Source organism: Suncus etruscus, chromosome 1, assembly GCF_024139225.1.
Source record: "Suncus etruscus isolate mSunEtr1 chromosome 1, mSunEtr1.pri.cur, whole genome shotgun sequence".
Classification (NCBI taxonomy): Eukaryota; Metazoa; Chordata; class Mammalia; order Eulipotyphla; family Soricidae; genus Suncus; species Suncus etruscus.
The window spans coordinates 90,729,585-90,801,673 of record NC_064848.1 but is presented as its reverse complement, the minus strand read 5'-3'; the positions used below and the strand labels follow the sequence as shown (position 1 = coordinate 90,801,673).

General features: G+C 35.7%; 1 pseudogene; it reads right to left on the bottom strand.

The window, feature by feature from the left end:
* Positions 1 to 37,890: 37,890 nt before the first annotated feature.
* LOC126011880 (60S acidic ribosomal protein P0-like) lies at positions 37,891 to 54,655 on the bottom strand (annotated as a pseudogene).
* Between the last annotated feature and the right edge of the window lie 17,434 nt (positions 54,656 to 72,089).

Sequence of the window (72,089 nt, the reverse complement as noted above, 5' to 3'; positions counted from 1 at the left end):
AGGCCCTCCCTTTGGAGCCGGGAGAGAAATGGGGAAAGCCTAAGGAAACCAAAAAGCTCTTTCAAGGGACCCACCTCGCTGGCTTGCCCACCCATGTGCCCAGGAGAAACCCTGGAGTTCCCGAGGAAGGAGGTAGAGGGGTGCTGAGGTGACCCATGTCCCGCACCCCTTCCTAGGCCTGGTTAAAGAGGCCTTTGGCATGGCGGAGGGCTGCCAAAACCCATGCTGGCAGAAACTACGGGCTCCCCGGAAGCTCTTTAAAAAATATTTTGCAGTTTTTAGAAGATTTGTCTTTCACCTTCTTTGTTGTTTTGATATTATTAAGTTTTTTATTATCTTAATTTTATCCTCTGGCAGTTTGCAATTAGGGTATAAAAACATAGCTGATTTAAATATTTTATCTTATATCATGAAACTTTACTGAATTTATTTTATCAACAAATTTTTAACTCTTTAGCATTTTTGCAGTTATTATATTATCTATAAATTGAAACAAATTTCCATATTTATTTCCATCTTGGGCATTTTGTGTGCCTCTTTCTATCCTCTAGTACCTTCTATTCTGCAATCTTGTTTATATCATATATCCTATATATTATCTATATAGATAGATATTTACATATATTCTACATGCTATTCAAACATTATGCAATATTTTATGAGACTAACGGAATGACTCTAAAAGTGATGGCCTTATTTGTGACAATAGGGAGATACATGAAATAAGCTACAACTCTCAGGCCATAATGCACAGGGTATATCTTATACTAGCTTGACTCCATGCTTGTAACTCATGAGAACAATCTGTTGAACAGATTGACAGGTTTCAAGGTTGACAGATTGACTGATTTCAAGATATTATAGGAAGAATGACAAATCATATATGTGTATCTAAAAATTAAATTTAATATTTGAGAGTTGTAAAGTATGTACTCAGAATCAGTTTTAGTAAAACCAATAATATATTGCTTTATTCCAGTTGTCCAGTTGTATGTTGGGCTATCATAAGTGCTACATTTTTGTCTCACACTTAGTCTTTATGCTTTAGGCACATGCAACTGTCAGAAAAATATTCTGGGCTATTTTCAGTAGTGTTTTATTTCAACTTAAGGATGTTACAAATAGAGGCTCCTTCTTTCTGTCCCTGTGGATGGTAGATATTTTCTCCCCTGAAGCTACAAATCCTGTCTCACTGATTATTGATTACCTTCTCTTTTGTTTAAGGGCTCTGCTAACTTCTATTTTTATTCAAATTCAAAGTTTCTAATTTTTCTGTGAATATAAAATTAATTAAATGTGAATTAATTTATTGGAACTGATTTCCCTGTCTATATTTTTTCTATTTTATTTAATATTTTCTTAACTCATGGCCATCTTTTCTAAGATAGTAACACATCTATAAAGCCTCTTAGCAACCAACACAATACTGTGCAGTGAGTAGGAGTTCTATAAATGACTATAAAATAAAATTGTTCTATTACAAGCACAGTTATGCTTTTATTTTTTTGTCCTTGGTGAGAGACATGCAGAATTCATGAACTCAATTCTGTTTTTGAAAAGATCAGGAATAGTCTACAAAGTGAGAAATATGGACTCCTAATCTTCAGCAACATAATATGTGGCAATATCAACAATATAGTCCTAGAAAATAAAATAAAGGGACCGGAAACATAGTACTGGATGATGTTCTTGCCTTGTCTATGGCCAACTCTATGCACCACATATCATCACTTGAATTTATCCAAGGGTGATCTTGAACCCACATCCACAGTGAGCCCTGAACACTTCTGGGTATGATCCCAAATAAGATGCAAATAGAATAAAACCTATGGTTCTAGAAATTTACTGCTGGAACCAATGATACTATTAACTGATTGAGATCAGTAGACAAAAGATCCAGTGAACATGGACGGGGTGATTTTTAACAATGAGAACTGTCCAAAAATGCCCAGACTTCTTCAGTTACCCAACAATCAATAAGGATAGACTTTATTATAGGTTACAAGAATAAAATAAATTCTTTTGGTTTGTTTGTTTCTGAAAATTTTTAGGCCACACCCAAAGGTGCTCTGGGATTGTACTGGCTCTGAGTTCAGAAATCACTCCTGGTGAGCTCAGGGGGCCATCTAGGATGTCAAAGATCGAACCTGGTTTGGTGATATGCAAAGGCAAATGGCCTACCCACTATGCTAATGTCCTGGTGCCTGAAATCATTCTTACAATACCAGTTTCTGGGTTGTTGTTTATTTTTTTCAGCATTTCTAAATCTCAAACACCTATTTACTTTATAGCCTTCTAAAAATCTCTTTAATTCTTTTCCCTTTTTTATGCCCACAGCTCTTGATGCAGGAGAATATTATAGTAATCAATCAATATCTAATTAAAAGTATGATGCTCTTTCATTATCTCTAGTAGGTTGAATTCTTTCTGCCTGAATATCATGATTCTTTTTTCAATTGCTGCAGCAGAAACTGACAGTATAGAGTGGATTCCAGGTTGCAATTTTTTATTTTGAGTGAACAAGTTCTCTGATTTTTCTTTAATAGAATGAGGGAAATAGGCCACAGTGCTCATTAAGATGTCTACATAGAATCACTTCATCTCTAGGTTGAATATCTTCTGCTACCCCAACCTAAGCACTTATCCATAACCTATTTTTTAGTTTATTTCTTAAAATAGACTCACCAATCATTTCATTTACTGTTTTATATTTTCTAGACTGTTTTATAAATTGTTCAATAAATTGTTGAATAGGATAATAAAAATGTCTTATAATTCCTGTCCATATTATACACATAAGTATTGCTAGAAGTATAACAAACTGAAATTAAATGTATTTGTTAATAAAACAAAGAATTTGAGTAGGTGAAAATGTATGAGTAAATGATAAATTAGTTATAACTGAAATGATCAATAACACATAAAGAAATAATGAAGTTAATATAATAATAATCAAAAATATATGTTTGTTTTATTCTCTTCCCTCAGTTTTTCTTAAAATATATGATATTATATAAATTAAAAATAGGTAAAAGACAACTGGATAGACATATCCTTAAAAAAGAAATATAGATAACAAATAAACACAAAAGTGTTCAATCTGTTAGAATCATTAGGAACATACAAATGATACCCCCAAGAAAATAAATTTTCTATTCATGTGACAGAAAAGTAAATATTGATTATATAAAGTTTGAAAAGAATAAAGTGTTAGGCCTCACATATTGCTGGTGAAAAAGTAAAATGATAAGTCAATACAATTTAGCAGTTTCTTAAAATAGATAAATAAGTTTCTGTCATAAGATGCAATTATTCTAGGGGCCTGAGTGGTAGCATAGCCATAGGGCAGTTTGCCTTGCACGTGGCTGACCTAGGACAGACCGTGATTTGATCCCCCGGCATGCCATATGGTCCTCCAAGCCAGGAGCAATTAATGAGTGCACAGCCAGGAGTAACCCCTAGAGCATCACCAGGTGTGGCCCAAAAAATAAACAAACAAAATACAATTATTCTAATGACCAGGAATTTACTCAAATGAAACATGTTTCATATATTCAATTAAATTCCTATTACGAAAAGACAAGCAGTATTTTTGTAATAGCAAAACATATTCTAATGTTCAGGACAAGTGAAAGGATGAACAAAATGTAGCATGTGTATGTAATAAAGTACATGTCTATAATAAAGTCAAATAAACTATTGACACCACCATATGGGCAAATTTCCAAAAGATTATGTGGTTTCCCCAAGCACAAACTTTCTGAGAGAGACAAGAGCCCTTGAACACCAAAGGTTGTGATCCTATACCTCCCATTTGTCTATACCTCCCATTTTTAAATTTAAAACAATTATGTTAAATGAAAGACTTCAGATAGAAAAGAACACATGCTATATTACATTTCTAAAATTCATTAAAGCATTAGTTCATCTATAATATTAGGAACCATATTAAATATTGTCTTTTATTTCAAAGGTGAAAGGAATCAGAAGGATCATAATCAATTGTTACTAACTGGTTGGAGAAATCTTCTGGAGGTAATGGAATTTACATGATCTTGATTGTAGTTTGATTCCCAGATACATAAGTGTCAGTGTAGTACTTTAGTTAGGTGCATCCTATTGCAAATAAATTATACTTTGTAAAAGATCATGAAAATCTTGTAAACAAAAGAAAATATATCTTTAGGAAGATAGACTTTTATTGATCAGGAGATGTGATGAATAACAATAGAATGGTTTCACACTGAAAATCAATATGTTACATTAATACTTCAGCTTTTTAGTAGAATTAATGAGTAATAAATTCACCTCCTTGTTCTTTTGTATACTCTCTGGTAAACAAAATTATAATCAATCAGTGGAAATAGTCAGAAATGTAATAGCAGAGAGAACTGACAAAGGACATAAATATTTTGCCTTTGAATGATCATCACTTAGTTATAAATCAAAGCTTAAATTTTGGATATTTTTCACAATGGAGGAAAAACAATAGAAATCAAGACAAGATGTTTGCTATTCCTTTTCTGAAACTTTATGAATATTTTTACTTTGGAGTTGGGAATAGTATAAGAAGTTATATAGGACTATTAAACCTCTTCCCAGAAAAATGCACTAAGGGTTATGATATAAATAATAGTATGTGTTTCTGTATTCTTTTTTTTTTACTTGATTGATTGATTGATTAGTTTTGGGGCCACACCCAGTGGCACTCAGGAGTTACCCCTGGCTCTGCACTCAGAAATCGCCCCTGGCAGACTGAGGGACCATATTGGATGCCAGGAATTCAACTGGATCCCTCCCAAGTCAGCCACATGAAAGGCAAATGCCCTACTGCTGTGCTATCTCTCTGGTCCCTGTTTTTTTTATTCGTGATGTATCCTGGAAGTGTACAATGATCATACTCATAAGATATTTTTCGTACTAAGCATTGCATATTAAAAAAAACCTAACATGGTTACTTTCTACTGTAATCTTTGGCCAAACTGAATTGGAAACCAAATAAATAAGAATCTCTACTTTGTGCTTGTATATTAACTATTTAAAAAAGAAAACTAAATTTAGTAGAGTGACAGAATTCTTGGGTGTCAAAGGTCCTAGTAAAAATTCAGTGGCTTCTCTGATTTTATTATTTAGAGAAGAGGAAATGAGACCCCTAAGTAAATATGTTGCCATGCATGGCTATTTAAAGAAAAATGTGCTTTGATATGACTTTATTCTGAACTTTAGTTTTCTACAGCTATTTTTATTAAAGCCTAATTTTTTTCCTGCACATGAAATCTTTTGTAATTTAATTTTTTTTATTTGTTTGTTTTGGTCTTGGTGACACCTAACAGTGTGCAGCGGCTACTTCTGACTCTGAATTCCAAAATTGCTCCTGGCAGGCTCAGGCAGCATATATGATGCTAGGGATAGATGGCGGGTGGTGGTGGTGGTGGTGAGGTGAGGAATCGATGCCAGGGATCAATCCCAGGTCATCTGTATGCAAGGCAAATGCCCTACCGCTAAACTATCACTTCGGCCCCTGTAACTCAATTCTTAATAGTATAGAAATGAAAAAAAGTCAAGAAAATAGCTTTTCATTGAGTTACTTTCTTGATTTTCATGTGTTTTCTGCTTTATTTTTGGTTGGATGAGCAGCTGTTGAGCAGCAAGTCCGCCAAAATATTAATTTAGCCAAGTCCAAGAAAACAACTAAAACTTAATCCAAGCAGGGCTTTCAAAGTATTTGAGGCAGTATCTGAGCCAAGCACATCCTGGAGGTAACCTTGTCTCTGAAAAATTTCTTTTTCCCTGTTTCTTCCAAGTTAACACCATTTGCTCACATTTTTTCATATATTTGAAAGTATTGCTTTTATGCATTAAAAAATAAAATGCAAATGGTATAGTGTTAGTCCTAGTAGTAGTTTTAAAGGGAATGATTTTTTTTAAGGTTTTTGATATGAAGAAGGAAAAACATTTAAACAGTCAAATATGTAACTTTTTAAATTTAAAATACAGCTTTCCCCACATTCATTCTAATGCCACAAGGTTGATCTGAGCACTTCTGGAAGTAATCATCAGCATTACTGAGTATAACCCAACCCTCTTCCCCATTGTATCTTTTGAAAACCTACCATCGTCAAGGTAAAGCACTTTATATCTATATTTGAGTCTCAGTTCTCAGTTTTATGATTTCTTTGTAACAGTGAGATTTTGGATAAGGCATTTAATATTCAAGAGCAAAGCAAAAAAGGTTTTCCACACCAATTTCATGATACTAGAATATTTCTATTGTAGTTAATTGACATGGAGTTTTCTTAATAGACTCTAATATCTATATAAAGAAATAAATAATCATGCTTGTGATGTTTTGAAAGGATAATGCTATTCCTAAACATGTGAAGCTGGACTTTCAAATATAATTTATCCAGTGCAGTAAATAATATAGAGATAATGCATTTTTAACAGAATCCCTAATTTTCAAATTTGGATGTTCATAATAAACCCAGTTTCTGACTTCTGATTTTTTATGGAATCAATTAATCTTCTACAAGATTATGAGGAAAATATTAAAACTATGCTGAGAATGTCCATGATTTCAAATATCCCTACTATAAGGAGTGTCAAGTTCCATCATCTCTGTGCCCTGTTTTTGACCTGAGTTTTTATCCCAGGCAAGACATTTTCTTGTAGGTTTTTGTACCAAGCAGAGCCAAAACAATATATATGTATATATATACATATGTATATATAAAGAAAAAATAAATAAAAATGAGTTTATAAAAAAGTAATTAAGGGAACAAAGTGATGTAGGAGACCACCTTACATTTGGGGATAAACAGGTTAAGAGGTAGTATTATAGAGGTCTTAAACTTATAAAGGAAATATAAGATTTCCCATTGTCTTTTGAGATATTCTTGTTGGGGGTGGAATCCAGGGCAAAATTACATTATATACCCTGGTCTTGTTGAGTTTGAGAAGTGATTTGAGGAGAAAGAGCTTGGGTAGAGTCCTTGAACTGGGGGTTCTTCTGGACCTGAATCTGGTATCAAGCAACAGTCCACATTTAGGGGGGGGTGAGAATGAGGGCCACAGAAGGAGTACAACACAGGAGTGTTGGTTGTAGTTTCTTGCTGGGGGATGAGACGTGGGGCTGAGTGGGTATCCTTTTGTTTGGAAGCTGGGTTCTAAAGTTCTTGCCATTGGCATTCTGAGAAGAATTATTACTACTGATACACAGGTTCTACCAAAACATTGAAAAGACAGGAATCCTTCCTAATTTTTTTATGAGACTAATATCACACTCATTCCCAAAGATGGCAAAGTCACCACTAAGAAAACTACAGACCAATCTCACTAATGAACATAGATGCAAAAATCCTCAAAAAAAACTTAGCAAACCGAATCCATTTTTATCTCAAAAAGATTATGCATCATAACCAAGTGGGTTTTATCCCAGGGATGCAAGGATGGTTCAACACATACAAATCAATCAACATTATATACCACATCAACAACAACAAAAAAACAAAAACCACATGATTATATCGATCGATGCAGAGAAGGCATTTGACAAAATCAAACACCCATTCATGATGAAAACTAAGCAAAATAGTACTGGAGCGAATCTTCCTCAAGATAGTTACAGCTGTCTATAAAAAGCCCACAGCCAACATTATACTTAATGGTAAAAAACTAAAAGCATTTTCACTAAGGTCAGGAATTAGGCAAGGCTGTCCACTCTCTCCACTTTTATTCAATATAGTTTTAGAAATCCTAGCAATAGCAATCAGACAAAAGAAAGGAATTAAAGAAATCCATATAGGGAAAGAGGAACTCAAAAGTATCTTTTTGTAGATGATATGATGATATACATTGAAAACCCTAAAGTATCCATAGTAAAACTCCTAGAAATAATTAACCAATACAGCAAAGTGACCAGCTACAAAGTCAAAACACAAAAGACAGTAGTGTTCCTCTATACAAATAATTAAGTTGAGGAGAAAGAGATTAAGGAGATAATCCCATTTTAAATAATATCCAAAAATATCAAGTACCTAGGAATCAACTTTACAAGAGAAGTGAAGGACCTATATCATGAAAACTTCAAAACACTTCAGAAAGAAATTAAAGAGGACCTAAGGAAATGGAAGAACATACCATGCTCATGGGTAGATAGGCAAACATAGTCAAAATGATTACCTTACCTAAACTTCTATATTGATTCAATGCAATCCCTATCCAAATTCAAACATCATTTTTAAGGACTTAGGGGTATTACTTATAAAGTTCATCTGAAACCACAAAAGATCCAGGTTATCCAAATACATACTGAAAAACAAGAAGCTGGGTGGCATCTCTTTATCCTGAAGCTTTACTATAAAGCCATAGTGATCAAAACAGCATGATACTGGATCAAAGACAGTCTCAGACCAGTGGGTTAGAACAGACTATCCAGAGATAAACCCTTAAATATACAGTCAACTAATATTTAACAAGAGCCAAGAACTTGAAATGGAACAAAAACAGCCTCTTCAACAAATGGTGTTGGAACAACTGAATAACTGCCTGTAAGAAATTAAAAATTGATTCATACCTCACACCTTTCACAAAAGTCAACTCAAAATGGATTAAATACCTTGAAATCAGACAAGAATCTATAAAGTTTATTGAGGAAAAAATAGGCAGAACACTCCAAGACCTATATATCAAAAGACTTTTAGGATAGAATGCCAATGGCAAGAACTTTAGCATTGAACCTAAATAAATGGAACTACATCAAATTAAAAAGTTTCTGCATGATGAAAGAATCCTTAGTTAATACTAGAAGACAACGGAATGGGAAAAATTTTTGCACTCAACACATCAGATAAAGTGCTGATATATGGATATACAAAGCACTCAGAAAGGTGAGCTCCAAAAAGCCATAGAAAAATGGGGAGAAGAAATGAATAGACACTGGGCTGAATTTTATCTTCCTGAAACTTCAGAATTTAAACTCTCATTCCAATTGTGATTAGAGATAGGATTGTGATGGTTAAATATTAGGTCATGATGACAGGGACCTAATATAACAGGGCTATTGACCTTGTAATATGACTAAGAAATACTGAATCTCTCTCTGCCATAGTGAGAGATAGTGAGAAGGGACTTTCATCGGGAATGAAAAAGACTAAGACTTTGATATTGAACTTTTCGGTCTCTGGGAACTGTGGAAAATTCATTTCTATTGTTTTAACAATCCACTCTGGTGTTTTGTTATGGTAGCTTAAAACGGTAATATAAGCATGTTACATTTAAATAACTTTAATCTTTTATTTAGGATATGTTCGGTTTCACAAAGAAAAAAATAGTCATGTTTTCATTCTCTTTCTGTTCCCTTTCTTTTTAACAAGTAATTGAGTAAATATGAATGAGTTCGGCAGTGCAATCTTTTGATGAAACAAAAGAGTTTGGGTTCTTAGACTTAGTATCCTGTGGCATCTTGGGGGTAGGGTACAATATCCAGGCCCACGTGAAAGGCTTTTCCTTTCCATGTTTAAAGTTGGAAATCTGTGATTGGTATAGCTCAGTTTTACCCACCCTACTGACATGACCAACTCTCATTATTGTCAAAGATTCCATTATATGTCCTATTATATATTCACTGTGATGTGCCTCCAAACTTACTGGAACTGCAAGAAGACCTATACAGACATACTCAAACCATGTCTGAACATGAAAGCCAAATGTCAGTGTTTCATTTTTCTGTCAATCTAAACTGCACAACTATTTCGTTACTGTGCATGATTTTCTCCTTTGACAAATCCATCTTAAAAATCTCACAGTGAGATCAGAACTAGAGCTCCTCACTCCCCTCTTGATTTCCATCATTTACCTAGTCAATTGCTCATCATCTCTCATCTCCTCTCATTTAATCTCATCTTTTATTATGTCTTGCCACATCTTTTTCTTCTCACAAGAAAAAAAAAAGAAATAAACTTACTCTTACACAAAATACTTTTATTTTTCTCTAGAAAATAGCAAATTTTATGCCATAGAAGTAAGAGAACCAATTCTGGGGAGTGAGTCCTGGATTTTAATATGCTAAAGAATGTTATAAAATAATAGCAAACCCATCCCTACTATGTCTCTTGACTGGAGGATATAAGCTATATAGAATTTTAAATAGACAAAATTTACAAGAAGAATGAAAATTAGTTATATTATTCCAAAGATATTATATTTGTCTAGGAATAGGTTTGCAATTATTCTGTGTATATGTTTATATTTTATGCAATACTACACAATTTTATTATATATGAACTTTGTCTATTGAAGCAGCTGTCATAGGTGAATCCTGAATTCTGGTGGATCCTGGCAGTGATCCTCCCAGTTCTCAAAATTTTTCCCACCAACTGTGGAAAGTGTTCCTTTTTTCTTTTTTGTTTAGTATATCCATATAATTAATAAAACAGATGTGTCAATAATTGGATCTTTCCTCTTATAACAAAATAGTTCAATTATATAATCAACGTATTTTGCTAGTTTTATTTAGTCTTTCCAGGATATTATGTATTTCATTCTTTTGCTTAATGAGTATACTGGTAAACTTTTCTTAACTTCTTGTCATACTGAATTTTTATTTATTATTAGCATATTAGAGGAGAGAATAATGTTTGATAATGCTCCAGCTTAAGTGCTTTATTTGCTTATGCTACTCAATTACTGCTTCCTTAGCAAGTCCAGTTGAGGACTGTGATAAAAAGTATCTTATATTTGCAACAATTTATACATGTATACTTTCTTTTTTTTTTTTTTTTTGGTTTTTGGGTCACTCCCGGCAGTGCTCAGGGGTTACTCCTGGCTGTCTGCTCAGAAATAGCTCCTGGCAAGCACAGGGGACCATATGGGACACCGGGATTCGAACCAACCACCTTTGGTCCTGGATCGGCTGCTTGCAAGGCAAACGCCACTGTGCTATCTCTCCGGGCCCACATGTATACTTTCATATATTTAAATTATTATTTTGATTGTTTAAAAACTGGAATAACTTGGGGGTGAAGTTATATAGTACAGTGGTTGTTAGGGTGTTTTCCCTACACACAGCTGACCTGGGTTAAATCCCTAGTACTCATATGTTCCCCTGAGCCTGCCTGGAATAATTACTGACCACAGAGCCAAGATCCAGGAATAATGTGAGTGCTGCTGAGTGTGGCCCAAAAAACAAACAAACAAAAAATAACAAAAATATTTCTTATATTTATTGCTCTTAATTAGACATATTGTTTAAAGTGATTATTAAAGCTTTTCTCATAGAATAAATTGAGTTAAAATTAATTTAATGTATAACACTTGCTATTTAACTTGAATAACTCATTTATTTTTTCTGAAGTTATTTTTATATCTGTCAATTTTTCATCATTACTAAATGTAATGTGAAGCATTGAGATATGGATGTGTGTTTAAGTGTGTGCTTATAGATAGAAATTTGGAATTCCATTATATGGGGATGACAGGGAGACCTATATAAAGTTATAAGTGGAAAATTATACCTGACTGATGGATGGGGGGATATGCTGATTGACATTGTAAGGCTAAGACTACTTTGTTCCTTAAAGGGAGATTAGTGCAAAAATAGATGTGTGAGTCAAATCCTTGTACAGTAATGATTTCCTGACAGGTACTCTCTTCAAGCCAAAAGTACATTAAATATAAATCTAAGGAATAATTATTTTTTACATATTTTTTCATTTTTTTATGAATCTGAAAAGCAGTAACTTGTACTTTAAACAGAGGCCACTGAAATGGGCTGTCTGACATATAAATTGCCAACCATATATTAGGATAGAATTTAAATGATATAGATGAGCCAATTGATTGACTTATGGTAGATAACTAAGATTTTCTCCAAAAACAATGCAAAACTTCACATTAATTTCTAAGTAGTTAAGATTGAGAGTTGATGCAATTTGGAAGAATGAAAATGAAATGAAAAATGAAAAATGATGTGCATCTATTTTCTCATGACTCAGAAAATCCAGTACTATCATTTGTACATTACATATTTTCCCAACGCTTTATACATATTGGATTAGAGACTATTTTTTACTCCAAAAGCTATACAAAAATTGAAATAAAATATAATAGACTAATATTAAATGTGTTATCAGTTATAGCCACAAGATGCAGGATAACAGTGTCAATCAGAGCTTATGGAGTATCTGGTTGAACTCCAGCTATATATGAGTCTCTTCCCATAAAATCAAATCAGAAGATATCAATATTAATACATTTATTTCTTTATTATTTTATTAGTATATATTATATTTTATTGTTGATATTGCTATATTATATGTTACTATATATTTATTGATATTTATTTATATATACTTTACTGATATTGTAAGGCTTATATATTGTAGAGTTATGCCTCGGTTTTTTTCTTTTTTATGTGTTATGGTCAAGTAGAAAGGTCTTTAATCCACTTTGATTTAGCTTTTGTCTATGGTATAGGATACTGATCAATTTTTTTTTTGCATGTAGTGTTTTTGTTTTCCTAACCCTGTTGGTAGATGAGGCTTTTGTTGCTTTACTTCATACACCCAGCTCCTATTGTACATTTACTGTTCATATTATCTGAGGGTTATCCATTAAGTTTCATGGGTCTAAGAGGCTGTCATTATTTTAGTATCACAGTTTTTATTACAATAGCTTTATTGTATAATTTAAGTCAGAAAATGTGATGCCTCCCATTTCTTTTTATTTTAAAGTTTTTTTGGCTATTGGTGAATTTTTATGAAAAATAAGTTACTATTGAAAGAAATAGGAAGTACTAGGAAATAGAAAATTATCCATATTTATGAATTAGAATAATTAAAATAGTCAAAATGACTATCCTACTCAAAGCATCATAGAGATTCAATGCAATTAGCCATCAAAATTCTAATGACATTATTCAAAATTTTTATAGCACACTACACTAATTGTATGGAATCATAAAAATTTACCAATAGCAATTCTGTTGGATGGGACTTACTTTAGTATAGGTCCTCCCAGCTCAGATCTGGAACAGATACCCTACATTGGGATGAACAAAATTTTTTATTTTTTTGCATTTACAATTTTTTGTTTCATTAAAGTACTGTTATTTGCAAAGTCATTCATAGCTAATTCTAGATGTACAGTATTTCCAGCACCAATCCCACCACCAGTGTTGGCTTTCCTCAATTTTTTCCAAGTTCTTTCCCATATCTCCATACTTACTCCCACCCCAATTTTCCATCTTCACAGCCATCTTTTTAAGTTCAGTTGATGAAGTTCAGGTCTCATGATTTCAATGTTGTTGACTCTGCTGTTTAAATATTTAACTCTATCATTCCTTAATATCTATGCCCCTTTGACCCATAAGCTCCATCATTTTTCACTTCTCTTTCTCTCCCATCCTCTACCCTATTTTCCTCTTTCTTCTGGGATGAACATGATCTGAGACTAACTTAATGAGTATTAGTACAAAACAGAAGTTACATAAAATTTTTGCCTTGGTACTCTGTCTTAAGCTCATGTTTTAAATCCATTATCAGCTTGTCAGTCCCTTTTCTCTTGTTAGTCTCAATTAGTGCTTCCCTTCCTACACTGCATACAACCACCTCTGCCACCCAGGGGAGGCTCACCTAGCTCTGAACTTATTCCTAATTCCGTGTTTGAGTCAATTCTCCTTGATACAATAATGTTTTCTGTACTGAATTTCTTAATGTGGCATCTCATAAGATACTATATTCAGTTGTTTTAATGTTCGTTGAGTTGATGGCACAGGAAGGCCAACAGCACTATTTCTTTTTGACCATTTTAGCTCCATCTATCCAGAGAGTTAAGAATCTAAATCCAAACATGTAAGTTGGAATTGCAGCAACTCTACTTGCTACATGGCAGGACTTGGCAAATTGTTTGAACTCTCATAGGGTTTTATCATCTATAAAACATGGACCCTACACTTTAGTGTGAAAAATGAACTTCATATGCAAAGCACTTAGAAAAGAATCTTGCATACAGAACTTAGTATTTACATCTTGTTTCAAGATTCTTGAGCTTACTACTCAATGACTATGTGTTCTAAAGGGTTTAAGGTACAAAGGGCAAATAATGTGAATGGCAGAGGACTTTAATAAAGATGTATACCATATTTATTGGGCTAGGTACTTTAAATTTTCATTTAATCTTCACCTAATTCCTATTTAAAATACCAGAGCAAAGTCAAATCAAAACATGTAAAAAAGATAAATGTGTTAAGTTACTACTCTTAGTTTGTGACTGAGACAAACTTAAATCTGTTTTCTTCAGATTTTAAACCTACTTCATTTAAATGGTATAAGTGCAGAATTATTTAGAGAGAAAGTTGAAGTATCAAAATTTTTCAGCTATAGGGTTCTGTACTAAAAGTGTTAAAGTGTCTGTAGAATACTTAATTTAGTTTTCCAAAATAAGTAGACCATCTCTCTGGAAATAGAAGAGTAATTTCCCTTTAAAAATGAGTAATTTCCAGGGGACTAGGATCCCCCCAAGCCAGACGGGTCTTCAGGGCCACGCCTGGTTAATCGGGCCCTGGTGGGAGGGGAAGGGAGAGAAATTCCTCTCCTATGCATCCACAAACTACAGAGGCAAGGGCTGCACCCAGAAGACTCAACATGCCAGTTCTTCTGTTTCTCTTCAGCTGGTATGTTGGGAGCTCTGGGCAGGACAGCTAGCCATAGGCCCCCTGGGCTGACTACTTAGTCCAGGGGACTGAGATTCCCCCCCCCCCACGCCAGTCTGGACCCCATTCAGGAGTTCTCTTCTTACTAGTATTCATTTTTAAAAACACGCGGCTCAAATGCGCCCTCATGACATATATACTTTTTAATAACACTCAAAAATATTCTTAATTCTCGACTGTTTCTAGGGAAAAAAATGGAATTCCCTAGATTTGGAGGATAATATTCAAATAGGTCTCTAAAATCAGTATATATGTAGACGTGACTTCATATACAGTGGTCATCTCTGACTGCCAAGCCTAATCCATAAATAATTCATCTATACAATGTATATACCCCTCTGATATATTTCCCCTCCTCCACACCAAAGCCCTTTCTACTCCCTCATCTCTCAATCTGGATTCATTATCTTCCCCTTAATTAACCCTCTTTACCTTCAGTTCTTTAATTTGTTAGGCACCAAGACGGACCTCCTGCCCCAACAGATTCTGCCCTATCACACACCCCTACAAAGTTCATTATTACTCCTTAAGTCTCTCACCCCCATCCATCAGTACCTCACATTTACCCTTTTTAACTTCAGTACTACACAGTTCTAATCACAGACCAAAGTCGTGCATTGGATTTAACAACCCCCAACTATTTCAAAAGACATAAAATGGACACTATGTCTTTTGAATATTTTATGTGTATTTTCTTTAACAGCTATAATTCTTTCTAAATATTTGTTTACTGTGACTACTACCCACTTTTTATCTTGTCTTCTCTTTGTGAGCTGTTCAATAAGGGATTGTGGTGGAAGAGTCCCTCAGTTTAATGCTTATGATTGAACCATGTCATAGGGACTTGTTCTTGTGGCACTCATATGTGCTGATAACACCATGTGGCATTGTTCCTTTAATGTGCATAGGCACATTAAAATGGGAAAATACTATACATACAAATAAGTTCTTATCTAATAGAGACTGGAACACACAAATCTTGTAGTGCAATGGGGCCTTACACCCTGAACATTGATATAATGACCTGCCACAGGCCTCAGAAGAATGGGCATCCTCCATTCACCCCTGAACCAGGGAAACTATCTACGAAACATCCAAAGTTTTTTATAACAACACCTGGAAACAATCCTCTATCAGGGAAGACTCTACCATGGTTCTGACATCGACCTGCTCAAAAGAGACTTCCCTTAACACTAAGAAGACTTGACAACAACAAGGACCTGCTTACAGAACAGGGTTCTCTGCATTGCCCTTTAATTGTAAGGTGAAATAGGAGGACGCTCTGCACATCCTGACTGCAATATAGGATATGCAGATTCCAGGATCTTTAATACAGAAACATGATACCAACAACAGAGACTGTAAAAAATAAAAGTGTATTGGCACTACAGACAATTCCTGGATTGGACAAACTAGTTTTCCTGGAGCCTAGAGTTGGTCTTATGCCAGGAAACTTCAGGGGTAGAGTCTCCTAGTAGTTAGGTCAAGGCTTTTCCTTTCCATGTCCCTCATATTTTGGTGGGCCTATGCAAACAATAATTGCCACGTTTTTACTGTGCTCCTTTGACTCTAATTCTTAAGAAAAACAACTCACTTAAACTTTTGAGGTTAACTTAAACTAATATTCATGTGCATGGAAATGTAAAAAAGTACTTTGCCTTCAATGTTTAAGAAGTTACATAAGTTTTATGTCTTTAGATTGCTTTGTGTGCTGCTAAAAATATTATGTACTACAGTCTAGGACTTGAGGGACAAAGTAATTGTACATGGGTTCTGTTTTATTTTTCTTAATGTTCTTTGGCTGAAAGTTCAAAGTTAAGATATCAGCAATGGGACTACTGAGAATTCTGTTTATGGGTGATTGTCCTTCCACTGTAACTTTACCTTGTCCTCTTTCTTTGCATCTTTGTTCTCATAATTAAAATTAAAAATTAATAAAAATGAGTAATTTTCATTGTAGGATAATGTAAAATCTTTAAATTAATTTTCAAAGCATATAAAGACCTGAAATAAATATATAGAAGTACAATTTTGTTGAAAAAAATTATATATGGAATGGTGTTAGTTTGGAAAGATACTGTGATTTAAAAATATTTGGGTATTTAATATTTGGTATTTAATATATGGGTATTTATTTGAGCCTATAGTTTATAAAAGAGTAAACAACCATACTTTGCTGCCTTGAGGGTGTATTTCTAGAAGACAGACTTCCAATCATATTAACCATTCATTGTTTATTTTCTCATCTCAGCATATCCTATTCTCATTCTCATGTGACAGTCTCAGACATGTAATTAGTTTTAAAGTGAGTATGTGTATGTGCATGTAAATGTATGAATGAGAGAAATATTTTATACTGTCTTATTCTCAATATCCATGTTTTTGGTTTCTGTTTGTTGTCTTTTTCATTATTTTTAACTATGCTACATCTTTGACTACCATGAGTCTTTGGAGTTTGCTACAGATTTGAGTATTTTTCCACTCCTAACTGAATAGAATAATATTTGCCATCTCTCACTATTTAAAAGTATAACAAGTAGCATTATGATATGAATGTCCTTTGGAATTTTTTGATAGCCTCAAGAATTCTATCACATTATCAGTATGTAGTGAATGAATTTGAAAAATTATATAAATTAGTACTGTTAAAACTATGACTAAAATAATGTATATTAAAATAGAGATTATAGCTTGTATAATTTGAAGGTAGAAGCAGATTTGAGGTGTTATATGATACTTAAATATTACAATATATAAACAGGAATTCATCCTTGGAGAAATCCTTCATTGTAAAACCCACCCAATCACAAAGGTATGAAGAAATATCTACCATATTATCTTGGAAATTGACGTAAAATAGTATGCCTTAAACTAGTATTCAATATTTATAGTATTCAATATTTTGTCTAGTAAAGAAATAGTTAATAGTTAAAATTAGTTTATATGTAATCTGGAATTTCTCTGTTCTTATATGCATTGTATCCCAAAATATATGAATGATTTTTGTACTAGTATCATATCTCAGCAAGTATAACTAGAAAACAGAATAGGCATTCCTTGCTCATCTTCAATTTATGTTGCTGATTATTTCTTTTCTGGTAAAAGAAATAGGAGAGATGATATGGCATCATCTACTCTAGAATATTGATGTCCCTTCTAAATCAAGGTCGAAAGACCCTGAATTTGGGAAATGTACTATGGGTCATGAGGCTTTACACTAGATATGAACCATACTCATCTTATTCCTGAGTGTGTTTATCTCCTGGAAGAAATGGATATTGCCAGTGTCAGTCATATTAGGAAATAAGTTTGTTCACTAGAAGGTTCTCCTAGTGGAGGGCAAATGGCTGTAGAAATGAGCACTTCAAGTGGTTGTAGAAATTTAAAGAAGTTAATTTATGACTGGAAGGCAATATAATATTTTGCAATGGGAAAAAAACTCATCTCACTTAGTAATTATAGGAGAAGAGGAGCTGAACAATGAAGTTATTTGTTGTCTGCATTTTAAGACAGTCATTTAAAATATGTGCTATGAACTCCTAAATGATGGCGGTGTATTCAGACCTAAGACTTTCTTATTTCTAATACTGTGCTACCTTCACCTAATTCTCCTCCTCCCTTTCCACCTCCTCCTTTCAGGTAAATTAGGGCAGATGACAATGAAGCAAGACACTGGTACTTCATTTCTGCTTATTTTTATTTTTTAAGATACCAAGTTTTATTCTTTTTTTTTTTTTTTTTTTTTTTTTATTTTAAAGAAATGATTTATTGGCAGATAGAAGGTATATACTCGCATAAAATAAACTTTCATGAAAGGTTCTAAAATTCATGATAAATGAACTTATTAAATTGGTATTTGGTATAGGTGATGGCTTTTTAAATTAGGTATTACTCTTTTATATATACATATTAAATCTTTATTTAAGCACCATGATTAGAAGCATGATTTTAGTTGGGTTTTTGTCATAAACAGCACACCCCCCCCTTCACCAGGGCAACATTCCCACCACCAATGCCCCCCTCCCTCCTTCCCAATCCGTGAGGTATTCTGCTAGCAAGACTTTTGTAAGGAAATGTTAGTTGATGGCATCAATAGTTCTCATGAATCATGTTTGGGTATTAAAGTCTCTCCCTCTCTTCCCAACTGGCTTTAAGCATAGATGGGCAGTGACGGGATGTTTCTCATTTGAACATCTTCGAGGAATGGGGGCTGGGAGGCTGCACAGTGGGTACAAATTCTTTTTTTTTTTTTTTTTTTTTTTTTTTAATTTTTTTTTTATTTAAACACCTTGATTACATACATGATTGTGTTTGGGTTTCAGTCATAAAAGGAACACCACCCATCACCAGTGCAACATTCCCATCACCCAAGTCCCAAATCACCCTCCTCCCCACCCAACCCCCGCCTGTACCCTAAACAGGCTCTACATTTCCCTCATACATTCTCAATATTAGGACAGTTCAAAATGTAGTTATTTCTCTAACTAAACTCATCACTCTTTGTGGTGAGCTTCCTGAGGTGAGCTGGAACTTCCAGCTCTTTTCTCTTTTGTGTCTGAAAATTATTATTACAAGGGTGTCTTTCATTTTTCTTAAAACCCATAGATGAGTGAGACCATTCTGCGTTTTTCTCTCTCTCTCTGACTTATTTCACTCAGCATAATAGATTCCATGTACATCCATGTATAGGAAAATTTCATGACTTCATCTCTCCTGACAGCTGCATAATATTCCATTGTGTATATGTACCACAGTTTCTTTAGCCATTCATCTGTTGAAGGGCATCTTGGTTGTTTCCAGAGTCTTGCTATGGTAAATAGAGCTGCAATGAATATAGGTGTAAGGAAGGGGTTTTTGTATTGTATTTTTGTGTTCCTAGGGTATATTCCTAGGAGTGGTATAGCTGGATCGTATGGGAGCTCGATTTCCAGTTTTTGGAGGAATCTCCATATCGCTTTCCATAAAGGTTGAACTAGACAGCATTCCCACCAGCAGTGGATAAGAGTTCCTTTCTCTCCACATCCCCGCCAACACTGTTTATTCTCATTCTTTGTGATGTGTGCCATTCTCTGGGGTGTGAGGTGGTATCTCATCGTTGTTTTGATTTGCATCTCCCTGATGATTAGTGATGTGGAACATTTTTTCATGTGTCTTTTGGCCATGCGTATTTCTTCTTTGTCAAAGTGTCTGTTCATTTCTTCTCCCCATTTTTTGATGGGGTTAGATGTTTTTTTCTTGTAAAGTTCTGTCAGTGCCTTGTATATTTTGGAGATTAGCCCCTTATCTGATGGGTATTGGGTGAATAGTTTCTCCCACTCAGTGGGTGGCTCTTGTATCCTGGGCACTATTTCCTTTGAGGTGCAGAAGCTTCTCAGCTTAATATATTCCCATCTGTTAATCTCTGCTTTCACTTGCTTGGAGAGTGCAGTTTCCTCCTTGAAGATGCCTGTAATGTCCTGTAGTGTTTTGCCTATGTGCTGTTCTATATATCTTATGGTTTTGGGGCTGATATCGAGGTCTTTAATCCATTTGGATTTTACCTTTGTACATGATGTTAGCTGGGGGTCTAAGTTTAATTTTTTGCAAGTGGCTATCCAATTGTGCCAACACCACTTGTTGTAGAGGCTTTCCCTGCTCCATTTAGGATTTCCTGCTCCTTTATCAAAAATTAGATGGTTGTATCTCTGGGGAACATTTTCTGAGTATTCAAGCCTATTCCACTGATCTGAGGACCTATCCTTATTCCAATACCATGCTGTTTTGATAACTGTTGCTTTGTAGTACAGTTTAAAGTTGGGAAAAGTAATTCCTCCCATATTCTTTTTCCCAATGATTGCTTTAGCTATTCGAGGGTGTTTATTGTTCCAAATGAATTTCAAAAGTGTCTGATCCACTTCTTTGAAGAATGTCATGGGTATCTTTAGAGGGATGGCATTAAATCTGTATAATGCCTTGGGGAGTATTGACATTTTGATGATGTTAATCCTGCCAATCCATGAGCAGGGTATGTGTTTCCATTTCCGTGTGTCCTCTCTTATTTCTTGGAGCAGAGTTTTATAGTTTTCTTTGTATAGGTCCTTCACATATTTAGTCAAGTTGATTCCAAGATATTTGAGTTTGTGTGGTACTATTGTGAATGGGGTTGTTTTCTTAATGTCCATTTCTTCTTTATTACTGTTGGTGTATAGAAAGGCCATTGATTTTTGTGTGTTAATTTTGTAGCCTGCCACCTTGCTATATGAGTCTATTGTTTCTAGAAGCTTTTTGATAGAGTCTTTAGGGTTTTCTAAGTAGAGTATCATGTCATCTGCAAACAGTGAGAGCTTGACTTCTTCCTTTCCTATCTGGATTCCCTTGATATCCTTTTCTTGCCTAATCGCTATAGCAAGTACTTCCAGTGCTATGTTGAATAGGAGTGGTGAGAGAGGACAGCCTTGTCTTGTGCCAGAATTTAGAGGGAAGGCTTTCAGTTTTTCTCCATTGAGGATAATATTTGCCACTGGCTTGTGGTAGATGGCCTTCACTATATTGAGAAAGGTTCCCTCCATTCCCATCTTGCTGAGAGTTTTGATCAAGAATGGGTGTTGGACCTTATCAAATGCTTTCTCTGCATCTATTAATATGATCATGTGGTTTTTATTTTTCTTGTTATTGATGTTGTGTATTATGTTGATAGATTTACGGATGTTAAACCAGCCTTGCATTCCTGGGATGAAACCTACTTGATCGTAGTGGATGATCTTCTTAATGAGGCATTGAATCCTATTTGCCAGGATTTTGTTGAGGATCTTTGCATCTGCATTCATCAGTGATATTGGTCTGTAATTTTCTTTTTTGGTAGCGTCTCTGTCTGGTTTAGGTATCAAGGTGATGTTGGCTTCATAAAAGCTATTTGGAAGTGTTTCTGTTTGTTCAATTTCATGAAAGAGTCTTGCCAAGATTGGCAGTAGTTCCTCTTGGAAAGTTTGATAGAATTCATTAGTGAATCCATCTGGACCTGGGCTTTTGTTTTTCGGCAGACATTTGATTACTGTTTTAATTTCATCAATGGTGATGGGGGTGTTTAGATATGCTACATCCTCTTCCTTCAACCGTGGAAGATTATAAGAGTCCAAGAATTTATCCATTTCTTCCAGGTTCTCATTTTTAGTGGCGTAGAGTTTTTCAAAGTAGTTTCTGATTACCCTTTGAATCTCTGTCATATCAGTAGTGATCTCTCCTTTTTCATTCCTGATACGAGTTATCAAGTTTCTCTCTCTCTCTTTCTTTGTTAGGTTTGCCAGTGGTCTATCAATCTTGTTTATTTTTTCAAAGAACCAACTTCTGCTTTCGTTGATCTTTCGGATTGTTTTTTGAGTTTCCACTTCGTTGATTTCTGCTCTCAGCTTTGTTATTTCCTTCTGTCTTCCTGTTCTTGGGTCCTTTTGTTGAGCATTTTCTAGTTCTATTAGCTGTGTCATTAAGCTACTCAGGTAAGCTCCTTCTTCCTTCCTGATGTGTGCTTGCAAAGCTATAAATTTTCCTCTCAGTACTGCTTTTGCTGTGTCCCATAAGTTCTGAGAGTTTGTGTCTTTATTGTCATTTGTTTCCAGGAACCTTTTTATTTCCTCCTTGATTTCATCTCGGACCCACTGGTTATTGAGCATGAGGCTGTTTAACTTCCAGGTGTTAAAGTGTTTCTTCTGAGTCCCTTTGGAGTTCACAAATAATTTCAGAGCCTTGTGGTCAGCGAAGGTAGTCTGCAAAATTTCTATCCTCTTGATCTTATGGAGGTATGTTTTATGTGCCAGCATGTAGTCTATCCTGGAGAATGTCCCATGTACATTGGAGAAGAATGTGTATCCAGGTTTCTGGGGATGGAGTGTCCTATATATATCCACTAGGCCTCTTTCTTCCATTTCTCTCCTCAGGTCTAGTATATTCTTGTTGGGTTTCAGTCTGGTTGACCTGTCCAGTGTTGACAAAGCCGTGTTTAGGTCCCCCACAATTATTGTGTTGTTGTTGATATTATTTTTCAGATTTGTCAGCAGTTGTATTAAATATTTTGCTGGCCCCTCATTCGGTGCATATATGTTTAGGAGAGTGAATTCTTCCTGCTCTACGTACCCCTTGATTAATATAAAATGTCCGTCTTTGTCCCTTACAACCTTCCTGAGTATAAAGTTTGCATTATCTGATATTAGTATGGCCACTCCAGCTTTTTTATGGGTGTTGTTTGCTTGGATAACTTTTCTCCAGCCTTTTATTTTGAGTCTATGTTTGTTCTGACTATTCAGGTGCGTTTCTTGTAGGCAGCAGAAGGTTGGATTGAGTTTTTTGATCCATTTAGCCACTCTGTGTCTCTTAACTGGTGCATTTAGTCCATTGACGTTGAGAGAAAGAATTGTCCTGGGATTTAACGCCATCTTTATTTCAAAATTTGGTGTGTCTTTTGGGTAGTCTTGTCTTAGATTAGGTCTTTCAGTTTTTCTCTTAAGACTGGTTTTGTGTCTGTGAAGTTTCTGAGCTGTTTTTTGTCTGTGAAACCATGTATTCTTCCATCAAACCGGAAAGTGAGTTTTGCTGGGTATAGTATTCTGGGTGAAGCATTCATTTCATTCAGTCTTGTCACAATATCCCACCACTGCTTTCTGGCATTGAGCGTTTCTGGTGACAGGTCTGCTGTAAATCTCAGGGAAGCTTGCTTGAACATGATTTCCCCTTTTGATCTTGCTGTTTTCAGAATTCTGTCTCTATCTGTGGGATTTGTCATTGTGACTAGGATGTGTCTTGGGGTGGTTTTTCTGGGGTCTCTTTTGGTTGGTACTCTTCGGGCATGCAGGATTTGATCACATATATTCTTTAGCTCTGGAAGTTTCTCTTTAATGATGTTCTTGACCATTGATTCTTCCTGGAAATTTTCTTCCTGGGTCTCTGGGACTCCAATGATTCTTAAGTTGTTTCTGTTGATCTTATCATAGACTTCTATTTTCGTCTGTTCCCATTCTTTGACTAATTTTTCCATTGTCTGCTCATTTGCTTTAAGTTTTTTGTCCAATCTCTCCTGCTGTATGGAATTGTTATGTATCTCATCTTCCACAGCACCAAGTCTATTCTCAGCTTCTGATACCCTGTCCCAGAGCTTATCCATTTTGTCATTCACTTCGTTTACTGAGTTTTTCAGGCCTGTTAGTTGACATGTTATTTCAGTTTGGAGTTTTGTCATTTCTGCCTTCATATTTTCTTGGTTCTTATTAGTGTTCTGTTCAACTCGATCCATGGTTTCTTGGAGTCTGTTGAGCACCTTCCATATTGCTAGTCTAAAGTCCTTATCTGAGAGGTTGATTAGTTGTTCAGTCATTATCTGGTCCTCAGAATTGTCATCTTCATTCTCTATGTCTGATGCTGGCCTGCGCTGTTTCCCCATTGTCACATTTGTATTGTGGGTTTTTCTACGTGTTGTAGTGGTATTCATTGTCTATATGATGTAGGCAGCACACTCCTCTGGCTCCTCCCTTTCTGGATGGGCTGACTTGCCTCTAAGGGAGGGGAGTCCTCCGTGGATGAAGCCTCACACTGGGTCAAATCTTAGGCCCGAGCATGTAACAGAGAAGACAGTCCAGAGAGAAATGTTTGCTTCTGTGATATAGCGCCGTTCTTAGTGTGATTTTTCCTTCTTGTTGCAATGGAGTTCTTTCCTTAGAAAGAGTGCACGGCCGCGTAGCGAAGCGGAGCGGCCGTGCTCCTCTGAGCCTCTTTTTGCCCCACTCGCAAGAGTTTCACGCAAGAGGACAGTAGACAGACATAGACAGGTCACACTCACAGTCTTTCACAGCTGAGCCCCACTGGGCCGGTGTACTTTCGCGGATTTTCCCCGCCTGGTGTCACACACAGGGAGCCAGCTTTTGCAAAGGATAGCCGGTTTTTATGCTCTGAAGTCCCTCCCTGAAAATGGCGTCTGGGCGAGCGAGGTTTCTGGAGGCTCTTTTTGCCCCACTCGCAAGAGTTTCACGCAAGAGGACAGTAGACAGACATAGACAGGTCACACTCACAGTCTTTCACAGCTGAGCCCCACTGGGCCGGTGTACTTTCGCGGATTTTCCCCGCCTGGTGTCACACACAGGGAGCCAGCTTTTGCAAAGGATAGCCGGTTTTTATGCTCTGAAGTCCCTCCCTGAAAATGGCGTCTGGGCGAGCGAGGTTTCTGGAGGCTCTTTTTGCCCCACTCGCAAGAGTTTCACGCAAGAGGACAGTAGACAGACATAGACAGGTCACACTCACAGTCTTTCACAGCTGAGCCCCACTGGGCCGGTGTACTTTCGCGGATTTTCCCCGCCTGGTGTCACACACAGGGAGCCAGCTTTTGCAAAGGATAGCCGGTTTTTATGCTCTGAAGTCCCTCCCTGAAAATGGCGTCTGGGCGAGCGAGGTTTCTGGAGGCTCTTTTTGCCCCACTCGCAAGAGTTTCACGCAAGAGGACAGTAGACAGACATAGACAGGTCACACTCACAGTCTTTCACAGCTGAGCCCCACTGGGCCGGTGTACTTTCGCGGATTTTCCCCGCCTGGTGTCACACACAGGGAGCCAGCTTTTGCAAAGGATAGCCGGTTTTTATGCTCTGAAGTCCCTCCCTGAAAATGGCGTCTGGGCGAGCGAGGTTTCTGGAGGCTCTTTTTGCCCCACTCGCAAGAGTTTCACGCAAGAGGACAGTAGACAGACATAGACAGGTCACACTCACAGTCTTTCACAGCTGAGCCCCACTGGGCCGGTGTACTTTCGCGGATTTTCCCCGCCTGGTGTCACACACAGGGAGCCAGCTTTTGCCAGTGGGTACAAATTCTTACCCCATCCAGAGCGTAAGATCTGAGCACCCTCATCCTGGCAGTGAGTGAGCCCAAGTTTTATTCTTAAGGAAAGTAAAAGAGTGAGACATTGACTATTTTGTTCAGGCCACAATAAGATTTTAGTTGAGGTTGTATACTTGTCTCTCACTCCTCACTGCCTTCAGTTTCTCTTGTGACTTTTTCGTTGGGATATTAATTTCTTGGCTTTTGATATCATTTATTTTGTCCAAAGACCAACAGAAAAGTGAGTTAACTTAATTACAAAAATTTCTGTGTTGGAGGTTTCTAATGTGTTAAGATTTGTATGTAACACATACACATACTGACATAATTTGATCCTTTATATTTCTTTAAAATATATTTAAAACAAGAAACTTCAAAAAGTAAAATAAAATACATGTTAAATTAACTATAAACTAGGTGCCATCGCTTAGCTGGTTGTAGCACCTGTCTGGTAAATTAACTATAAACTAATATAGACATAAATTAATAAAACATCAGATTCCAGTCCATACTTTTTAATAAAATTAATTATATAAATGGTAATTTAATGACAAATACTGCATTATTTATATTTAATTGTTGCCATTCATTTTTACAAATTGTTATTTTAGTGTTGTGATTACTTGGTATGATTAATCACCTGGTAAGTGAAGCAAATAATTTTCACCTAAATCAAAATGTGTTGACAAAATCACATTTTTTATTTATACATACTTAATATGATCTGATTTTCCCTTTTTAATGAATAAATTGATTAAAACCACCTTAAATTGTCTTTGTGTCAGCATTTTGTCCCTGGAAGTCTGGTTTTGTACAAATATTATATACTATATATTAGATTATATATTATACTATATATTAGATTAAAGTATTTCTGAATATAAGATAGGAAAAAAATATCTGTGAACCTATCAGTCAGTTAAAATCCATGTAATTCAGCAGAAATGCACAAAGAAAACACTAAAAAAGTGGTACTTCCTGCCTGTGGACCTTGCATTCCACTAACTGTAGATCTAACTGGGTTCATTAAAGTTCCTCTGAACCACACCTTACCTCTCTGAAATCCTATAAGGTTACATGGAAAATGAAATTACAAGTTACTGATGGAGTGTTACTATGAGGATTAAGTGGTACATAAATTTTATCTTGACTGTTTTTAGTACTGGGATTCTGGGAGGTGAGAGTTTAAAGGACAGTGGCAATATATTAATTCAGAATACTTCCATAAAGTAAAGAAATTCAAACAACATGTTGCTCAACTCTTTGATTTAAAAAACTTTTTATGTCTTCTAAATATCCTATTGGGACAAATTTCCCCAAAGTTAGCTTTAATTAGTAATAATCTTGTAAAATAATTGAAATTCCAAATCCTGAGTCACAATTCTCCCTGGAGATACTGCTTCAAGGGCTGATTTGAGTAAGGATGAGTTCTCTTGTTATTCAGTTTTCTCCCACCGTGTTGTAAATATCACTCATTGAAGTTTTCAGAATTAAAAGTTAATTGTTGGGCTTGCTGGGTTGACTTTATGGTGTCATATCTTCTACACACACACACACACACACACACACACACACACACACACAACTTTCTTGGACCAAGTTATGGTAGTTTTATATCTTATATACTTGGGTACAATGAGGATATCTGAGAAAGTTGTAATTAACTAGATAAACTGAATATTCTTAAGAATTTTTATCCAAAATTGCTTAAATGACCTTAAAGGTATTCTTTTGGGTGATATGAGTATGGTTTCATCTCAGTGAGTCTGAGAGAAAAATTATTCTGTCTATAAAATTAACAAAATTGTCTAATGTTTACTAAATAACTACATTAAACTAGGTATTGTGCTAAATTCTTGACCAGGCAATTATACTTGTTATCTTCTCTGCTTCTTTTATCTCTATGCTTTCTACCAAAATCCTATAAAGAAGTTATTAATATTCCTGAGTGAGGTATGAAAAACAAACTTCAGAGAAATGGAGCATCCCATGCTAAAACCATATAGTCCCCATAATGGGATATTTTAACTGCAAAGTTTATGATTTGCAAATAATACTATATTGACCTTTCATATATTCCAACACATTGGATAACATAACATTATTATCTATTATTTGTTGCAAGGACTGTTTGATAAAGTTTGTGGCTGTGATGATCTTTTTTTGTCATATTTGTGTGTGATATGAACAGTGGCTATTTAACTGACACTAGTGGCAGAGGTTAAATTTTACACCCACATCACATTTCCTTCATTATCCAGGGCAGATAATATTGCATAAAGGCCCAGTCTCCTGTCTTTTAGAGCAATTATTTAAAGATGCTTATACATGCTTTACTCAAATGTCTCACATTGGTGTCTTAGCAGTCCAACTTAGTTCAACAATATTCTTTTATATTTCTTGCCACTTACCTCACTTTGCTTTCTGGGAATATGACTCTTTTCTGAATCTAATGGCAATGACATTATTTTATCACTTGAGTTTTATTCAAGAAATATCATTTGGATTAAAATGTGGTTTAGTTTTATATGCATCAGATTTTTGCTATTTGTATTGAGGCAGAGGGAGTGGGGAAAGAAATAGAGCAATAATCTATGGACAGTTTCTGATAGGTATATCTCCTTCCTACTTCCCTTCCTCCACTTACACAGATCACACTAGGAATCAGCCAGCATTTCTATACACAAATATCCAGTTATATATACATTGGGTCAGAATATAATATTTAGTGACATACCTCTAAATATATGGTCAACTAATAATTTAAAAAGGGGCCTGAATTTTAAATATAACAGTTTCTTCAAGAAATGATGTTGTGGGGCCCGAGATATAGCATGGAGGTAGGGCATTTGACTTGCATGCAGAATGATGATGGTTCGAATACCGGCATCCTATATGGACCCCTGAGCCTGCCAGGAGCGATTTCTGAGTGTAGAGCCAGGAGTAACCCCTTAGTGCTGCCACGTGTGACTCAAAAACCAAAAAAAAAAAAAAAAAATAAAAAATAAAAATAAAATAAAGAAGGAAATGATGTTGGAACAATTGGATAACAACCTGTAAGAAATTAAAGATTGATACATACACCACACCTTACACAAATGTCAACTCAAAATGGATTAAAGACTTTGAAATTATTATTATTATTATTATTTTTTTTTGGTTTTTGGGCCACACCCGGCGGTGCTCAGGGGTTGCTCCTGGCTGTCTGCTCAGAAATAGCTCCTGGCAGGCACGGGGGACCATATGGGACACCGGGATTCGAACTAACCACCTTTGGTCCTGGATCGGCTGCTTGCAAGGCAAACGCCGCTGTGCTATCTCTCCGGGCCCAAAGACTTTGAAATTAGACCCAAAGCTATAAGTTCATTGAGGAAAACATAGGCAGAACACTTCAAGACTTACACCTCTAAGTCTTTAAGGATAGGATGCCAGGGGCAATAACTGTAGCATCAAACCTAAATAAATGGGACTACATTAAACTAAAAAGTTTCAGTATGGCAAACAAAAAAACATGGGCTAAAACTAAAAGACAGCTAACTAATTGGTAAAAAGTTTTCGCACTCAACACATCAGATAAAGACTTGAAATCTAGGATATAAAAAATACTCACAAAGGTTAGCTCCACAAAAAATAAAAAGAAACCATTGAAAAATGGGGAAAAGAAATGAAGACACTTCTCTGAGGAAAACCAACAGATGGCCAACAAACACATGAAAATATGTTCATCATCATTTATAATTTGGGAAATCAAGACAAAATTTGCTACAATCTTATGCCAGTGAAGATGGCACATATCAAAAACAATGGGAACAATATCTGTTGGCAGGGATGTGATAAGAAAAGAAATCTCATCCACTGATGGTGGGAATGCTGCCTGGTCTGACCCCAATAGAAAACAATATGGAGGGTTCTCAGTAAACTCAAATTTTAGCTACATTATGACAGAGCAATCATTCTCTTGGGTATCTATCCCCAGGATAAAAATATATTCATCCAAAAGTATGTATGCACACCACTATTCTTTGCAGTTAGAATAACAAAGATTTGCCATCAATCTAGATGCCCAACAACAGATAAATGGATCATGAAAATGTGGTACATATACACAATGGAATACTACATAGCAGTAAGAAATGATACATCATGCAATTTGCAGCAACGTGGATGAAACTAAAAATTATATTTTAAATGAAGTAAGCAGGAAGAAGAATAATAAAGAATGATATTACTGATATCTGGTATTTAGAATAACTCCATGAAGAAACACAAATGGTAGATACTCTGAACACTGTAGTTGCCAGATTATAGTGAGGAGAAAGAAACAAAGCACCTGGAAACAAATCACCTTGACTCTCTTTTATACTATAAAGAAACCTGAAACAATGGAATCAACTGTTTAAATCGAATAGGTGTCCAATGAACTTCTCACTACAAAGGCCTATAATAATGTTCTAATGTTTTTATTCACAGAAACTGGTGCAGAATACATTTGGAAGCCAGAGAATACCACTCACAATCAGTATGTCTTAGTGCCTTAATTTTTTAAAAATATTTTTTATTCAGACCCACGTGAATTACAAGTCTTTCACAGTTATATTTAAGGAACATAGTGACAGTGAATTAGGACAATTCCCCACCACCAGTGTTGATCTCCCTTTGCCCCTGTTCCCAGCATGCATCACATACATCCCCTTTTGCCCCCTGGACTACTAGTGTAACCTGTCCCTAACTTGTTGCAGATTTGACTATGTTGTTGACTTTGGGTTTGGTATTTAGGCCTGATCATTATTTATTTCCACTCAATGTTCATGTGACTGTTTGCTCCTGGTACCATCCACTTTTCCACCCCTTAATTTATGAGGAAGAAAAAGATGCTTCAAGTTCTGTGGTTTTATTGGGAAAAAAAAAAAGAAAAAGAAAGATGAAATGAATGTATTTAGGAGCTTTCAATATGAATTTAAAAGAAGAAAAAGAGAGAAAAAGTGAAAAAAAAATTAAGGCACCTCCAAGGAGGAAACAGCACTCTCCAAACAAGAGGAAGCAGAGATAAACAGAGGGAACTATATTAAATCGAGAAGCTTCTGCACCTCAAAGGAAATAGTGCTTAGTATTCAAAGGCCACCCACAGAATGGGAGAAACTATTCACCCAATACCCATCAGATAAGGGGCTAATATAGAAAATATACAAGAAACTGACAGAACTTAACAAGAAAAAATATCTAACCCATGGAAATGGGGAGAAGAAATGAATAGACACTTTATCAAAGAAGAAATACAAATGGCCAAAAGACACATGAAAAATGCTCCACATCACTAATCATCAGGGAGATGCAAATCAAAACAATGAGGCAGCATCTCATGCCACAGACTGGCATACATCACAAAGAACAAGAACAATCAGTGCTGTGGGGGATGTGGAGAGAAAGGAACTCTTATTCATTACTGGTGTGAATGCTGTCTAGTCCAACGTTTTTGAAAAACAACATGGAGATTCCTCAAAACACTGGAAATTGAGCTCCCATCTGATCCAGCTATTCCAAAAAACATCTAGTAACTTATTACTCTCAGTTTTAAATATTAGGACTCTGGCTTTTCATGCAACTTTTTATTACTCGAAAATAGTTCAAGTATATATTCCTCATAAACTTAATGACACATTGGGCTGCTTACTCAGAATTCTCCAACAAAGCCCTCTACTTCCTTGCTTTAACACTTGTTTTCAGGCTGCCTTTTCTCTTTGCAATGTATTCTAAACTTCTATCCTTGATACTGTATCTATTATTTTAAGTTTTAGTCTCTTTCCACATTTATGCCCACCTGCGCACATTGATTTTTCTTACATACATCCAAACAATGTACTCCCAAATCAAAATAACAAAATTTTATTCTATTGTGGTTCACAACTCAGTGTTTTTTTAATTGTTTTATTAGTTAGCAACGTCATAACCAAGTAGGATACCAAAGCAATTAATTGCTTATTCACAATTGCTCAAGATTAGAAGCAATCCATATAATATCAGTTTATTAACTGCTTATTAATATATTACATTAATACATTATACTGCTCAGTAATAAAAAGAAAGGAATTATTGGTATATCTCATACAAAGGTTAAAGCAGTCAAAGGTAAAAAGAATATATTCTCTGCTTCCTTTTTTATTATATTATGAAAAAGTCAAAAGTATTCAGAAGAAAAAAATCTTATTATTGGTTGCCAAGTATTAAAGGAAGGCATAGGGACTGTCTACAAAGTAGATAAGCAAAGTTTAGGGAAGTAATACCAGTACAGATAACTTCAAAATACATAAAACTATATTCCTAAAACTGGTGAATTTTTGTATAAACCATAACTCAAAAACTTATTGTGTAAAGTAAAAAGTCAGGTGACTAACTTAATTTTTTTAATTTATGGTGACTAAATAAAAAATTCACAGGGACAAAAAACATGGTGACTAAAGTTTATTTTAAAATTTTACAGTAACCAATTAAAATGTTTTAATTAATGGTGACTGAGTAAAATTAAATTTAAAAAGTATTTGGATTAAGAAAAATACAAGTTTGCTCATAGATATAAGTTAGTGAGGGCTCTGAATCTTTAACACATTGGTGAGCAGACATTCATTATTTCTGAGTGATTTTGACCTTGAAGTATGTTTTTTCTATTTTTCTCTGCCTGTAAGATGATCCACTTATACTCATGTATATCCCTGGACATAAAATTAGAGGGTTTTGGCAGTTTTCATGAACGTAAATCATGGAACATGAGGAAAACGTAAGTGCATTTAGAAAAATGAAGAGAATAACATTTTTTTCTCTTCTGCAATCAAGCTAGTAATGCTTTTATACTCTACTTTTCCCCCTGAGATGAAACCAAAACTTTTTCTGAACACTGTTCTATAATATAAGATCTGTTTCCTTTGTTTTTAATATTTGTTTGTTTTTATTTTGGCCACACCCAGCAAAGATCAGGGCTTGCTCCTGGCTCTACACTCAGGAATTACTCAGGGTACCTAGAGATGACAAAAATTGAACTTGCGTGTGTCACATGCAAAGCAAGTACCGTATTCTACCTCTGTAAAGGCCCGAAGTCTCTGTCCTGCAGAATTCAAAAAGTAATTTTAGTTCAGTGATTAGAGGAACCAACACAGTTTACACAGAAACTCCAGGGGTTGGAGTGATTGTTGGGAAGGGGGCTGTTAGGTGCTTTACCTTACATGCAACTAACTGCTATTCAACCCTCAATATTACATGTAGTCCCTTGAGAAATACCAGGAATCACTTCTGAGCATGGAAATAGGAATAGCCTCTGAGCACCATGGGTTATGACCTAAACTCCCCACAAGTCCAATGAAATCCCAAACTTCAGAGGAAAAGCTTTTGCCCTTTTTCCTTTTCAGGCTTCTTCAATCTGGAAAGTCTACAGCAGCTAATCTGACAAAATCTGATAAACTGACATCCAGTTTATCAGCAGTTTATATTAGTTAGCTGTAAGTCTACAGCTAAATGTAACCTGATTATCTTCTCTTCAACCAGTGGCTCCTTTCTGTCTCTTCTTTCTATTCCAGGCTAAGCTAACTTGGACTCCTCTCAAAGGGGAAGGAGTGGACAGTAAATAGAAATGGGAAGGAAAAAAAATCATACCTGGCAATAAAAATGTGTGACTCTGACAAATTTCCAGAGCTTTCATTGGTTTCCCAAAAGTTTCCTCACAAACAAAAGAAGTAGTATGTGGCTATAACTTCTTAATACAGCAAAGTTTCAGGGCCAGAGAGATAGCATGGAGGTAAGGCATTTCCCTTTCATGCAGAAGGATGGTGATTCAAATCCCGGCATCCCATATGATCCCCTGTGCCTGCCAGGGGCGATTTTCTGAGCATGGAGCCAGGAGTAATTCCTGAGCGCTGCCGGAAGTGACTCAAAAAACTAAACAAACAAAAAAAATACAGCAAAGTTTCCCCTTCTAGCTCTCTCTCTTCTTCCGCATTCCTCTATTTGTTTTAATAACACATCTTCCACTTCTTTTTATGTATTCCTCTCCAAGGGAAGGTTCGAAATAATTTTTTGTCTCATTTATTTACTTAAAACCTTAAAAAAGATAAGGGCAATAATCAATGAAATAGTTTTAAAATATCTAATATGTCTTACTTTCTGATGGGGTCCAGTCTTGGATCTATGTGTCTTTTTCATTAAAATGGGACTCTTTATTTGGGGATCACACCCAACTATGCTCAAAGCTGACTTCTGGCACTGTGCTCAGGAATCCCTACTGGCCAGGTTTGGGAGACCAGGTGTTATGCTGGGAATCAATTCTAGAGCAGCCATGCAAGAAAACTTGCTGTACTGTATTATTATTACTGATCCTGACATGGAGCTTTTCACCTCAGTGAAAATTAAAAAAAAAGTGCCAGTAGCATGGTTATTGCAAAAAAATATACAAATGACTAAAGATCAAGATATACTTATTATTAAGGAGAAAGAGGAAAATTTCTGGGAAGTACACTCATAATCTTTTTCCAGAGACAACATTTTTAGGAAGTTGGTGCAGTAAGGCAAATTGCCAGAGAAGAAGGATAGAGGAGTGAAAGGTTGAGAGGCAGAGCAAAGATGGGTGGCCTGCCTGACTTGCACTGTGGATCATCTTTTGCAAGATGGAAGGAATTCTTGAGGAAAGAGGAGAAACTGTACCAAAGTATCCAAGACTTTTGTCTGGCCAGAAAACTGACCAGGTTTGCTTCATTCTCTGGTCATAGGTAGATATTTACACTTAGATCAAGCAACAAAGCATTGGAAGAAGCTAAATAATAAAGAGAGGCCAATATCACATAAAGTACTGGGCAAAATTTATTTTTAGGCTCAATTGATGTTTGGAGACAGGTATAATTTAAAAATGATTTTTGGGCCAGAGAGACAATTACAGAAGTTAAGGGGCTTGCCTGCATGCAGCTGTCCTGGACTTATTCAGTTTCACCATTTATGGTCCCCCAAGAGTAATTTCTGAGCACAAAACTAGGAGTGAGTACTGAGTACAGTCAGGTATTTTTTTTTTTAAAAAACACTAATTGAAAAATAGGAAATGATTTTAAAATCTTGTTAAAAAGCCTCATTATTTTTTAAAAAATAGAGATAAAGTGTGGGCTGCCTTCAGGGACGGGTAGTCCTTTATGTGGATTCTTTTAAGTTGGACTAAGCATAAAGGGCAAGGCTTCATTTTGACTAGAAGAAAGATGAGCTGACCAAAAAGGTAGCCTTTACATTTAATATCAGTCATTAATGTCCTCTTGTTCCTTATTCTCTTATTCTTTATCATATTTTAAAAAATTCTTGCTCATGGAAAATATTTTTTGATGAGATTGAAAGTAATAACAGTGTGTGTTGGGTTTCTTTTTTAGCCTAGAATATATAATCAATTTCATTTCTTTCCCAAGTAAAACATTCCCTGCAGCTTTACTCTTTGAAAGACAACTTGATTATCTGTTCCACAGAGCAAGTCAGGCTATATCATTACCAGTCCTCAATCATAACTTCCTATTATGAAATGTTTATGCCCTAATCATTTTTATATTGAACAGGGGTTTGATTAACACATAACATTTAATGTGTGTGTTTTTGAAAAATAATATGACTAGGCAGCATATAATGTCATTGAAAGAAAATTCTTGTAATAATTACCTTAGCTTTAAAAAATCTCTTTGTGTTCTAGAATTGCATAATGTCCTGGACATTTGAAATAAAGTATATTGTTCTACTCTTCAAAACCAAATTAAAAATGTATTTTTAAGGAATATTAAATAACTTCCTACACATCATTAATGTCATGATACTCTTAAAAAGAGGAGAGATTATATGTAGGGACTAAGGATAGGAAATAAACTTTACAGGAAATTGCTCTAAGAAATTTTACAATAAATAAATACCTAAATTTTGTAAGTTTTTTTTATAAAAGCATAATGACTTCTGAGTTAAAATTTAATGTAAGTTGGGGCCGGAGCAGTGGCACAAGCAGTAAGGCACCTGCCTTGCGCACCATAGCCTAGGATGGATTGCAGTTTAATCCCCTGGCGTCCCATATGGTTCCCCAAGCCAGGAGCCATTTCTGAGTGGATAGCCAGGAGTAACCCCTGAGCATCACCGGGTGTGGCCAATAAACAACAACAAAAAAAAGTGACCTATGTTTTCTCTAGTCTCCTCAGTCAGGGCTTACATTGGAATTATATTTAACTATATTATCAGTAGGAAAGTGTCTCCACCAGAGAAACTACCTGTATCCCTAGATTTCTAAATGGAATTGAATGGTGCTCATGAAAGGCCATAAAACTGACAATTCCTTTATCCCATTTTACATCTCTGTGAAAATTGGCACCCCTGCCCCACCTATAGGCATCTGAAGTCTGGACCAAGAGTAGAACTGTGACTGGATCTCAACCTGACCACTGTATTCCTTCCCTAATTTGAATGACCTTAGACAATAAAACAGCAGTAGAACTGTATGTAGTGATCCTGTTAATTCACATCATTTTTCATCTAAAACAGTTGGCCTGCCTTCTCTCTCAAGTCTCTCTACTTATTGCTGGGTAGCCTATGGTGAAGGCCCCCCAGTATTACCTCTTTTCCACTGTCTGTCATTGTTGTGGCCATAATGGATTTCCTACTCAAGATTAATAACTTTTGAAGAAGAAAGATTTACCACAGTTCATATTCTATACTTTTAAGCGATGAGACACATAGAACAATCTGCAGCCTTGCTTTCTGGTAGATTTCAAGGGGTATAGTTCTTTTAAGGAGATGAATGTACTTGTAAGAAAACGCCAAACTGTATTTCAAAGGGTTATATCATTTTTGCATTTCTTCCAGACTTAATGAGAGTTATACTGTTTCACATCTTCAGCATTTGCTATTGTCATATCCTGAATATTTTGCCATTATAATGTTATATCATAGCATTTAATTGTTGTCAAATCCTTAAATTATATATAACTTAAAGCAATTTTTCATATATTTATTTGCAATTTATATATCTTCTTTAGCTAAGTGTCAGAGTCTTTGGCTCAATATTTGATTTGTTTGTTTTTCTGCAGTTTGTCTTAATATTAAGAGCTCTTGGTATATTTTTTATATTAATAATTTTTATTTTGACCAAAGTGAATTACAAATCATTCACAGTAGTATTTCAGGTACATAGTGACATTGAATCAGTGGCATTCCCACCACCAATGTCCTCTCTCCAACTCTGTTCCCAGCATGTATCCCATATGCCTCTCCTTTGCCCCCTCCCAGGCAGCTAGTATAAGTGGTCTCTTCTGTGGCTAGCCTGTTGTAGTTTGGGTATTGATTCTGTTGTAGTTGGCTTTGGATTTGGTGTTCAAGTCTGATCATTTTTTATTTCTATTCAATGTTCATACGACTGTTTGGTCTTGGTGCTCTCCATTATTTCTCCCTCAACTTGTGAGGCAGAACAAGATGGTTCAAGTTATGTGGTTCTGTTTGAAGGTAAGAAAAAAAACAAGAAAAGAAAAAAGGGGGAGCAAAAATTCAAACAAACAAAAAATGGGAGGAGTCCTTCTAGAGACTATAAATATCATATATATCATATATCTTTCATATTATAAATATCATATAATTTATAAATAAAGTTTAAGAAAAGAAAGGGAATAAAGAAGGAAAACATAAAAATAATACAAGAAAAATCAACCCCCCCAAAACAAAACAAAAACAAACAAAAAATCTGAAAAACACAACAGCAAAAAAGACAACAATCAAACACTAACCATGGTCCTAAAATAAAGACAAATCAAAGCACGGGGGAAAAAAGGCAAAGGGAAAAAAAAACAAGCAACAAAAATTACAAAAAAATTTTAAAGAAATTAATTTGTGTTATTTATTTATTTATTTTTTGCATAGGCACAGTAAGAACTGGAGAGTTTAGAAAGGGAATTCCCCTGGCCTAAGAGATTCAGAGTTTCTCCACCTTTTAAGTATACTGTCATGGATATAACTACAGGCTCTGTACATGCTCTTTTACTCTCCCCTATGTCTTTTTGTGATGTCTGGAAGTTTTTCACTTCGTCATAGATGATAAAATCAGGCCTCTGTAGCTAGTGATCTTAGTATTTGCACATGTCATAGGATGGAGTTTTTCTTTACAGTTCCAGAAGTTCTGTTTCATACTGTTGTTTTAATCAGTCTTCTGTAGTTGGTGGTTTTGGTTTTTTCATTTTTTTAAAGAGAAGTACGTCTTCACTTCTGTTTCACAAATAAAGTTGGCTTTTTATTATTTTTGTTTCCTTTTTTTTTTTGGTATCAGACAGAGACCGAATCTCATATCCTCATCTGACTCCTCTGACACTTACTTGGCATCAGCCTTGGCTGGGGCTGCATAGCAGATCTGTCACAAAGGCAGATGGATTAATCAAGAAGTCCTTGACCTTTTCAGCAAGTTGGGAAGGCAAAACTCAGTCTCCACAGACAAGTCTAGGACCCGCTTGTACCATCTGATGTTATAATGAGGCACTAAGGGAACTGTTGGCTAACCAGTCTGCAAAGACTGGCAACAGTCTGAGCCCCCACGAGGAAGCAAGACTGCAGAGTTTGGCCTGTGATGTCAAGCACTTCAGGCTTGTAGATGCTGCCTTTATTGAGTACCTGATGGATGATCAGCCTGAATAGAAGGTGAAGATTTCAGCAGTGTTTCTTCACTGGCTCCCACCTTGATTCCAGTCTTGATCAGCTGCACATCTTTCAGGATTTCAAGATGCTCCTGGAGATTTGGTGATACCTAAAGCCTGGAAATAGATTTTCCAAAAATACAGACCTCTAATACAGCGACTTCACCAGTGGGTGATGGAACCTGCATAGGCAGCTGCATGTCCCTGATCTCAGTAAAGTCCTCTTTGATGGAGCCAAAAGCTCTTATTTCCCGAATATGCAGGAGCAATTTTTTTTCTGGGCTTGTTCTCCAGGTGTCCACATATGGCCTTCCACATCATAGTTTTCTTTCCCATTAGCATAACAGGCTTCTTTTGGACGAACGAGCTAATCTGCTGCATCAACTTGGAGCCTGCATTGTTGACTCCCACAGTAAAGCATTTGGTGTAATCATCTAGAGTTGGATGATCTTTAGGAAGTAGTTGGGCTTCCCTGGACATCAAGTTGGTGCATTAGGGATTGCTTCGGGAGGACTACAGATAATGTTGCTCTCACAAGAATGCCTGGCAAGAGTCTTTATATATTTTCATTTTCTCCTACCTGTGACTGTTAGCTCCACCTCAATAAAAATTTGACATAAATTCTTTAATGCTGATAAAGAAGAAATATAAGTGAATGAAATTCTTAAATTCAACTTTATTTATATACTTCACTTGATAAATTAATGACTTGATTTTCTCCTTCAGTTAAGGACATTAACTCAAGGAGTCAAAGGAATTTCTTCTTGTTTTTACCAGGAAGTTCTTCAGAATTAAAATTCTCATTCCATTTACAACAGTCATTGAAATATAAAGGGATATATAGTATAAGCTTCTGTTCTAATCAACACTTTAACACACTTTAAGAATAAATTAGAATCAAATTATAATTTATATTACATATTACATTATATACACTTAATTGACACTTTAAAAGCAAGAAAGTAAAAAAACAGAATAATATAAAAATAAACATAATTAACTTATGAGATAACTTTATGCTAAAGTAAAAAAATAAAAAAATAATTTTAGTCATTTAATTGGATAACTAGAGTACTGGATGACCCAATTCTCTTAACTAACACTTTGCTAGTGGGATTTATGATTTAGTGATCCCACAGGCTTTTAGGTCTTCTGCATTCTGTGTATGTATAATTTGAACCCCACATCAGCCTAGACTAAAAAATCATCTGAAAGGTTTAATTTCTACAACATTAGTTTTGTTTGCTTTTTTGTTGTGTTTTGTTTCATTTTGTTGCTTTTTGGGCCATACCCGGTGACACTTAGGGGTTTCTCCTGGCTATGCACTCAGAACTTGCTCCTAGCTTGGGGGACCATATGGGACACCAGGGGATTGAACTGCAGTCTGTCCTACATTAGTGTGTGCAAGGTAAATGCCCTACTGCTTGTGCCACTGTTCCAGCCCCTCTACTACCTTTGTTTTTAATTTCTCATTTATTTGTACTGAATTTCTTTTTTGTTCAGCATTTTCAAATATTATTCTTTAGCCAAAACTTTTGTTTTTTGACATACATATATTAACAAGAGCTTCTGTTTTCATCTCTACTTATTTTTAAGTGTTGACATTTAGGAGTTAAAAAAATGTTGTGCAGTTATTATTTAGGTGTCTCTTCAGAAACATGCATCATCTTTTCAATGACCTGGAGGCTGATTGTTATGGGCCACATCATCTGGAATTTTTTACTCCCTGAAATCTTGTTATGTCCAACCAATGAAGGCACTGGAAAAAATGAAAATATATAGAGGGCATCAGTCACTCATTCTATACTACTCAGTTTTCACATTTTGTTCTATCAAGGACATAATCCATGTCAGCATTTCTAAACTTGATACTGTTGACTTTGGAGTCAGATAATTCTGTGTGGTATGGGGTCTTTTGGTCATTGTCAGAAGGTTTAGCAGCATCACTAGCCTGTGTCTATGTGTGTTTTTATATTTTGGTTTGGGGACCAGGTCTAGAAATGCTATGGTGGTGGGTGGATGGGTGGGCAGATGAAATAGCTACTCTAGGTATAGTGTGGGCTATAAGTAGATTTCTTCCCGTCAGTATTCAGGGCATCAAATGGTGCCACACATCAAACCTGGGCCTTCAGTATGTAAAGTTTGCATTCTAGCACTTTAACTACAAGGCCTTAGCCTATATCTTTTACAATATTAGCAACAAATTCTCTTTTCAAATAAGTTGACATTGCCAGTGTTATGGGGGAAAACCCACATGGTTCAGAATCACTACTGCATTGTTGTGGCTGACGAATCTTTTCTTTTATGGTTTCTTTTATGGCTAGACTCTTTCCTTTTGTTCTTTCTCAATTATACTAGTACTGGTCTGGCAACCATTCTTTGTTTTTATTTTTATTTTTTTAATATAATTTTTATTTTGATCATATTGACTTACATATTGTTGACAATATTATTTTAGGCACATATTTACATAAAATCAAGGGGGATTCCCATCACCAAATTGTTCTCCCTACACTTCCATTTTTGTCCTCCCTCCCATTTCCTCTTCCCTCACCCCCAGGGTGGCTAGAATATGTGTTCCCCTCTGTATCTGACCTACTACTTAGTAGTCTTGCACCTGTTTGTTCTTGATGTCTCCCATATTTCCCCCTCTAACTGGAGGCAGGACTAGCTAGTTCAAGATGCATGGTTTTGTTTGAGAAAGAGAAAAGTAATAAACTGGGGTAAGAGTCTAATATGCCGAAAATGGGTGGAATCCTTCTAGGGGCTCTCATCAACGATTTGAGAGATGAATCTTTGTTTTTATTTTTTACATATATTTTTATTATTAGTTGCTTTATTTAAACATTATGATTACAAAATTGTTTATTGTTGGGTTTCAGTTATAGTATGTACACCATCCTTCACCAGTGCACCTTCCCACCACCCATGTTTCCCCTTTCCCTCCCATGCCTGCATCCCAGCAAATATTTGGGGCAGGTAATTTACTTTTCTCTCTCTATATATATATGTGTGTGTATATATACACACATGTATATATATCAGGAAATATATATATATATATATATATTTGACACAGTAGTTTGCTCTATTGTCAATGGAAGGGTGCCTTGCATGGCAAACCCATTTCAGCAACTAGTTCTTGTCCAGAGTGATCATATCCAACTATTATTGTTATAGTAGACCTTTCTCTACTCTAACTGCACTCAATACTCTTTGTAAAAAGATTCCTAACCTAAGCTGGACCTCCTGATCCTTATCTCTATTGTCTCTGAATATTATTACCATACTGTTCTTTGTTTTTCTTATATATTACAAATTAGTTTATTGTTCTTTGTCTATCTTTTTCCCTCTGATTCATTTCACTAAGCACAATATCTCTATATCCATTCATGTATAAAAAAATTTCATGACTTCATATTTCCTAATGCCTACATAGTATTCTATTATGTAGATATACCACACTTTCTTTAGCCACTCATCTGTTGTCAGGCACCTGGGTTGTTTCCAGATTCAGGCTATCATAAAAAATGATGCAATAAACATAGAAGGCAGAGGCATATTTGTATTATGTTTTTGTTTTCCTGTGATATATTCCTAGGGTGGTATTGCTGGATCATATGGAAACTCAATTGCTGTTTTTTTTAAGGAATCACCATATTGTTTTCCCAAAAGGCAAAATTTGACAGCATTCCCACCAGCAATAAATGAGCAATTAATGAGAAATAAATGAGAGTCCCTTTCTCCCCACTGGTTGTTCTTGTTCTTTGCATTGTGTGCCAGTCTCTGTGGTATGAGATGATATGTCGTTTTTGTTTTGATTTCTATCTTCCTAATGAGTATTGATGTGGAGAATTTTTCCACGTGTATTTGGGCCATTTGTAATTCTTCTTTGAGGAAATGTCTGTTCATATTTTCTCCTCATATTTTAATGAGGTTAGCTATTTTTTTCCTTGCAAAATTCCATCAGTGCCTCGTATATCTTAGATATTAAGCACTTATTCGTGGGTACTGAGGGAATAGTTTCTCCCATTCCCAAATAACTTTTGTATCCTGGTCACTATTTCCTTTAAAGTAAAGAAGCTTCTCAGTTTAATGTTGTACCATTTGTTTATCTTTGCTTCCACTTGCTTGAACCGTGGTTTTTCTTTTTTTTTTTTAATTTTTTTATTTTGAATTATGAGAACAAAAGATGCAAAGAAAGAGGACAAGGTAAAGTTACAGTGGAAGGACAATCAGCCATAACATAATTCTCAGAAGAAGTCCCCTTGCTGATATCTTAACTTTGAACTTTCAGCCAAAAAACGTTAAGATAAATAAAACAGAATCCATGTACAATTACTTTGTCCCTCAAGTCCCCAGATTGTAGCACATTATAATATTTCTTAACAGCATACAAGGCAATCTAAAGCCATAAAACTTACGTAACTCCTTAAACATTAGAGGCATAGTATTTTTTACATTTCCATGTACATTCATATTAGCTTAAGTTAACCTCAAATTTTAAGTGGGTGCATTTTAAGAATTAGAGTCAAAGGAGCACAGTAAAAACGGTGTTAGAGTGGCAATTGTTGTTTGCATAGGCCCACCAAAATATGAGAGGCATGGAAAGGAATAACCTTGGCCTAAATACAAAGAGATCCTACCCCTGAAGTTTCCTGGCATAAGACCAACTCTAGGCTTCAGGCAAGTTATCGTCCGATCCAAGACATTGTCCGTAGTGCCAACACACTTTTCACACAGTCTCTGTTGTTGGTATCATGTTTCTGTATTAAAGATTCTGGAATCTGCATATCCTAAATTGAAGTCATGATGTGGAGTGTCTTCTCGTTTCACCTCACCATGAAAGGGCAATGCAGGAAGCCCTGTCCTGTAAGCAGGTCGTTGTTAAGTCTTCTCATTGTTAAGGGAAGTCTCTTTTCAGCAGGACGATGTCTGAGCAGTGGTAGGGTCTTCCGTGGTAGAGGATTGCTTCCAGGTGATGTTATAGACAAACCTCACAATTAAGGGGCAATACAGTGAGCCCTGTCCAGTAAGCAGGTCATTGTTTTTGTTGTCTTCTTAGTGTTAAGGGAAGTCTTTTTTTAGTAGATCGATGTCAGAGCAGCTGTAGGGTCTTCCCTGGTAGAGGAATGCCTCCAGGTGATGTTATATACAACCTTGAATGTTTTATAAATGTCTTCTCTAGATCGGGGTGAATGGAGAATGCCCATTCTTCTGAGGCCTGTACCAGGTATTTATATCAATGTTCAGGGTGTAAGGTCTCATTGCACTACAAGATTTGTGTGTTCCCATCTCTATTAGATAAGAACTTATTGGTATGTATAGTATTTTCCCATTTTAGTGTGCCTAAGCAAACAAGAAATAAAGCCACGTGGTGCTATCAGATATATGGGGGCGTAAGAACATTTCCAACAATACCCATGACTTGATTCAAACATAAGCATTAAACTGAGGGATTCTTTCACACCAAATTTCATATTGAGCAGTTCACAAAGAGAAGATAAAAATCATGGGGGGGGGGATCGTCACTGTATAAGAAAATATTCAGCAAAAGTTATAGCCGTCAAAGAAAACACTCATAAAATGTTGAAGAGACATAAGTGTCCTTTTTATGCCTTTTAAAATAGTTGGGTGGGTGTTAACTCCAGGGCACCACTTTGATCTGTGACTTAGGACTCTACAGTACTTAAGTTAGAAAGGGTAAATGAGGAGCAATGATGATAGGAGTTAAGGAAGTTAAAGAGAAATATGATCTTATGAAGGGGTATGCAAAAGGGCATAGTACAAAATGGACATTCTGCATACATAAAAACATAATTCAATGATAGTGAGTACTATTAATGTTTCGTGTGCGCCCCCGTGCGATTTTGAAAATATAGACTGGACAGAGATTACCAGTGACTTCAAGAAGCTCCACCAAGGGGCCCAACTCACAGGCTTGCCCAGGCATGTGGCCCGGGGAAGCCCTGGAGATCAGGAGCAAGGTGGTAGAGGGGTGCTGGGGTTACCCAAGTCCCTCACCCCCACTAGGCCTGGTTAAGAAGGCCTCCGGCATGGTGGTGGCCTGCCAAACCCCCTCCTGCTAGACTCCTGAACCGTGGTTTTTCATCCTTTAAGATGCCTTTAGCTTCAATGTCTTAGAGAGTCTGCCTACTTTTTTCTCGATGTACCTTATGATTTCAGGTTTGATATCAAGGTCATTAATCTTTTTTGTGGCTTTTGGGCCACACCCTGTGACACTCAGGGGTTACTCCTGGCTATGTACTCAGAAATCGCTCCTGGCTTGGGGGACCATATGGACACCGAGGATCAAACCAAGGCTACTGCTGCACTATCGCTCCAGTCCCTCATTAATCCATTTTGATTTGACTGTTTTGCATGGTGTTAAGGACAGGTCAAGAATATCCAAAAAATCTATGAGAGAACTACATAAATTTAGAGAATAATCAGAGATTACTTTGAGAATTTTTATATCACGAAACAAGATAATCTGAGAGAAATGGATATATTTTTGTACTCCTACAACCTTCCAAATTTGAACCAAGATGATCTGGAATACCTAAACTGGCCTATCACTATTGAGGAAATTGAAAGGGTAATCAAATGCTTCCCCAAAATAAAAACCTAGGTTCAAATGGATTCACTAGTGAATTTTTTCAAATCTTCAAAGACTATCTACTGCCAGTTCTATTCAAACTCTTCCAGGAAACTGAACAGAAACACTCCCAAATAGTTTCTATGAAGCCACCATCATCCTGATACCAAAAATACCACAAAAAGCAGAAGATATTCTCATCTCCTTGATGAACACAGATTCAAAATTCCTCAACAAAATGCTAGCAAATAGAATCCAACAACTCATCATCATTATAAACCATAACCAAATAAGATTCATTTCAAGGAAGCAAAGATCTTTGCTTTTATTTTCTTTAATTCTTCCTATTCCTGTGTGAGTTTCTCTATTAAGCTCTTTCGATGCTCCTTTTAATACATATTAGTTGTTTTCAGCTGAGACCTCATTGCTTCAGAATCTCTGTGCAAAAGGAGTCATGTTGAGCATGATATTCACTGGAAGGTAACCTGGATCAGCTAATGATGCGTGCACCTGCAATGCTGTATCATTAAGTATCTTATGGTATGGCCAGACTTTACTCATTATACCTAGGTTCACATTATAATTTTTTTCTATGTGGAAAATGGCACTTAGGTAGAATCAGCCAACTCAAAAGATAGTCAAGAAATTTATGTGAACAGGTATCAATTATTGTAAAGATTTGCCCTCATCATAAATGGTTTAGTACCACATTTCAGACTGTGGACTTACTAAAGATATTATCCAAAAATAATCTTAATTTTGTATTACTCTTAGCTCTCAAAATCTAGAATTCCTATGCTTATGTTCCATTTGATTATAGTCATAGTTATTATCCTCTCTAACCTCACACAAAACATCTATCAATTCTGAGGTAGGATTCAGGTTGTTCTCCCTTTTAGTCAGAACTCTTTCCTGCTATGGTGTTTTCCTCTACCTTTGCAGCAGTTCTGCTGGAGATGGTTTTGACTTAGCCTTATTGACACTTTTGTCAATTGTTTGTGGGCATTTATGCCATTAAGCCATAATTTGAATTCAAAATATAATCTTTTTAATCATATTGTAAGGGTTTCTACAAGACTACCAACTTCCGAGGTATTAATCTGCATGTGCATGGCTCCATTCTTACCATAAGCTTAATGTTTGTTAGAAGTCTTCAGCATAGTATTTCCTCATTGCCCTATCTACAGATCTTCTGAGTCACTGTGTTTCTATCACCCACACAAAACTGTTACTGTGCACTGCTGTATCTTGAGATAAAACACAATAATACACCCTCTTGTGTTTGCTGCATGCCTGCTTATAAAAAGCTGTTATGGCATTAACTCCATATGTTCTCTGTCTTATTTCCACCAAAGAGGCTGATAGAATATGAACCCCCATAAATCACACTTCTGGCAATATACATTTTAGGGCTATCAGTCTTTTTGAAAGTTTTGGTATAAATTTAAAATGAAAGAAATTAAGAAGTATAATCATAATGTACCATAAATTCCTTAAAAATGCAGAGAAAATAAAGAAAGGAAATTAAAGATTTTATTTTAGCTAAATATTACCAAACCTATATCAAACACCTAAATAAATTTTGTTTCAGCATTTTTTCCCTGTGTTTCTAACTTTTCCCAGAACTAGTATATTTCCCAGAATAGTTTATATTTTACATATAGATTGAGGTTTGCCATTTAGACTAGCACAAAAAAGTAAACCTAGAATTGTGAGGATACAATTCAACAGCTCATTTATGTGATTTCTACAAGCTATATTTTTCATGAGCACCATCACAAACTAAATGAACTAATTATTTTCTAAAAGTGAGATTTCTTTGAACTAAATTCAGCTAACTTCCTCGAATCCCCAGTTTCCTTCAGACACGAAATATTTAAGCATTGTTCTTTATTGTATACTTAATAAACTTATTTCAAAGAGGCATGTTAAATTGCTGAGGAATATACAAGAAATGTATTCCTGAGAGAAATAGGGCAATTCAATCTTGGTCCTTTTAGTAAAAACAGCAACATCTTAAAGAAGAACTTTTCACAACTCAGGAATAAATGTAAAAATAGAGACTATTTTTAAAAGGTGATGCAGTTTATTAATTGTGCTGTTAACTTTTTCTTGTTCTACAAAGTGTTCTTATGTTAAGTGCCACCCCCACATTCTAGTGAAGCTGCTACTGCCAGTAGCAGCCTCTGAAGTCTCATAGAATCTTCTGAGGTGGGAGCCAGAACCCTGGGAATAAGCAATCTAGTGTAAATATGGGTCTAGTGTAAATATGGGTAATCTTCAGAGAAGCCTACCAGTAATTCAGAGCACATGATTTTCCCTGAGCATAGTGCTGGGAAAATAGGACAGATTGAGTCTCTCACCTGGTCCTTTATCACAAAAGTGCAGGTGTGGTTGTCATGTTTAATATCCTGTAAGGAGAAAAGTCCAGGGCAAAAAATCATTCAGGTTGGGAAAATATCATTGGGCCTCACAGAAGTGAACACAATCAAATTTTGATCTTAATAACAATTTCCTGTGAGCCCTGATAGAGAATTGGCTCTTTTGACAATTATGTTATTTCTTTTTGACAGAAGAAGTTATGATTGGGAGACAACTGGCATTAATATTACCAGTATTGTAGCCTGCAGATTGCCTGAAAATTGCTTATAGGTATAGAATTTATATCCCCTTTGCTGGAATTCCTAGTAAGAGCTAATTTCCAGAAAAGGATATATTCCTTTTTCTGAATAGGTTATGTATGTACTTCTAATAGAAAATTTCACTATTAAGATGTTTTATTAGATTCTGCTACAATACCTAAGTCTGACTACATAGAGTCTGAGTAGATGCAGTGAGATAATATAAGAGCATTTGGAAGGGTACTTAATCCTATTGCACTGCTCTCATCTACTTTATGATTCTGGAAAAAGTCTCTAAGACTAATTTATTATCTATACTATGGAAAAAATAATAGTGCCTATTCCATAAGTTATATATATTAATTTTTTCTTCCAACTATTCTCAGTGCCACATTTTCATCCACCTTTGTAAATGGTGTCCTATCTTTTAAGTTATTTATGCTTAAAGTCAGGAGGTCACTCAAGAATTCTGTCTTTCATATTTCCTTTCCAACTTACAATTAAGTATGCCTGTCCAGTCTTTATAACCAATTCAGTCTCCTCAGAGTTCTTGAACTTTAACCAATTCAGGTTGCCATGCTCTTAGTCATCCTCCAATTCCTTATTAGAGCTTGCTCACAATAGCTTTCCATTAGCTTTGTCTTTTATAGGGTTTCCCCCCATAACGAAGTCCTTAACACTATTAATTTATTGTGCCTATCCTTGTCTCAGTTCGTTCAGACTTCTATAGCAAAAATACCATACACTGGGTGATGTAAAAATAACTGCCATTTATTTCTTAAGTACAGAAACCGGCTTCAGTATTTGAAAGTTTGCCTCCTACATCATAAATGAATGAGCTTCACATGTTGAAGAGTTAGAGAGATTTCTTTTAGATGGGCACTAATCCTTATACATGAGGGTCCTGTTCTCATAATGTAATCACCCCTCAAATGTCCCAGCTCCGAACACCAGTCATTACATGAGGGATTAACTTTTCACCTATAAATAAGGGGAGACATGTAAGTGTTGATTCTATAACAATCACTGGACCTGACTTATCACTGTATAACTCAGATCTAAGCTCAAATGTTAACTTGTAAAAGTAGTATCTTCTGAATATCCAATCTAGAGTATTATGTTTGCAATCGATTTATTTGCTTCAGTTGATTTCCTCCTGAGTCCAGAACAGTGCCCGATGCTCTCAAAAATATTTTTAGTTAATGTCTAGAAAGTAATTTGTATTCAAGAAGTAAGTTGAACAGATTTTTTTTTGGGGGGCCACACCCGTTTGACGCTCAGGGGTTACTCCTGGCTATGTGCTCAGAAGTCGCCCCTGGCTTGGGGGGACCATATGGGACGCCGGGGGATTGAACCGAGGTCCTTCCTTGGCTAGCGCTTGCAAGGCAGACACCTTACCTCCAGCGCCACCTACCCGGCCCCCAGATTTTTTTTTTTATTTTGGTTTTTGGGTCACATCTGGCAGCGCTCAGGGATTACTCCTTTCTCATCGCTCCTGGCAGGCTCCGGGGACCATATGGGATGCCAGGATTTGAACCACCGTCCTTCTGCATCAAAGTCAAAGGCCTTACCACTATGCTATCTCTTCAGCCCCAAGTTGAACTGATTTTATAATTAAAATAAATAATTATTTTATCTCAGTAATTTGTATTAACAGAAGTTAAAAATTAAGTTTATAATTTTATAAAGGCTCCAGAGTCATTATGTTTTTTTTATAATTTTCATTAATACCAATATGAATTACAATTCTTTAATAGTTTTGTTAAGGTAAATAGTAACTGAATTAAGGCCATTCCCACCACCAGTGTTGAACTCCCTTCACCATAGTTCCCAGCATGCATCCTAGAACTTCACCCTTAACCACCTGGACTGCTAGTGTAACAGGTTCCTTTTGTGTATAGCTTTGTAGGGTGGTGATTGGGAGAGAGAAAAGGGGATAATATATAACAGACTATATACAATATAGGCATGGATTATTTACAATACAGATTAGGCAAACAGAGAGAAGTCCACTACATTCACACTCACACCCACTTACAGACAGACATTAGAGATCTATTCATAGGTTGTAGTTGGAATCCTGACCCTTATGGGATAAATCAGATTGCTTAAAATAAATAATTAAAATAAATAAAAATTTAAAAATGGGGCTGGCATATAGAAGGGGAAAGGTTTTCCAATTATGAGGCACTTTATCAATGGTGGGAGTGAACTTTGCTAAATGAAGCTTTTGGGGTTAGATTGTGCATGGAGCATTTTAGGATAAACATAATTTTCACATCTAGAGCACTAAGCATAGCCAATAGTAACCCCTGAGTATCACCGAGTGTGGCCACAAAACCAAAAACCAAATATATATATATATATATATATATAAAGGATTTTTTCCATGTTTATTACTGAAATTCATCTGTAGTATTGTTTCTTGGTGGCATCTTTTTCAGCTTTGGGAATAAGTGTGATATTAGCCTCATAAATGGAATTAGGAAGGATTCTTGTCTTTATGTAATGGAAAAGTCTGAGGATCTATGGTAATAATTCTGTTCTAAATGTTTGAGAGAATTCACCTCTAAAACTCTCTGGTCCTGAACTTTTATTCTTTGAGAGTTTCTTAATTACTGTTTTAATTTCCTTACTTGTGATTGGCCTGTTTAGGCTTTTTAGTTCCCCCTTATTAAGGTTGGGAGATGATATTTTTCCAGGATTGTGTCCATTTCTTCTGGTTTTTCTAACTTAACTGAGAACTGTTGTTCATTCTAAGCCCTCATGATGTCTTTTGAGTTTCTGTTGTAATCTCTCCCTTTCATTTGTGATTTGATTTATTTGGTTGTTTTTCCTTTTTTTTTCTTCTTTGAGCCTTGCCAGTGGTTTGTCCATCTTGTTTATTCTTTCAGAAAACCATTTCCTGGTCTCATGATACATTGTAATTTTTTTGTTTGTTTGTTTCTATGTTGTTTATTTCTGCTCTAGATTTTATTATTTCTTTTCTTCTATCTAATTTTGGGTTTCTTTGCTACTGGTTTTCCAGATACTTAAGGTGTCCCTTTAAGCTATTGATTTTTGTCATTTTCTTCTTTCCTAACGTAAGCCTGTATTGCTATGAGTTTCTCCCTAATTAATGTTTTTGCTGTGTCCTATAGATTTTGGCCATTTGTTTCTTCATTGTCATTCATCTTAACGAATCTTTTTTTCTTCTCTGATTTTCTTCTCTTTGATTTCCTCTCTGATCCAGTTGTTGTTGATCAATCATGTCGTTTAGTTTCCAGGTGTTAAATTTCCTCCACGTCTTCTTTTTACAGTCATTCTTAATCTCTCTTGAATATGGTATGATAGGATGCTTGGTAATATTCTTATAATTGTGGTTTTATGTAAGTTAGGTTTGTGTCCTAAAGCATGGGCTAGGTTAGAAAAGCTTCCATGTGTACTTGAGCAGAATGTGTATTTCACTTTCTGAGGATGGAAGGCCCTCTATATGTCCATTAGTCCTGGTTCTTCTAGTTTCTCATTTAGGGCTCTTATGTCTTTACAAGTGGCTGTTTAGTGGATCAGTATAGTGGTAATAATGGTGTGCTGAAATCTCCCACTACTATCACATTTCCGTCCATATGTTTCTCCAGATTTGTGAGTTAATGCCTTACAGATTTTGCTTCCTTTACATTTGGTGCATAATGTTGATCAGAGTTAGTACTTCTTGGTCTAATGTTCCCCTGATCATTAAGTAGTGTTCATTTTTGTATCTGAATACCTTCTTCAGGTTGGATGTGATTTGTTCTGATATCAGTAGGTTTTCCCAGCTTTTTTTGTTTTCTAGTGGCATGTATAACTGATTTCCATCCTTTTACTCTCAGCTTCTGTCTATCCTGAACTTTTATGTGTGTTTCCTGCAGGCAAAAGATATCTGGGTTTGTTTCCTGATCCAAACCTCTACACTGTGCCTTTATAAGGGAGAGTTTCGTCCATTGACACTTAAGGAAATTATTGACAGAAAGGGTTGCTTTGCTGTTATAATGTGTAGGGTTGTTGTTCTTACAATTTGATATTTGGTTTGTGTAATTGATCTCTGAATAATTAATTTAGAGTTGGTTTGGTTAGCACAAATATTGCGAGATCTTTATTGTCTGAGAATGTTTTTAACTCTCCCTCCTATGTCAATGAGAGTATTCCTGGGTAGTGAACTCTAGGTTGGAATTTTCTTTCATTCAGTAGTTTAAATATATCATCCAACTGTATACTTGCTTGAATTGTTTCAAATGGAAGAGTTGGTTTCATTCTTATGTTCTTTCCTTTGTACTTGAGATTTTTGTTCTTCCATATTGCTTTGAAGAATTCATCTCTCTGATTTTTTTTTCCATTTGAATTACTATATGTCTTGGTGTTGATCTGTTATGGTCTATTTTGTTTGAGTCTCTTTTTGCCTCTTGGATTTGTAAAACAGTGGGCTGTTTAATTGTATAAGAGGTGGTTGGATGTACGAATATCTGTTTGGGGGTTTATTGATTCTAAGTAAAAGAGGTAGCCTAAGTATAAAAGAAATGTTGTACACTAGTTTGTTGGATTGTTCTTTTGGTTTTGGGTGGTTGTATATTTTCCAAAGGAAAGAAACTTTAGTCCCATTCTTCCTGGAATCATCTATTATAATTGAAGTATCTGTGAGTTTTGTGGGACAGCAGATTAATGAGCTCCCTTTCCTGAAAGAAAGGTGTAGTTATGGAGGATTCTCTTGTTGGATGCTAGAATACTTTGAGGCAGAAGGGTGGAAAAGGGGCTTCTTTGCACAGGCTGAATTTAAGGGGTGACCCGAGGGTCCCTGTTGATCCTTCACAGAATCTATTATTTGGCCTGTTTAGGTTGAATAGAAGAAAAATTTCTTGGAGTCAGACATTTTGATTAGTGAAGTCTTAATTTTATCATTTTGCAACATGCCTGAAACATTAATCATGTTCAGTAATGGGTCCCATTTGGGGAGAAACTCTTTTGTCAAGAGTACAATACTATATGCTTTATATCATGATTAACCCTTTAAATAGCACTCCAAGTTGAGTATTATCTGTCTCTTTTAAGACTGTCTTAGTCCTACATACTTCTAACAATTGCTAACTTTCCCCAATATCTCTGTAGAGTTGCTACTTGTATTTCCTCTCATATAATATTTTACTTAAACTCTTAATTGGAGATTCTGAAATCTTGACTTTATTTAAAATGTAATAAGTTAAACTTTTTGACTACTGTTGTAATAAAAAATAAAACAAGATTCAATTTAGTTGGCCAAAAAATGTTTATATCAAAATACTTTTTAATTATAGGTATTAAATACAATAAATGGAACCATTTATTTTGTATCCTTCTAGGTTTCCCCTATACATATATAACCAAGAAATTTAATATATAAATAATATGGCATGTTGCAATGAAATATACTATTTTTCAGTTCCTTAAATATAAATTTCAAGAATTATGAAGGTGTTATACAGGTGCTAGAGGAGAAAAGATTAAACCTTCATCTTTGAATTTCTCTTTGTCTTTGGCCTATACCTGTGTGTGATATTATGTAATGAGGAGGAGAATTCCAAAAGAGGCAGTTCTGTGGTGATGTGTAAAATTGAACATTTATTAACATGTGCTATATTTTTTCTTTTGTTTTGTAGTTTACTATTTTAAAAGAAATTGTTATTTTCACTATATCGCTCCAGCCCCAAACTATTTAATTTTAAAAGTATAACTCAAGCCTCAATAAATCTATGTAGGAAAACACTCCTACTACTAAAGTTCTAGTGGCAAAACTTTCTCTTTCTATTCTCTGAAAGTAACAAAAGTTGTTTGCTTTTCTATTGAGTCCACACTTAAATAAAATTATTAAGTATTTGTCTTTCACTGATTTCTGCTAGTGTTAAAATAGATGGAGTATTCTGGCTGCTTATTTAACCATTTTTCTCTTGACTATGTCAGAAATCCTGTGCATCTCTTTCTAAATTTATCTAAATTTATAGCCTTTGATACAAGAGACACATTTTGATCTTGTGAGAAAATTGTTGGATTGGGCACTGAAGTTTGAGTTATAGCTTGATATTTGTCTTCAAATCCTTGCTTTTTCATTTTTAAGTGTGATTTGGATAAATTATATTCTTATTTTAGACCTTAGTTCTACCATGTGAAATGTAGGTGATAGTAATCATGTTTAAGATGACTTATAGAAACTGAGTGAAAATTATAAAGATCGAGTAGAGTTTTAGACAAAGTAGATACCTTTAAAATGAGCAGATATTTGAGAAATAATTTAATTCACTATAAATTAAGAAAAAATAAATGTAACCAGAGAGATAATGTCGCAGTTAAGACAATTGCCTTGTATGTGGTCGATGCAAATTCCATATCCTGAGCACTTTCAAGAATAAACACTGAGCATTTTAGGTAAGCTCCAAAACACCTCTTATTTATACAAAGAAAGAAATAAAAACAAAATGCAAAACTAAATGTGATCTTCAGGTTAATTCTATAATTTAGGCATTTAATTATATATTATGGATATATTCAAGTTTGATTTCTTATATATAAAGAAAATAATGATTTTTCTTTCTCCACTCTGCTCCTTATAAAAATTTAGCTATGAAAATATTATTTTTTGGAGGATAGTGCTTTAACCAGGGTTTTTGGTGGTCAAAAATAATATTTCATTAATAAGCTATGCTGACCACAAGTTACTTGGTCACACATGGTATTTGGTGCTTGAATTGTGACTAGTGGGAATGAGAAAGTGAGTTTTTAATCTCAAATGTATTTTTACATAGTTGTGTGTCTGGGGTCTACTTAATTTCACAATACTGTATTGACCTTAATAGAAGATAGATATATTGTCGGCAAAATGTAACATAGGGGATGTTTTGGACAATAGTTTACACCTCGAGTTCATGACTCCATGACCAATAAATTAATAAAACAAATTGATGTTAAATGGATTGATTAAATATAGATTTATAAAACACAAGTTAAATATCTCCTTATAAGATTAATATCCACAAAAAGTTATTTCTTCTCTTCAGATTATATAAATAAGGAGAAAAATTAAATTTCTCTTTAAGAATGTGCATACATGGACTCCAAAGGCTGGAAAAGGGACTACTGAAAGAGTATAAAATTGATGGTAGCCTCCTCTTAGACTATAGAGGTAGCTGGAGAGGGCTTGTGTAGATTCCATAAAGTAAGCACTTAGATCCTGCTCTTTCAAAGTGCAGGAGAACATTGGGCCTTCAGAGTAGATAAAACGTGTCCAGTATGAAGAAATGATGTCTCCATGTTTCTAGCTCAGTAAATATCTCTATCACTATTTTTGTTGTAGAAGTCCAAATGGGTTAGTGGCACTACATTCTTCTGGTTGGTTTCATTTCTTCATTTTTTTTTACATTGTAAAAATCCATGTTACTTGACTAGAAGTGTAATATGTTTACATCTCTTTAAATCTCTTTTCTCAGGCATTTTCTTCTCTTGCTTCTTCATTTCTCCTTTCCTTTCCCGATCCCGTCTCTGCTACTGTGTCTTATATTCTTTTCTGACTTCACATTCTTTCCTCTTCTTATAATCTTTACTTTGGATCTGTTTATGTATTTATTTTGGATTCACACAGATAATTATCTAAGATAGTAGTCCCATTTCAAGAGACTGAAAATGGATTTTTTTCAAAGTCCATTTATGTTTATTATGTAATATAATGTCATTATAGATTTTAATTTCATGGTATAAACATCCCTATGAAGTTGTTATTTTAATCTACCTACTATGTGGATAAAATCTTATTTAAATAATCTATGATCAAGTATATTTTGCATTGTATAAAAATTAAATTGCATCAAATAAATTGAAGTAAGCAAAAGTCTTTTGCTAGAAATTCAATATTATTTAAGACCTGAAGTTTTAGGGGTTGTACAGCAGACAGGACATTTTTCTTACACATGAGCTAAGTTTGATTTCCAGCACTCCATACTCCCTGAGCTTGCCAGGAGCAGTGACTGAGAGAAGAGTCAGGAGTAAATGCTTCTGGGTATAGGTCCCCTAAAAATAGAACAAAACTTTGGCTTCGTCAATATTACATTGGCATTTAACTTATAGTGACTAATTCTCAGTTCCCTTCAATTTATTTTAACTAAGTCATGTAACCTTAAGAAAGCCAGATATATTGGAGTCTAGATTTTTTCATAGTCAACAAAGGAGTTGAATAAGCAAATATCTGAAGTTCCCATTCAGCTAGAATAGCTGCACTCTGCTATTAATCTATTTCACCTTCTACTTATATTTGAATATATATATACATATATATATATTTAAGTTTGTTTATTTCTCTCCAGAGCAAAAACTTTTGACTGTTTATTTAGATTTGCTATTCTATGTGCCTAAAGCAACCTAATAAGGTTTTCACTTGGGACTGGATAAACAACGTTTAACTCAATTTTATATATACATATATGTATACACACTCAAAAAATAACTCAATTTTATATATACATATATGTATACACACTCAAAAAATAATAAGTATGAACTTTGTAACCCATGTACTAAATAAGAGCTTTCTGAGGCTGTTTTTTTTATAGAAAACAATATTGCACTTACCACCTAATGGTGAGCAATAAGAAATGTTGTATTTATATAAATCCTAAAGATCTGAATCATCCTTCAAGATGTTTTATTACTTCACTGTTTTCTTCATATTTCATAAGAAACAATAATACTCAAGTAAATGTTCAGTGTCATACTTTCTGGAAAAAAGCTTAAATAAAATAGTAAAAGAAAAAAATTGAAATAGTGAAAGAAAAATTTTGTGCTAATACTTTAAATTTATTGATGTGTAGCATTGTTTTATAAAATGATACAATTTGAGAATGTTAGCTTTATATATTAATTTAATACCACAGCTATTATAAAAGTTCTGATGATACCCTACCAATATTTATTCATGTTTCTCCCCTTCCCCTTCTCTTCATTTAGCTCAATGAAGCTAAGATTTTGCCACTTTATTTGCTTTGTCATATTCTACACATAAGTAAAACCATGTAGAAATTGTCTTTTACTTATTCCACCTAACCTAATCCTTTCAATAATTATTTTATTCCCCAGAACAAAATATTTAAAGATCTCCCCCATTTCTATTGAGGTACTGTCATTTTTTCAAGGTTTCTGTACCACATCCGGTTGCACTCAGAGGTTATCCCTGGCTTTGTGTTCAGAAATTACTTTTGGAAAGCTCTGGGGACCATATGAAATGCTGAACATCAAATCCTGGTAGGCTGCATGTAAGGCAATAATTTAATGCTGTCAGTGTTCCAACGTAACTTCTACCACCAGAATACCTGCTTCCCTCCACCTTGTATCAGGACCTTTCCCCAACTTTTCCTTCAAGTTAATAATTTCGTATATTTTAATGACAATAGTATTTTACTGAGAATGTCATATTCTCCTCATCCAGCCTTGTGTCAATAGGCATACAATGAGTCTATATTTGGACAATTATGAGTAATTAGACAAAAGAAACAAATACCTTTGAAATTAGTGTCTTCCTGTCCTCCAGATAAATGCCTAGCAGTAATTTTAAAGCTGAATCACATGGAATTATACTTTTTTACTTTGTAAAGAATTCTCATATTGTTTTTTATAGAGGCTGTATCAATATGCATTTTAACAGTACTATTCTAGAATTCTTTTTCTCCACATCATCACCAAAACTTGCTTCTAATATTTTTGGCAGCTACTTTTACCAATTGAGTGTCTTTTTCAAGTATCAGTCCATAGTTGTGTATCTGTTTGAAGATATGTCTATTCAAGTCTTTGCCCATTTTTTATATAATTTTATTTTTAATTCTGAGAACAAAGATGCAAAGAAAGAGGAAAAGGTAAAATTACAGTGGAAGAACAATCACCCATAAACAGAATTCTTAGAAGAAAACCCCTTGCTGATACCTTAATTTTGAACTTTCAGCCAAAGAACATTAAGAAAAATAAAATAGAACCCATGTACAATTACTTTGTCCCTCAAGTCCCCAGATTGTAGTATATTATAACATTTCTTAGCAGTACACAAAGCAATCTAAAGCCATAAAACTTATGTAACTCCCTTAAATATTGAAGGTATAGTATTTTCTTACATTTCCTTGCCCATGCATATTAGTTTAAGTTAATCAGAAAAGTTTAAGTGGGGTTTTTTTAAGGATTAGAGTCAAAGGAGCATCGTATAAACGATGTTAGAGTTGCAGCTATTGTTTGCATAGGCCCACCAAAATATGAGGGACATGGAAAGGAAAAGCCTTGACTTAAATACAAGGAGACCCTATCCCTGAAGTTTCCTGGCAGAAGACCAACTCTAGGCTCCAGGCAAACTAGTCTGTCTAATCCAAGTCATTGTCTGTAGTGCCAATACACTTTTATTTTTTACAGTCTCTGTTGTTTGTATCATGTTTCTGTATTAAAGATCCTGGAATCTGCATATCCTAAATTGAAGTCAGGATGGTGTAGAGTGTCCTCTCGTTTCATCTCACAATAAAAGGGCAATGCAGAGAGCCCTGTCCTGTAAGCAGGTCATTGTTGTCAAGTCTTCTTGTATTGAGGGAAGTCTCTTTTGAGCAGGTCAATGTCAGAGCAGCAGTAGAGTCTTCCCTGGTAGAGGATTGCTTCCAGATGATGTTATGAATGACCTTGGATGTTTCATAGTTAGCTTCCCTGGTTCAGGGGTGAATGGAGAATGCCTGTGCCAGGTCATTATGTCAATGTTCACGGTGTAAGGACCCATTACTCTACAAGATTTCTGTGTTCCTACCTCTATTAGATAGGAACTTATTTGTATATATAGTATTTTTCCATTTTAATGTGCCTATGCAAACAAGGAACAATACCACATGGCATTATAGGCCCATATGGGGGCTAGAAGAACAAGTCCAAAAATCCTCATGACATGGTTAAACATAAGCATTAATTTGAGGGAGTCTTTCACCAAAAATTCTTTATTGAACAGCTTAAAGAGAGAAGAAAAGATAAAAAGAGGGGAAAATCTTCACTGTATAAGAGGATATTTAGTAAGAGTTATAGCTGTCAAAGAAGATAGACATAAAATATTCAAAAGCCATATGTGTCCATTTTATGTCTTTTGAAATAGTTGGGGGTTGTTAAATCTAGTGCACCACTTTGGTGTGTGATTGGGACTGTGAAGTACTGAAGTTAAAAAGGGTAAATGGGGGGTACTGATGCTTGGGGGTGATAGAGTTAAGGAGTAAAAATGAGCTTTACAGGGGTGTATGAAAGGGCAGAATACAAGATGGACATTCTACATACACAAAACATAACTGAAGGATAGGATATACTATTAATATTTATCACCCCCGTGAGGTTTTGAACATGTAGACTGGTAAGAAATTGCCATAGACTTCCTTAATAAAAATGAGCAGTTCTCAGCACCCCCCAATTTGGACCCACCTTTTCTGGTTGCCTGGGCTGGGTTTCAGGGAAGGCCTGGAGGCCGGGGGGGTGGGGCAGGAGAGGGGATGGCTGGGGGCCTACCAAGGCTCCCAGCACCCCCAAGCTAGGGACAAGGCCTTCGAACTGGGGTCTCCCCAGACCCCATGCCGGCTAGAGCTAGCCTCCAGATCAAGAAAGGATTTGGTAAAGAACCGGAAGCCAGGATCTACCCACCCTCCTCCCAGGGCCCTCCCCCCTCTTCACTGTGGGAAGGGCGGGGAAAGCTTGGGATCCCCTCCAGGAGAGACCACCCAACACCCACCTTTTCTGGCCGCCTGGGCTGGGTCCCAGGGAAGGCCTGGAGGCCGGGGGACAGGAGAGGGGATGGCTGGGGGCCTATCAAGGCTCCCAGCATACCCAAGCTAGGGACAAGGCCTTCGAACTGGGGTCTCCCCAGACCCCATGCCGGCTAGAGCTAGCCTCCAGATCAAGGAAAGCCTTTGCTCAATTTTTTAAGTTTTTGTTTTTATTTTGTTCAGTCATATGTGTTCTTTACATTTTAGGTTTTAACTATTGGCTATATGAGGTATAAATATCAATTATTAGGCATCCTTTTTCTGATACTTTTTTCCTGTGTAAAAGTAGATTTGTTTGTGTGTATTTGTGTGTGTGGTATATGTGTGTGTGTGTGTTTGGACCACACCTAGCAATTTTCAGAAGTTACTCCTGGCTCTGTATTCAATTACTCCTAAGCAATGCATAGGGGTTTATCTGGGATACTCGGGATCAAACCTGGGTTGGCTGCATTCAAGGTAAACAGCCTACCCAAAAATATTGATCCAGCCCTATAAAGAAAGTTTAGTTTGTTATAATACATGTGTTTATTCTTATTTCCCATTTCCTTCCTTCCCTCCTTCCTTTCTTCCTTTCTTCCTTCCATCTTCACTCCCTTCCTCCCTCTTCCTCCCTATGAGTACCACTAGATGTATCCAAAAACCCTCCAAAAAGTTTACCTGTATTTAGCCAGGGAGCGAGGGAGACAGCAACACAAGGATTCAGAAGAAGAAAAAAATATCATTAGGACATCTGCTATTTGAATTCTTAAGCTGTTCACTGAAAACTAGTAAGTAAATAAAATTCATAACGTCCACTCAATTTATTCTTTTTATTATATATACTTTTCTTAGCTTAACTTATTTAGTATATGTCTAATATAAGTGTAAATATAAATTCTATAATGTAAGTATAAGAAATTTGACTATGAATCAAAACAGTGCCTTTAGCACTGGTCAGTGTAATAGTATTAGTAGTCTACTGCACATTTCATTTCTCATGACATTCCTATTTGTTGGTTGTCATGGCTATTGTGTTATGTTTTATAATAAGAAATATAAATACATTTAATCTTTAAGTTTTCTTGACAGAGAATTCATAAAATCCTGGCATTTTCTAAGTTAGGAAAACTACAAGATATCTTGTACTATGTTAATGAGGTGATTGTGGTAAGTTCTGAGAAGCTGGTTGCCATGTGACTAATCATGTGGTTCTAGCAGTTTTTGTCAACCAATTGTAGACAGTCCACAGAAATTTCCTGTCTCTTGCTGATTTTTCAACCATTCATCTGTGAACCATTAAAATTGGAACAGTGGGTAAGGCACTTGCCAAGCCTGCTACTGACCTAAATTTGATTCCTAGCACCCCATATGATCCCCCAACTCCTGACAGGAGTGATTACAGATTGAAGAGCCAGGAGTAAACACTGAGTGAGGTTGAATGTATACCAATACCAAAAAAAATTAGTGGTTATGAAAATATTAAAAACCAGGTAGGCTTTTATTTCCCAAAACTTCTTGGGTTGGATGGGAAATTGGCAATTGCATGAAATTTTAATGGCCTATGATTTAATTGATGAATATATGTAAAAAACTTCTATTAAAAATCAATATATCAGTGATCTGCTGCCACGTATTAGATCTAAAACTCCACCGATACAGAAGCACCATGATTCAATACTTTATGTCTTATTTATGTATAAAGTTTTGAGTCATATCCTTTATTAATCATGTAATAATTTACTAATTTATGTATAAACTAGTTTCCAGATTTCTGTGTTATGGGTCAAGCTAGTTAATCAATTTGGTAAAAGTTTGTAAAGGAGTAAATTTTAAAACTTTGGATTATAACAACTTGATTAGAAGTACAATTAATTAAAGCCAGGACTGGAGGGTGCACTTGTAGGATTGACTGTTATATTTATGATATATAATGCTATCTTTGGGCATACAGCATCAGAATTTAAGTATAAATTATCCAATTAATATCAAAGGAAATATGAGTATGTAAGAAATAATTTCATACACCAAAATTAGAAATAAAACTGTTATCTTTGTAAAAAAGCTTACTATGTTTATTTGAAAGGTCACAATATTTTTCTTTTTTTATTTTATTTTATGAAGACAAAGATGCAAAGAGAGAGGACAAGGTAAAGTTACAGTGGAAAGACAATCACCCATAAACAAAATTTTCAGAAAAAATCCCCTTGCTGACACCTTAATTTTGAACTTTCAGCCAAAAAAACATTAAGAAAAATAAAACAAAACACATGCACAATTACTTTGTTCCTCAAGTCCCCAGATTGTAGTACATTATAACATTTCTTAGTAGTACACAAAGCAATCTAAAGCCACAAAATTTATGTAATTCCTTTAACATTGAAGGCAAAGTATTTCTTTTACAGTTTCATGCACATGCATATTAATTTAAGTTAACCTCAAAAGTTTAAGTGATAGACCTTGAGACTTCTTGATCTGAAGTTTAATACTATTATATTAGTCTGCTTTTGACTTTTCTTTTTTAATTTATTTAAAGAAAGTACATCACATAGTTGACACAATTGATCATAATATACTTGTTTCAGGAAGAATAAAGGCAAAGTTATTATTTTCTTCTCTCTCTCTTTTTCTTGTTAAGGATAAGAGTCAAAGGAGCATAGCAAAAATGGTGTTAGAGTGGCAATTGTTGTTTGCAAAGGCCCAGTGAAATATGGGGGACATGGAAAAGAAAAGCCTTGGCATAAATACAAGGAGACCTTACCCCTGAAGTTTTCTGGCATAAGACCAACTCTAGGTTCCAGGCATACTAGATTATCCAACCCACATCATTGTCTGTAGTGCATACACTTTTATTTTTCCCACAGTTGCTGTTGTTGGTGTCGTTTTCTGTACTTAAAGATCCTGGAATCTGTGCATATCCTACATCAAAGATAGGATAATGTGGAGTGTTCTCTAGTTTCACCCCACAATTAAAGGGCAATGCAGAGAGCCCTGTCCTGAAAGCAGGTCGTGGTTGTTGTTAAGTCTTCTGGGTGTTAATGGAAGTCTCTATTGAGTAGGTCGATGCCAGAGCAATGGTAGGGTCTTCCTTAGTAGAGGATTGCTTCTAACATCAGGTGATGTTATAGACAACCGTGGTTGTTTCTTATATGGCATCCCTGGGTCAGGAGTGAATGGAGAATACCAATTCTTCTGAGGCCTGAGCCAGGTCATTATTACAATGTTCAGGGGTAAGGTCCCATTGCATTACAAGATTTGTGTGTTTCTCTCTCTATTAGATAAGAACTTGTGTGTATAGTATTTTATCAATTTAATGTGCCTATGCAAAAGAGGAACAATGCCACATGGCATTATTGATACATATGGGGGCAGTGAGAACAAGTCCAACAATCCCGTGACTTGGTTCTAACATAAGCTTTAAACTGAGGGACTCTTCTACCATAATTCCTTATTGAACTGATCACAAAGAGAAGAACAGACAAAACAGTGGGGAAAATCATCACTGTATAAGAGAATATTTAGTAAGAGTTATAGCTGTTAAGGAAATACATATAAGAGATTGAAGGTAAAAAGGGTAAATGTAGGGTAATAGTGTTTGGGGGTGAGGGAGTGAAAGACTAGAGATGAGCTTGTAGGGAGGTGGGCAAGGGCAAAATACAAGATGGACATTCTGCATATGCAAAACAGACATTAATCATAGGGAATACTATTAATATATACTGTATGTGTGGGGGTGTGGTTTTGAAAGTGAAGACTGGTGAGGAAAAAATATTTGCCAGTAACTGCCCCAGTGCAACCCAGTGCAACCCAGCATCTCCCAGCAACCCCCAAGCTAGGGAGAAGGCCTTTGGCCTGGGATCTTCCCAAACCCCATTCCTCCCGGCACCCACCTTTCTGGCCACCTGGCTGGCACCCAGGGAAGGCCTAGAATCCTGGAAAAAAGAAGGGGATGGTTAGGGGCCTGCCAAGCCTCCTTGCACCCCCCAAGTTAGAAAAATCACAATTTAAACAAGCAGATTATAACTATTTTCTATTTTCATCAAGGTCTAAGACTAACTTCTTTTTTCCATTTTTTCATATATTTTTCATATTTTGTATTTTCCAGCATATAAGATGACCCCCTAATTTTACAGTTAAAACATAAGTTTAGGCCTATATTTGCTGTGTAAGACAGAATGTTCCTGTGCTGCAACTGTATGTACCACAGTGAGCCAATCACAGCAAGCAAAGGTCCAAAGGTCATACTGTAATAGACATCCTCTCTGACTCTGGCCAATCTGAGCAGGCTTTTTACAGTGTAGATTTGGTACAGAATATTGTCTAATTTGCATGCGTGAAAAGCCTGGTTGGATTGGCTGAGTTAGAGAGGCTATCCGAGCAGCCTGGCAGTGATTGGTGCAGGATTGAGTTGGAAAATTCGTTTCGTGGCAATATTCAGACAATTTTCGTTTAGCGGCATATTGAAACCTTTTTCGGGATATACTCGGCATATAAGATGATCCCCGATTTTCGGTTGACTTTTTTTTGTTTGTTTCAAAAGTCGTCTTATATGCCGGAAAATACGGTATGTTTTATTATGAAGGACAAAACAAGGATAGATGAAGAAGTAAAGACAAAAGTGCATAAGTGAATGAACATTTCTGAAGAAATCATTAAACAGTCCCTTACAGTGTTTTATTATGTTGTTGATTTATTTAAATGTACTTAATGATCACTATATGTTTTCTCTCTAATCAGGTTCTTATTATTTGCCTAAAAATACTTACTAAATATGAATGTCACATCAAGTACTATACTAAATTCTGGAAATACAATGTTAGACAAACAAAAACTCATTCTGGCAGTTCTTAGATTTTTATATGAAGAGATAAATAAATTAATCATAGAATCACATAATCACATTTAAAATGTTATACAAAGAACATAGTGCTGAATCAAGACAATAAAAAAAGAAATTTTATGTTACTTCTATAATAACTTATGTCCCAAATAGAATACATTTGCTAAACATAAGATCTTGTGTGAATTTGGATATCCATGTGGCTTTGCACACCTGTTTTTAACAAAATTATTTAATTGAAAGAAATTTGGAATAAGAGGGAACATCCAACACGGTTTGAAGCAGCACAGTAAAATACATGTGTTTTGGCTTTATGAACTACCCAAAGTGGTGCTCAGGTATTACTCCTGATTCTGAGCTCAGGAATCACTCCTTTGAGGCTCAGGGGACAAAATGGGGTGCCAGAGATTAAATTTAGATTAGCCTCATACATAACAAGTTCCCTGCCTGCTATACTCTTGCTAAAGTACTGGAAAATAATGATTAGTAGTGCAACCTTTGCCCAATATTTCTGGGTCTGTTTTGAAAGTCATAAAGTACCAGTACTCTTAAGCTAATTTTTTTCTTTTTTTTAAATTTACTTTTTATTACTTTTAAATAATGTCTTTTATTTCTTTTGATTTCAGGGTTGTATTGGTTTCCTAGAAACTTCTTTTTTTAAGCTAAATTTCTTTCTTTCTTTCTTTCTTTTTTTTTTTTTTTTTGGTTTTTGGGCCACACCCGGCAGTGCTCAGGGGTTACTCCTGGCTGTCTGCTCAGAAATAGCTCCTGGCAGGCACGGGGGACCATATGGGACACCGGGATTCGAGATTCAAACCAACCACCTTTGGTCCTGGATCGACTTGCTTGCAAGGCAAACACCGCTGTGCTATCTCTCCGGGCCCTAAGCTAAATTTCTTAAACATAACTATTGTAAGATGTTTCTACTTCAATTTCCACCGAACTCTAATATAAAGATTTCCAATTTGAAGTATCACAGTCACTTGGAGAGATTATTAAACAAGACTTTGTTAGTGCCTACAAGGCTTAAGAAATCCTAGGTGATGCTTATATTGCTGAATCCAGGGACCAACCCCACCTGCTGTCAACCCCTGTCTATAAAGTCTTCTTCAGCATCTCAGCACAAGTTTCCTCTGGTCTCTTACTGTTAGTAGATGAGAAAAGTTGCTTTCTTTTCCTTTTTTTGTTGTTGTGGTTTTAGGGTCACAACCAGCAGTGCTCAGGGGTTATTCCTGGCTCCATGCTCAGAAATTGCTCCTGGCAGACACGGGGGACCATATGGGACGCTGGGATTCGAACCGATGACCTTCTGCATGAAAGGCAAACGCCTTACCTCCATGCTATCTCTCCAGCCCCAAAAGTTGCTTTCTTTAAAAGAATATTATCCTGTGAACTTAAAAGAGTTGAAGCTGTAAATAATAAATATAATCTAGTGTAATTTCTATTGCTGTCCTATTAGCATTTCTTTTTACTTTTCCTCCTCCTCCACCTTCTTCTTCTTCTTCTTCTTCTTCTTCTTCTTCTTCTTCTTCTTCTTCTTCTTCTTCTTCTTCTTCTTCTTCTTCTTCTTCTTCTTCTTCTTCTCCTTCTCCTCCTCCTCCTCCTCCTCCTCCTCCTCCTCCTCCTCCTTCTCCTTCTTCTTCTTCTTCTTCTTCTTCTTCTTCTTCTTCTTCTTCTTCTTCTTCTTCTTCTTCTTCTTCTTCTTCTTCTTCTTCTTCTTCTCCTCCTTCTTCTTCTCCTCCTCCTTCTTCTCCTCTTCTTCCTCCTCCTCGTCCTTCTTTTCCTTCTCCTCCTCTTCCTTCTCCTCCTCCTCCTCCTCCTCCTTCTTCTTCTTCATCAGCAAATTCTATTGATATCTAGGTTTTTATTTTGCGTTACGTCACAATGACTGAGAAGTTTTCCTTCAATAATGTACATTAAACATTAAGGAAAGTATTAAAAAAGTTTGGAGTTTGCTTTGGATTCAGCTAAAATGTATATGCTCTTAAAATAAAGATATGAAAGTTCAAGTTTGGATGTTTGTGTCTGCAATTTTAATCTGTTAAGATGAAGTAGGAGAAGTGACATAGAAGTGGACAGCATTGATGAATTTATGCAGAAAATCTGTGGGTTTGTCTTACTAGTGATTTGGCTCATGTTCAGGCTGAGTGCCTGAAAAAAGGATTTTGAAAATTATAAAAAATATATTTCATTATTTTGATTTGAATTATTTTATTAATTATTTAAAAATACATCAAGGAGTAACATTTTTATCATTTAAATGCTAAAATAAAATAAATGTACAGTTGTAGGGGAATATTTTAAAATGGAAACCAGGTTAAATGAAAAATAGTCTGGGTTTACCCTGTTTAAAACTGAATTTAGTGAGGGTAAATCACTGAAAATCTTTGACAGTTATGTAAGTTCTTTTGTGTGCACTGTATCATTCCATTTTAGATTTTTACTAAAATGTTTTGAAATTTAGTGACTTTAGTAATTATAGGGTAGGACTCAGTAGAACTCAGAAGTTCATTGTTGTTATACTGATAATAGATCCTCTGTAAAATCATCTAGAGTTGCTGCTGCTGCTGAAAAAAAAAAAATCACCCCTACTGAGTAACTCAGTTCATTTCCTGTCCACTCCTTCCCTCTCCCTGTGCCCCTAATCAGTCCCCTGGGAAACACCAGCACCAGGCCTCCTCAGCAATAGCTCTTCAAATCTGCAGACCTCTAATAAAACTACATTGTGGGCTGGGAAGATTGCTCAGTGGTCAAACCCTAGTTTTAAGCACCACATTTCCTCTGAATACTGTCAGATATGGCTATAAAGATACCAAATGGCTGTAGCTGCATCCAGCAGCCTAGCACTGAGCTATCAGCTAATGGCTTCCTGAGCACTACATGAAGACCCCCCCAACACCCACATACCTCCATATACAGTGTTGCACGTTGCAACAAATAAAGGGAAGGAAACATAACAGGAAGCTTAAGCAGTTGAAGAGGCAGAACCTAAAGAATTTTAGATGGAAAAATATACTTGACTCATGATCAATAAACAGAGAGGTGAATAATTTAGAAGTGAGAAAGGCTTTACATATGCTGCAAATACGTGGGGTCCTGAAGAAAATTTAGATTGTGCATAGATTGAGTCATTTCTTATTTATCTCCAGAAGCTGGGAAAGAAAAAGATGGTACAATAAGAATTTCAATCTGACAGTGAATCTGATGAGAGTGAATGGAGAAAGATACTGCTGACAAACTAAGAGGCTTTTCCAGGGATCCTAATCCTGAATAGTTGGTGCCACAGACAGAGGTGGAGAATGAATGTTCCTCAAGAAATGGAAAAATTCAAATGAGGCTGACTTATTGGTAAAAATATGAAATGTATTTTTGAATTGTATTTTTTTTTACAAAGGGACTAAATTGACATTCTGTCCAGAAGGTGAAGTTCAATAATAGCTTCATTGCTTTCTCTTGTGTATATGTATAGATACACATTTAAACTGGGTCTGATTTTTTTAATTTACTGTATGAAGAAATGACTACATTCTAGTGGAAATCAACTTTGATATTTTGTTTTAAGTTGGTATTAAATTTCTGAGAGGTTTTTCTTTTTATTTTTTTGCATGTATAATAAGGATTACTGAACAACTGATTTTCTATAATGCTTCCTTTATCAGAAAATAAAAATAGTTTTATTTCTCAAGGCAGGTGCTAGTCTTTGTTCTCACTCTGTTCGGTACTGTTGCTAATTTTAGTAACTATTATTTACTTAAATACTTTAAGATCATGCAACCTGACATTACTGTTTACTCCTAGTGAAAATGGAGGACCCTAGCCTATTTCAGAAGAACTTGTGATTTCCTCCACCTAACTTGCAGCAAAATTGCCTCAAAGAGCAGCAGCTGCAGGTGAGAAGGTAGGAGCAGCAGTGTGGGGGCGGAACCACTCAGCTCATTCACCTGTGAGATTAGGGAGACACTGGGAAGAAATGAAATAGCAATAGGAAAAAAATAGCAACTGCCGACAGAGGGACTGACAGCTAGGATTGTCAAAAGTCCTCCCCCGGCCCTTCACACCCCAGTTTACTTAGGAATAATGGAGACTGGAGAAACATGTCCCATCTTTTAGGAGACTTGCTCCTTCCTGCTAATTTTTTACTTTCCCTGAGTTTCCAGTCTTCAACTTTTATTATTCATCCTGCCCCTCTGTTCTACTTGGCTGCTTTTCTCTTTGGTGCCTTATCCCTAAACTAGGAGAAAAACAGGATTATATAATCTGTGTGCATATAAGAATTTATTATACTGATCCATTTTTGCTATCTTTTAAGTTCCATTTTCTTTATTTTATTTTATGTACAACTGCTTGTTTGTCACCTCATCTTTGCTTTCTGGTTCTCCACTGGTTTTCTCTGACATTAGCCAACACAGATATCCTTGCACTCCTGTTAGGGGTTTTGGCCAATCCCTCCTACATGTATGCATCTATTTTAATTCATATACTTCTGTGCTACTGTGTATGCTAGACCATGTGAATATTGTTATAAGATATAACCAAATCTTTATACTTTTTGTCTTAAATATTAACTTTGTTTTAACAATTATATTTAGGTACTTCTCACTAGTAAAAAATTGTTTTTGTACTTATCTCTGTATTTTTGCTCATTTATCTGAAAGTAGGACTCTGCTATTGGTAAATGTCATTTTTATGGAACCAGAATGAGCATGCAGTCATCTCCTTATACCATAGAAATAAAATCAGGCTCATAATAAGAGAGAGAATAAGCTTCTAATCTTGATTTATTTTCATTTGAATTGTATGATGTTGTATTTTCTAAACTTTCAGAAACATTTTTGTTGTTCTCTTTCGATCTGAGAAACAGAAGTGGTAAATCTAGCCTTCCTGCAAAAGTTTCTCTGTAAATGATATTTTCTGCATGAAAATTTCTAGATTGAAGCTGCTTTAAAAATACATATTGTACAGCTGCAAACTTCATTTATAACTGAGTAGCATATATTTTATTTTGAATGTTGTGATGCTTTTTTATTTTTGTTTTTGGGACACACCTGGCTGTACTCATGTCAGGGATCATTCCTGGTGGCACTCATGGGACCAGATGGGGTACTGCAAATGGAACCCTGGCTGACTCTGTGCAAGATAAACACCCTAACCACTGTACCACTCTTCCACTTCTTTAATGTTTTTTGAATGGTTTTATGCACTGCCAGAATACCTGCCCAAGTCTGTGGATATGCACTGTGACTTCTACTTCCCAGGAAAACCAAGGTCACTAAGAAGAGTCCTCTGGGCCTGCTAGCCGTTAGCACTTATTTTTGAGGTTTGTTTTTCCATTATATAATCAAATCTTGAATTCTCAGACACAGGTGTTTAGTAGACACAATGGAGAATCACACAATGTTTTCCAATGCTCATGACATATTACAATATTAATGTTAAGTATGTTTTTAAAAGTGGGGATAGTAAGGTCTTCACTATGGTCACTGAATTGTTCTACTCTTCTATTTTGTAAAGAGGAAAGTGTGTTGTTTTTCTTATAAACTAAGCAATTTTCCTTCTATTTTATTATATTTATTAAAGTACAATGATTAAAGTACAATGATTTAAAAAGTGATTCATAGTGTCTTCTTCCCTTCACCAGAATTACTGAGTTTCCTACCACCTACCACCATCACCATTTTGACCCCTTGACAGGCACATTTTGAAGTTTGAATCTGGGTCAGAATGATAGTACAACAGTAGGGCGTTTGCCTTTCACGTGGCCAACCCTGACAGACCAGGTTCAATCCCTGGCATCCAATACCGTCGACTGAGCCTGCCAAGAACTATTTCTGAGAACAGAGCCATGAGTAACCCATGAGCATTGCTGTGTATGGCCCCCTCCAAAAATAATAAAGTTTGAATCTTTTGTTCTCAGGTTGTTGACTCTGGTTTGGATATTTAGCTGTGACAATCCTTTATACCACCAATGTACTTGGGTCCTCTTGAGCCCTTCTTTTCATTTCTTCCTGTATAGTTACTCTTCACAAACTCCACCTTGATTTCTCGTCTCTGTCCTTCTCCCTATACTAGGCGATCTATGTATCCCCTCATTTTTTATTTAGGGACACATCCAGCAGTGTTCACTTTTAACTCTGTGCATAGGGATCATTCCTGGTAACCTGGAGATTATATGTGCCTGGAATCAACTGTACCAGCCAAGTACCTGCCTTACCTAGTGTACTACTATTTTGGTCACCAAAGGCACAAATTTGGGTGTCAGACATATCTGGGCTTATGGAAAATTTGTCTAAGTTCAGATTTATAAATGGGTTTACTTGTTCCATTAGAATTATTGAGAGACATTGTGTCCAAGTGTTAATAACTGTTCCATAGTCAGAACACTTAACTGATAACATGTTGTCATACTTTATACAATAAGGAAAGAATGAGAAACGAGGCCATGAATGAAGTCCGAGAGCAGACAAAAAGCATTGCATGCTGTAAAACTTATTCAATTAGAAAATGAGTCTTAAGTTTTGAGAATTTCAATTACTTTTCTTGCCTTTTTTTGTATTTTAATATTTTATTTTATTGAAACCATTGTGATTTACTAAGTTCTTCATAGTTTAAGTTAAGAAATACAATGAACCCAGCAGGGTCAATCTCACCATCAGTGTCCATCTCCCTCCACCAATGTTCCCAGAGAGCATCCTATACCACCACCCTTTGACCCTTGGACTGTCAGTAAATCCATTTTTAGTTTACATTTTATAGTTTGGGTCTCTTCATTCCATTATTGTTGACTTTGGCTTGTTTATTTAGTTCTGTCCTTTTTTTTTATCTCTACCAGTGCACCTGAGATAACTTGGTCCCTAGACTCCAATTTTCTTTGTTTCTTCCTTCTTAATTTTATGAAAAAATGCAGAAATATGAGGTAAAACAAAGTAGTCAAAGTCCCAAGATTCTATGGAAAGGAAGCAGCCCTTATCTAAAAGATAAAATGAAAAGAAGTGGCCATTTTCTGCATAGGTGGAACAAAAGTTGAGGAAAACAGAAAGAAAAAAAAACCTTTGACATAAAAATCAGGTATCCTATGAAGCATAATGCCATAAAACAAACAACAATTTATGGGTTTACTAAATTTTCTAACCCCAAAGTTTTTCTTTTTGGTCCCAGGAAAAGTTTTCCTCAATAATGTTTGACACAGTCAGGCTTCAGTAATTTACAAATCCATTTCTATCCTTTCCCTCTCTGACCCCTGATTTGCTATTTCTCTCTACTTAACCCTCTTTACCCTTAGTTCTTAACTCCTCAGGAACCAGAATACCTCCACCTAACCCACCCTGTTGCCATCCAGCTCCCAAAGCAAAAGAATGATGTCCCAGCCTGTCTTGCCTCAGTCCAGAAAGCAGATGCCAATGCTAATTTACTCTCAGTGGCCCCTTTTCTCCCACTTCTTTTTGCTGTGGACTGTTGCTCACTATTGGATTTGGCTTTTGAGAGACCCTCAGCTCAAGGACATTTCCTGATCCATGACTGCTGTGAGCCACTTTTTAGACCCCACAAGACCATGTTGCAGACTGAAGTTGTGCTCCAGATTTTATGCCCCACCAGATGATTTCAAAAGACTTAGAGGAGATATGTATATTTCATTTGTATATTTTTAGGTGTATTTTCTTACTAGGTATATTTCTTATTGTGTGATTCCTTATGAAGATGTAGTTGCCCCACCCCTTCTTTAAATTGATTTAATAGGAAATTTTGGTAGATAAATTTCTCTTGGGTTCTGAGTTCATATTAGAACTAGGTATAGAGATTATTTAACTTGTTATCTTTACCCCCATAGGCACCAGTAGTATCCTGTGGCATTGCTCCTTTTTGCATAGGCACATTAAAATGGAGGAAATCCCAGAGTGACAGCACAGCAATAGGGCATTTGCTTTGCACATGGCTGACCCAGGACAGACCTGAGTTTGATCTCCAACATCTTACATGGTCCCCTGAGCCAGGACTGATTTCTGAGTACACAGACAGGAATAACTCCTGAACATCACCAGGTGTGGCCTGAAAATCAAAAAAAGAAGAAA